Source organism: Salvia miltiorrhiza, chromosome 7 (assembly GCF_028751815.1).
Source record: "Salvia miltiorrhiza cultivar Shanhuang (shh) chromosome 7, IMPLAD_Smil_shh, whole genome shotgun sequence".
Taxonomy (NCBI): domain Eukaryota; kingdom Viridiplantae; phylum Streptophyta; class Magnoliopsida; order Lamiales; family Lamiaceae; genus Salvia; species Salvia miltiorrhiza.
Window position 1 is genome coordinate 47180128 of NC_080393.1, and position 72089 is coordinate 47252216.

The 72089-nt window shown below is 39.3% G+C and overlaps 1 protein-coding gene across 1 annotated transcript; it reads right to left on the reverse strand.

Annotated features, from left to right (window-relative positions):
- Window positions 1-15580: 15580 nt before the first annotated feature.
- On the reverse strand, window positions 15581-35685 carry LOC130992818 (SNARE-interacting protein KEULE-like). Its single transcript, XM_057917568.1, has 21 exons — window positions 35331-35685; window positions 32931-32989; window positions 31944-32025; window positions 30919-30997; window positions 27598-27648; window positions 27340-27436; window positions 27205-27237; window positions 26837-26962; window positions 26561-26752; window positions 26389-26472; window positions 26207-26305; window positions 26045-26118; window positions 25075-25171; window positions 24366-24491; window positions 24182-24277; window positions 22220-22339; window positions 22059-22136; window positions 21228-21424; window positions 20901-20991; window positions 20746-20835; window positions 15581-15878 (listed from the first exon to the last, which is right to left on the reverse strand). The coding sequence occupies exons 1-21, from the start codon at window positions 35401-35403 to the stop codon at window positions 15825-15827; spliced, it is 1998 nt and encodes a 665-aa protein (XP_057773551.1). The 5' UTR covers window positions 35404-35685; the 3' UTR covers window positions 15581-15824.
- Window positions 35686-72089: the final 36404 nt, after the last annotated feature.

Consider the following 72089-nt stretch of genomic DNA (forward strand, 5'->3'; position numbering starts at 1 on the left):
ATTTATCCCATATTTGTCCTATATCTTTATATGATCCTAGTTCAACCCCTTTGAGCCTTATTTTTCCATATTCTTTGATTTAGCTATGGGTGAGAGCTTGGAAATTGTTAATATGGAATAGTTGGTTTGTGGAGATGAATGATCATGAGTTATGTTTTGTGGTTTCAAATTGAAAATCCTAGTACCCTACAAGTTGTTGAAAAAAAAAAGAATGGTGGAGAAAAGAAAAAAAGAAAAGAAAAGAGAGAGCAAAAGAATTGAAAAAATGGGTACATAGGATGCATTAGAGAGACATAATGTTATGAGAAATAATTGTTGAGTTGTGATGATTTCTCGCATTGAAAAATCTGGTTTTGTGAGAGGTGGAAGATGGTATGATTTAAGAATGTTATAAGGTTGGTGATCGAGCTACATTGAGTATCTTTTAGTCACTCAGCCAAATTTATCCTACCTTACCAAAGAGCCTACATTACAACCTTCAATAAAGACCTTTTTGATCTTGGTTATAGGAGCACACATTTAGTGGTGGAGAGGTGAGACGATTGACAAGCTTATGGATGAGTACTTGTTTAGCTTGAACTGAGCGTATACACGTCCTTTTTGAATTGATACACTTGAGAGTTGAGAGTTCTTATATTCTTTATCTTTTTGGTGAGGATTGCAATTCATTGAGACCATAATTTGAGTTTGTCATGATTGTGATATTGTGATGATAGGAGATACAAATGCATGTTGGTATTTTATTGACAAATCTGAAGCCATAATGTTATCCACTTTTCTTTGCGCTCTTGTTGATTCATTCTTGGTTCATCTTTGTTTTGTCCGAGGACGGACAATAGTTCAAGTTTGGGGGGTTGATAAACATGCATTTTTACCTCTTAGTGTGTCATATTTGATGGTTAGTTATGAGGTTTTTGTGTGTTTGATGGTTTATTTTGAGCTTATATTGGTTTTTGGTCAAGAACTTGTCACTCGCTTGTGTTTGAACGTATTTTCAGAAATAACGAAGAAGAATTTGGAAGATTTGGCTGAAATACAAGTTGTAGTTCATCTCGAGAGGAGTTCGTGAGCGCAAACGGTTTGTAAATCGGAGTTCGGACGAGGGAGAACGAGCCAAAACAAAATCACTGCGCAAGGCCGCGCGAGGTCGCGCGGCCGCGCGACCCGGCCGCGCGACGATGGCAGAAGTTGCTGGACTGCTCACGCGGGCACAGCGCGCGGGCGCGCGAGAAGGCCGCGCGAGCTCGCGCGGTCCAGCCATGCGGCTGCGCGACCCGGCCGCGCGAAACGCCGAGTTCCGCCCAGTTTTTCCGATTTTTCACTAAAAGCGCGTTTTTGGAGTATTTTCGGGCTTAGACGACCTAGGGCTCATAAATACCATCTTTTAGCTTATCCCAGACACCTTTTATCATATTCTGACTTTTCCTGAGAGCTGTGAGACACGGAGAAGAGCAAGATTGAAGAATCTCGACTTCTCTACGGTTTTTCATTGTTTAATGTTCATTAGTTTTATTGAGATTGTGATTGTTAGTCATATGTCTATGTGTGGCTAAATCCCTTTTCCCAGGGTTTAGGGAGTAAACATGATTCAAATTTCTGACTGTTGATTTAATTAATTGAGATTTATATTCCTTTCTATGTTCTTGTTATAATTGCTTGCTTTATTGCTTGATCACCAATTTAGCATTATCATAGGTTTTAATTTGAGATCGGGAGATGATAACTAATACCTGAACTAAGAACATAGAACACATTTATTCTAATTCTAAAGGGAATTAATAATTGTGAGGGCGTTAATCCTAGGAACTTTTAGGAGTTACATGTTAGAAGTGTGATCCAGGGATGGTAGCCTTGCATGTAATCAACGATTTGTATGCCACGGGAGTGGGTATGAATTAACTTTGAGATTGCCTTAGGAATTATCTCATTAATTGAATCAAACGTGTTAGTTAGGAGAATCTGTTGAAACCTTTGCCTTGGGAAACTCTCTTTCTTCTGTTACTTCGCATTTTCACAGCTTGATTTCTTTTTAGTGTTTCTTTATTTCAATTTAAATTTGTTTTCCAAAATCAAACCTTTACAATTCGGTTTTCCAGATAGAGTAAAGTAATTAAGAATAGGCATTGATAACCATTAGTCCCTGTGGATTCGACCTTGTTTGCCACTATATACAATTGCACCCGTACACTTGCGGCGTGTAAATAAAATAGCGAACAACAACAGAACGGAATTTCAGCACCCTTGGCTTGTGAAGCTCGTTGGGTATTTATAGGCGTCATTAGGGTTCGAAGGCCTAGCCCATGACGTGCGGCCGGATCCATGCAAGCATGGAGATGCTTATCCTTTTTCAGACCTAATCTTCATGAAGATATGTTTCCTTTTGGATAAGGCGTTGGTTTCTAATCCGCTCTGGCAGCTTGATTTCTCTGGCAAAGCCGACTCCGCTGCTCTGGCCCTTTGAATCCTCTGGCACTCCGCTTCTCTGGCATTTTGGCCTCTTTCCCACGAGCTGGTCCTGCCATTGAATTACGCCCTCCCAGGCGACCAAACGACACAAACACAAGGAAAAAGACTCAATCTAGACTAAAAACAGACACAAAACAGAGCACAAACCTGGGCTCATCACTACGGCGTGACGCTGCGTGGACGGAGGTTTACCTATCGTCGGAGAAGAAGAAGCTCACCTGTTGTCGGAGCTCAGAGGCGGAACGACGGAGCGACTGGGCGACGGTCGCGGTGGGACTGGGAGCGAGCTTCCCACTGGCGACGGCCGAGGAGAACGGCGGGCGGGCGAGGGGCGCCGCTGGGTCGCCGAAGACGGGAACGATTTCTAGAGTAGGGGGCGGCCGGGTGGGAGTACAGACTGGGGCTGGGATTGGGATTGGGATTTGGGATTTGGGAATTGAAAATGGGAACAGAGCAGCTTAGTTTTTAGGCTTTAGTTTTAATTTTAACTTTCATATTAAATTTAATTAAATAGTTTAAAATATATTTAATAAACAATTCGGGTATTTCGGGTATACCCGATACCCGATCGGGTATACCCGATACCCGATTTTTTCATGCCCTAAATACCCGATCCCGAACCCGATCCCAAATTTTTCGGGTATAGGGTACCCGATACCCGATTTTTTTAGGTCGGGTAATCGGGTACCCTATACCCGATCCCGAATTTCCCAGCTCTGGATTTTGGTATCATCAAAACAAGGATTAGGATATTCCATTAAGTTCCCAACAATTTCCCCTTTTTGATGATGCCGAAATCACACAATAGTTCTAGGCAAGAAAAAGACTGAACTCAGAGCACAAGTCCTAAAACAGGGTGAATACTATTCCCCCTTAACAATAGAACCTAAAAACTTGTACTTAGAGAAAGAGCACAGCAGTTCAAAAGCAGAACGAGGAGAAGACAGAAAAACATTAATCAGAGCGTGGACAAAGAGTCATTGTCTTCAGGTTGAGATCAAAAGAAGTTCTTTTCATTTAAAAGAAAGACTGATGAGACATCAGTCGAGGTACAGGGCAAGACTTACAAGGGAGTAAAAATAACAAAACAAAACACATGGGCAAACCCATGGACTCCAGCAGTCTGCTTGGCTGCGCCTTGAACTTCTTGATCTGCATCTCCAGTCTTCATGTTCCTAAGCTTGTTCCACTCACACTTGTTTTCCGTTGACTTGAGGTCTTTACTGAAACGTCATCCTTACAACTTCTGGTGATCCTTTTGCTTTACCATCTTCAGTCTTTCGAGAAGATGCAGGGAATTATCTTCGAGAAGATTTTTCTCTGATTTCCTACTTTCTCCCTTTTTGGCAACATAAAAAAGAGAGCAGATGATGGAAGCTATGATCGGATAGGACTCAACTCCGATTCTCAAGCACTTGTGGGAGGACTTGAGAAGAGGATGAGTCCAGAGATGTAGAAGAGAAGGGATGAGAAGGGAGACGGATAAGTGAAGGAAAGGAAAGTATGCATAGCATTTTGGAGATATTCATGAGATGCAGCTATGCACACGAACCTTAAAGGAAGAGGGTGAGAGACAAGAGGTGGTGAGGAAGAGGAGTGAAAGAAGTGAGGAGGGATATGAAAGAAATACATGGCGAGCCTTTGGTGAAAGAAGTAGGGCAAAAGGCAACTCGTCATACATGTAGGGAACGAATGTGAGGATGAAAAATCGAATCAGTGATAGTCGTGAGGACTAACACTGTCGATATTGCGCCGGCTGACAACGAGCTCCTGCTCATTGTTGTTGCACCACATGGAAGCTTCACAAAAAGGTGTGATGCTCGCCTGAGAACCAGGTGAAGTCTATCTTCGTGAGACAGGTACTTCAAACCATATGGGCCGGGCATGAGGATGGAAGACACTTCGCGTCGCTGGATATAAGTGAGAATGGAGCAAGCTTTGACGTCGGAGAGACGTTGAGATCCAGTGGAAGAGTCCGGTGAAGACCAAGTATGTGAGCGTCATTCTCCCACTCCATGACTTTGTAGTCATTGATTTTCTCATTTTTGTCGGAACAAAATTTTCTCTGCACTTTTTGAAAGATTGAAAATTTTTCTCATAGTGAAGGTTGTGGAGAGTTGTTAGTTGATGCAGAAAACAAGCGAAGACATCAAGGTATAAATAAATAAATTTTACCAAGAAGAAAGATGAAAAAGTTTTTCGAAAACTGTGCCTAAAATGTTTTTGAAGGAAAATTTCACGTCCGCTGTCACTGCAGAGGACGAAAGCTTCAAAAGGTGAGAACGATCATTGCATTTTGTCAAATCAATGAGATTCTCAAGATTTTCATTTCAGAGGCAAAATGTTGGAAAGATTTTTAAGAAAAGATCAGGACAGGTTAAATCAAATACAGATTTTACCTTTTAAAAGTACTTGTCCTTCTCGGATATTCCATTTTCCAACAATCAGTTAAAGATTTTGAAACAAACTGATCAGTTAGAGAAGACTTTTGAAAACAGACAAAAGACTCATAACTGAACTAACTGATTTTTAAACAGTAAGTTGAGAGTACTTACTGATCGACTGATCATTGTAGTCAGTCGATACCACTGATCCTGGTTGACTTATCAGGATGAGTTTCCTTCGATGAAGACTTGTCTTGATTGCTTTCCACGTCAGCAGGTGTAGAGCATCAGTTGGTTGACCACCAGTCATCAAGGCTTGTTTGAGGAGATCTTCAAACACAGCATCACTCTTCTGGGTTGATGAGGCTGATCCTTCCACACAGATTGTTGAACCTTTCTTCAGGAAGAGCTTTGGTCAGCAAGTCTGCTCTCTGAACTACGGTCGGAATCCATTCAACAGATATATCCTTCTTTTCGACATGATCACGAATGAAGTGATATCGAATAGCAATATGCTTGACTCTGGAGTGATGAACTGGATTCTGCGAAATTGCAATAGCACTGGAGCTGTCGCAATAGATTGGGACTTCCTTCTCTTCGATCCCATAGTCCTTCAGTTGTTGGACTAACCATAGGAGTTGTGAATAGCAGCTTCCCGCAGCAACATATTCAGCTTCAGTTGTGGAGGTGGCGACTGAAGTCTGCTTCTTTGAAAACCATGAGATAAGCTTGTTGCCTAGGAATTGACAAGTTCCCGAAGTCGATTTGCGATCAATTTTGCATCCAGCAAAATCTGAGTCTGAATATCCGGTGAGCTTGAAGTCATCGTCAGCTGGGTACCACAATCCGAAGTTGGGTGTGCCTTTGAGATATCGCAAAATTTGTTTTGCAGCATCCATATGAGCTTCCTTTGGATTTGACTGATATCTTGCACAAACCCCGACTGCATACGCGATATCTGGTCTGCTCGCAGTCAAATACAACAATGATCTAATGATTTCTCTGTATTTGGTTGAAGATACAGATTTTCCTTCTGATCCTGGATCAACTTTCCAGTTTGTGTTCATTGGGATCTTGACTGATTTCATGTGCTGAATACCGAACTTGGAGATCAGTTCTTTGGCGTACTTTGACCGATTGATCAGTATTCCTTCGCTGGTCTGCTTGACTTGTAATCCAAGAAAGAAGTTCATTTATCCCATCATGGACATCTGAAAACTTGTTAGTCATGATATCACAGCAAACGTTTTGCACATGCATTCGAATTTGGATCCGAAGATTATGTCATCGACATAAATCTGAACAAGTAGGAGATCTTCTCCTTCTTTGAGAGTGAACAATGTTCTGTACACAGATCATTTCTTGAATCCTTGTTCAACAAGATACTCAGAGAGAGTATCATACCATGCTCTTGGTGCTTGTTTCAAGCCATAGAGCGCTTTCTTCAGCTTGTACACCTTTTCTGGTCCTGCAACCTCAAACCCTGGAGGTTGTTCCATGTAGACTTCATCGGTGAGCACTCCATTGAGAAATGCGCACTTCACATCCATTTGGTGTACCTTGAATCCTTTGTGAGCTGCGAAGGCTAAGAAGAGCCTGACTGCTTCCAATCTGGCAAATGGGGCAAAAGTCTCATCGTAGTCGATTCCTTCTTCTTGACTGTAATCTTTTGCTACTAGCCTTGCTTTGTTTCTCACAACATTTCCTTCTTCGTCTTTCTTGTTTTTGAAAATCCATTTCAAACCAATCACCTTTGCATCGTCTGGTCGATCCACAAGCTCCCAAACTGAATTCTGATTGAATTCATTGAGTTCTTCTTGCATTGCGATGACCAATTGAGTGGACTTCAGAGCTTCTTCGACGTCCTTGGGCTCTGTAGATGATAAGAAATAACTGAAATTCTTATCATCGTTGATGCAGTTCTGGTTGATATCAAAGACGAGATTGCATATTGATCTTCGAGTCTTTACACCGTCTGATGGTTCTCCAATGATGTTCTCCTTTGAATGGAGTTCAAACCATCTTCGATACTTCTTGATCTCTTCTGGTGATGTGGAGGTTCTTCAGTCAGAATGGTTCTGAATTGTTGAGCATTTTCTTGAGCTGGGGAGTGTTGAACTGGAGTTGCTTCAGCAGGTTCAACTTGTTCTTTGGCTACTGGAGTTCCCCCTTGACTGATGAAGACTTGTCTGATGTTGTGGAACATGAGTCATATGATGTCCAGTTGCTCGTCGTTGTGATTGGAGTCTGACTCGTCTGGACCTTTCATGGTTTTGTCTCCATGGATGTTGTTCTCTTCGGAACTGAACTGGTTTTAGTTTCTGACTGATGTTGTTGTTCTTCCCCCTGGACTGGTGAGGAAGATTCTTTTTTAGTCCTGATGTTCCTTGCCCAATCTTTGCTGAAATCTGCTTTCCAGTCTTCTCAGTAGGATGAACTGGTTGGGGGCCTCCTTGGCTCGTCTGTAGCTTTGTGGAGGAGGAACATTCATTCTTGCCATCAGCTTGCGTTTTCGAATTTCATCCATATCATGATATCTTGAATCTTCTGAAGTGACATCTGCTTATTCGATCATGATATTCTTTCCTTTATCAGTTGGAGCAACCTTTCCTTCGATGCTTTCAACGAGGCCTTTTGAAGGAAAGTTGGTTATCATGGGAGACTTCATCGTGCAGTCCTTGACTGTTTCTTCCAATTTGTGATTGAGCCTCTTGATTTCATGAGATGCTCTGTCACACTCTGAATTAGAAACTCTAAGTTTCTCTTCCAGTCGACTGTTCTCCATGATCAGTTGATCAAGACAAGTTTCATCCGAAAAGTAGATGATTGTCTGATTCTTGGCTCGTTCATCATTGATCTCCTTTTCCATTTTCTGATTCTGCTTGAGGAGATCTTCAAACATTTTCCTCAACTGACAGTGATCAGTCATGAGCTGATCGAACTCGTCAGTTTCATCGGCTGAGTTTTGTTGGGAAACCTTGTGGAATATCCTAATCCTTATTTTGATGATACCAAAATTCATAGGTCTTAATTGTAATAGACTAGAACAGTTTTGAACTCAAGTGTTAGAGTTCATTTCTAGTTTAGTATGCGGTTCTGAAGACTGAAGACTGAAGGACGAAAGACTGAAGATACCAACTGAAGTATCAGTTGAAGAATCAGTTTGGAACTGATTACTTAATGCGTGCCGAAGACTGATACTAAAGTCAAGTATCAGTTGAACATTCTTCCTCGGACTGATCTTCCAACGTTCAAAGGAAGCCACGTACTCACAAGAGTACAGCCGCATTAAATGCAGAGATCTCAGGATCTTATCTCTGTAGAGGTCATTTCTATTTGGTGGTTACTTTATCTGAGACGTCACATCTCCTGTCCCTCAAGAGAGCCGTTTCCACCAGATAAGGAACCTCGAAGATTGAAGCCTCAGCCCAAATTCGAATTGCTCTCCAACGGAAGAAATCTTGAGGACGTTCTACGCCAACGGATCTATTCAAGAGTTCTCCTACAAATAGCGCTCGAGGATCACTTCAACCTTCACCGATTCAACGACATAAACTGAAGCTCTGTCAAAATCGCTACTCAGCCTAAAGCTTAACCTCCCCAAAGCTTGAATCGAAGAAGAGAATTCCAAAGCCAAAATCAGTCACTGCTGATTACATACATCTCTTAGACCTTAGGCAAACCTCTGTTTACCAGAAGCCAAGGTCAAACTTGCTACAAAGAACTTATTCTTTGCAATATAGTTGACACTCGTTCAAACCTCCTTTCCAAAAGAAAGATTTGAGTGTTTTGAGTGATTCGGAGTTCAGAAAGGTTCTCTGACTCTAAGAGTCTTAGCGCGGATTGTGCTAAGCAAGAGAAATCCGACACGAGTGAAGTGTGGGTACTGAAGAAGGGTTTTCTTCAGTGGTACGGTTGTGTGCACCCGGCAAGCACACGGTTTGGTTTGCAGTGCACCTGTTAAGCACTTGCGGAGTGGATTGTTGGTCTGATCAACCGACCGTGGATGTAGGAAAGGGTTTTTCCGAACCACGTAAAAGTCTCTGTGTTGTTTACAGCTTTCAGTTTTACATTCCTACTTGTGTTGTTTCAATTGATAAACTGAATACTGATTAACGGCAAAGAGAAACCTAAGACCAACAACGTGCTCAACCAAGGCTATTGCAAAACTAAGTTTAATTTTCGTTGCGTATGATATCAGTCTAACTGATCTATCTTTTGATAGTCAGGAAGAGTGTTATCATCTCTGTTTTAGCAAACTCGACTGAAGCCCATAAGTGCATCAGTTAAGTTCCGGTAACTTAACTGATAACTCTTTACTGAAGAGCTTTCAGTATCAGTCGTTAACCCTGTTTGGTCAAAACTGTTTTCAGTCAACAGGCGTCATTGTTTGCGTGTAAAGTTTCGTTTAGATCTCTATCTTGAGATCCCTCACTTTGAGGAAAAGAAAAATAGCGCATAGGTGTATTCCCCCCCCCCGTACACCTATTCGAGACCCCCCGGGACCTAACAAGCTTTCTCCAGATTCTGAATGATTTCCTGAAAACACCAGGGAGTTATCAGTATAAGGAGTTTTTGAGTGAGAGTTTACCTCTGGGCCGTTCATTCCGTTGTCGTAGCTGTTGTCGGCCACGATTTCAGTTTCGTTGGCCATTAGGGCTTGGCTCTCATCATCTGAGCTGGTAGAGTTGAAGTCGGATGATTCTGATGCTTCTTTGGAAGATCCTGCATCGTCAGCAACCATCGCTTTCTTCTTCGCATACTTGCGTTCTTTCTTGGCTTTCAGCTCCTTGCGCACTGACTGCGTCAGTTCAGGGCATTCAGTTCGAAAGTGCCCTTTCTTTTTGCATCCAAAGCATTCCACATCTTTCAAGTCGAAAGCGGTTGATTTTCTTTCTTCGCTTCTGTCAATGGAATATCTGGACTTACTTTCTCTTTCCTTTCCTTTGTAGTGCTGCTTGTGGAACCTCCTGTACTTGCGGAATTTGGACTCCATCTTGTTGAATCTTTCAGTCAACAAAGCATATTGACTGAAGAAATCTTCGGGCTTGAGTTCCGCTGGTTCCTTTGTGTGCTTCTTGCTTTCTTTTGCTGAAGCTTTCAGTGCTGCTCCTTTTGAGGTTGATGGACCATCTTCGTTTGATCCTCCAGCCCTCTTGATTCCAAGATTTCTCTGGATGTTGAACTCATTTGCCAAGAGGTCAGAGAAGAGCTTGTTTGTCGGGAGCTGACTGAATCCAGGCTTGTTCTGATGAGCAACTGAATAGATCTTCCAATCTCCTTGTGGAAGTGCTCGAAGAATCTTCAAGTTGATTTCACGTTGATTGTACTTGTCCTTCAAGATGGATTGAACTTCGTTCAGGATCTGGTTGAATCTGAGTTCCATCTCGTCGACAGATTCATTCTTGAGCATGAGGAAGGAGTCGAATTTCTGACACGCTATGGGCAGCTTGTTCTCCATTATTTCCTCGGATTCGATGCACATTCTTTCAAGAATGTCCCACATCTCCTTTGCAGTTTTGCATTTGATGATCTTGGTGACATGCTTGTCTGGAACTGTGCCGGAGATGATGCTTTTGGCGAGGTTGTCTAGCTCATCTTGCTTCCTTTCTTCTGTGGTGAAGTCTGCCTTCTGCTTGATCTGGACCTCATTGTATGGATCCCGAGCTGGGTCAACAGGAATTATTTTGACATTTTCGGTGATGATGATTGGTCCGTTGGTGATGACTTCCCACATTCGGCAATGCTGAGCGGTGAGGAAGCTTTCAAGCCGAAACTTCCATATGTCGTATTTTTCAATACTAAACATAGGTAGAGAGGATATTCTGCTGTGGTTAGTCTCCATCAAAAAAAGAGAACAGGTAACAACAGATAAGGCAAATAGCAAGCACTTTTAAAGAGAAAAGTTTTTTTTTTTCGAGACCTTTGAATAAGGATCTAGTTCAATTAGAACCTGATCAGAAACAGAATTGTTCTTGCTAACAACCTGCTCTGATACCAATTGTTAGGTCCGGAGAGTCTCGAATAGGTGTATGGGGGAGGGGATACACCTATAGGCTAGTTTTAATGAAAGCAAGATCTCAATATAGAGATAAAAATGAAACTTTAAACACAAACTCAGACACCTGTTTATTGAAAAGAGTTTTGACCAAAACAAGGTTGACGACTGATACTGAAAGACTCTTCAGTAAGGAGTTATCAATTAAGTCACAAGAACTTAACTGATGCACGTAAGGCTTCAGTCAAGTTTGATAAATAGAGATGTTATAAATCTCACTGACTATCAGAAGATAGATCAGTCAGACTGATAACACATGCAGCGGAAATCTTTTATTTCGCAATAGCCTTTTGGGTTGAGCACGTTGTTAGTCTTAAGTATCTCTTTGCAATTAATCAGTTTTCAGTTTATGCAAGGAAAATCACAAGTAACAATTTAAATACTGAAAGCTGTAAATAACACAGAGATTTTTACGTTGTTCGGAAAATACTTTCCTACATCTACGATCGGTTGATCAGACCAACAACTTCACTCTGCAAGTGCTTACGGTTGCACTGCAAACCGATGCTAGTGCTTACGGGTGCACAGCAAACCGAAACGTGTGCTTGCGGGTGCACACAACCGAAACAACTGAAGATCCAATCTTCAGTACCAACACACCTTGTTGAATTTCTCACTCCTAGCACGAACTGGCACTAGGACCTCACGGAGTCAGAGTACCTTCCTGAACTCATTTGCAACTCAAACATTCGATTCTATCGGTCGAAGGGAGGTTTGAAATCTTGCCAACTGAACTTCAAAGAATAAGTTCTTTGGAGTTAGTTTGACTTAGGCTTTGGATAAACAAGGTTTGCCTAAGGTCTAAGAGAATTTATGTAATCAGCAGTGACTGATTTTTAACTTTGGAATTCTCTTCTTCGATTCAAGCTTTGGAGATTTTAAGCTTTCGGCTGAGAAACAACTTTGGCAGAGTTTCAGCTTATGTTGTTGAATCGATGAAGATTGAAGTGATCCTCGAGCGCTATTTATAGGAGAAGTCTTGAATAGATCCGTTGGCGGAGAAGGTCTTCAAGATTTCTTTCGTTAGAGAGTAATTTGAACTTGGGCTGAGGCTTCAATCTTCGAGGTTCCTTGTTTGGTGAGAACGGCTATGTTGAAGAGCAGGAGATGCGACGTCTTTGATAAAGTAGTCACCAAATAGGAATGACCTCTGCAGAGAAAGGACGATCCTGAGATCTCTGCATTTAATGCGGCTGTACTTTTGGAGTACGTGGCTTCCTTTGAACGTTGGAGGTTCAGTTCGAGGAAGAATGTTTAACTGATACTTGACTTTAGTATCAGTCCGCTGATTCCACGTGGCACGCATTAAGTAATCAGTTCAAGACTAATTATTCGACTGATACTTCAGTCGGCAACTTCAGTCTTCAGTCTTCAGTCCTTCGTTCTTCAGTCTTCAGTCTTCAGAACAGCAACTAAACTAGAAAAAGAACTCTAACACTTGAGTTCGAACAGTTTCTAGTCTATTACAAACAAAGCCTATGGATTTTGGTATCATCAAAACAAGGATTAGGATATTCCATTAAGTTCCCAACAAAGTATTATATATTTTTTAAACCCTAAACCTTGAAAACTTAACCCTAAAGTAACAAATGTAATAAAAGTAACAATTATCGTGAACAAATGTAATAATTTAGAAACATTACATTTCATTGCAACAATAATTACTTTTTATTACGACAATAATTAATTGACCAAACAGCTAAGAATAAAAGTTAAGAGTGAAAATAATATTACTTTTCTTCACATCAATAATTACTTTTGCTTATAAAAATAATTACTTTAACAAATAACTAAAAGTAAAAGTTCTTATGAATAAAAATAAACATTATTGTGAAGAAATGTTATCTTGTTAAAATATTACCTTTCATCATATCAATGGTTACTTTTTCTTAAGACAATTTTTACTTGACTAAATAACTAAAAATATAAGTTCTAATAAGTAAAAATAAGCACTACTTTTATTCATATCAATAATTACTTTTTTCTTACTATAATAATTACTTAACCAAATAATTAAAAAAAAAAAACAAAATATACTTTTCGCAATAATATATATAAAAAAAATATATAAAATAATGCAAAAGAAAACCAGTAAAATTAAAAAAAATGCAATAGAAAAACAGTAAAAAAAAGAAAAAGAAAATACTGAAAAGAAAAAAAAAAGAAAATATGTAAAAAAAACATACAAAAAAAATCAGGAAAAGGAAAAAAAAACGTAAAAAGAAGAAGAAACAAAATCAGAATAACAAAACCCAAAAAGTGTAAAAAAAAAGAAAAAAGGAAAAAAAAAATTACTCACGAGAACTTATACTTTTAGTTATTTTCCTCAAGTAATTATCGTCGTCATAAAAAGTAATTATTGTTATGAAGAAATGTAATATTTTAAAAAAGGTAAAAGAAAAACAATAAATAAAAAAACAAACAAAAAATAAAGAAAATACCAAAAGGAAAAAAAACCAAAATATATAAAATTAAAATTTAAAAAACAGGAAAAACAGTAAAAAAAAATTAAAAATGCAATAGAAAAACAGTAAAAAAAAATTAAAAGAAAATACTAAAAGAAAAAAAAGAAAATATATAAAAAATGCAGAAAAGAAAACAGGAAAAGGAAAAAAAAAACGTAAAATGAGGGTAAAAGGTTTCGAGAACCGGAAAAAGATCCCCTGCTGTGCACAGCAGGGTGATGTGCATTCAAGTGCATTCAAATTGTAAGTAAATAATTAAAATTTTAATAAAAATAAAAAATCCAAAAATACCAATTCCCCCTGTTTTTGTGCACAGCACCATGCTGTGCACAGTAGAGGATCCTTACCCTTCGAGAACCTGAGAGGCTGAGACCTTTAAGAAGTGAGTCACTATTAGACTCTCACCACTGCACCAACACGTAAGTTATGATTGTGTATTTACATAACATTATCCATCAATATTCACACTATTAGTTACACTGAAAAATATCTTAGAGCCCTAATATTAGGACCGACTGACAGTTCTTCACCCATTAACTTTATTTAAAGAGATAGATCCAATGAAAATAAGCTTGTTTAATCATTTACTCTTATACTTCAAATGGAACCCACAGTGGATGTGTTAATATAAAGAAAATTTTAAGAAGAGTAAAACATTGAAATAATGGATTCCAACTTAGAATGTAAATTGTGATAGGTATACAAAACCGAGCTTAGTCAGGACAAGCATAATACTCCCTCCGTCCCCAATATAATTGTTCCATTTTTCATAATGGGACATCCTAATATAAATATCTCATTCTTTTTTTGATAATATATATTCTCTCTCGATTCTTAATATTTAAATAATTTCCACCAATTCACTTTATGTAATTTTTACATATTTCTTAATTTTCATGCCCAAAAGCAATGAGACATTTATATTGGGACGGAGGGAATAGTAAATAAAATATTACCATCTTGTATGATTAGACTTTATAGAACGCTACATAAATGAAAATCAAGGTAACAACGTATTAAATAATTAGCCATATCTAAATAAAAAAATTATAAAAGAACTAGCTTTAAATCCAAAATTGTTTTTTCTCGATGATCCCAACTATTTCAACTGATCTCTCGAGTCATGCATAAGTTCACCACGGAAGGAACCAAAAGTCTCTAACCTATTTTAATTATGCAAATACGACGAAAGAAAGCCAGAAATCGGAGGAAGATTTACTGTTGCCATATCACGAAACTTCTCAACGTTTCTGAACAGGTCATAAATTTTTTATTTTTTTAACTGAAGAGAGGAAGAACAATGAGATTTAAACCCTAGACAAAGCTATTTACATCTACTGCTTGAATGTCCTTTTAGGATGCGTTCTCTTTGGTTGTAAATTTATCATGGGAAAATGAAGGATAAACAAAATTTCACCCTTTAAATCCTTCATTTCTTTTCTCACATTTCCTACTTGACCCTTACTCATTCCTCATTTACACTACAAAGCAGGGATAATATTATCACACTATTTTTGGAGGGATAATATTATCCCTCCTTTATAGTGTATAAATCAGGAATGAGTATTGGTCAAGTAGGAAATGAGGGGGAAAAAAGAAAGGATTAAAGGGTGAAATTTTGGTTATCCCTCATTTTCTCATGATAAATTTACAACCAAAGAGAACGCGCCCTTAAAGAGTAATGCTAGAAATAATTCAGCGCACAACTAGCAGTAAGCTACCCTAGTTCATCACATATCTTCTAGCAACTCGTGCTTAAAGCATTTAAAAGTTCTTTTTCTTTTTTGTAAATTTATCATAAGAAAATGAAGAAAAGAAAAATATGGGAGAATTTTACCACATTTTAATATCCCTACCTTTTTTCAATCCCTTGTTAACTAGTGTGGGAAAAAAATTCTAAATAGGAAAACAAATATTATCGTATCAATACTTATCATAAATTGGAGTGAAAAAGAATGAAAGGTAACTTATATGAAACAAATTCGAGTGAAAGAGAAGGAAAAAGTAAATTATATCAAACAATTTCAATCTTGGTCGAGAAAAATTATCCACCCTACTGAACATGTGAAACTAGTGGGAAAAAAGGTGAAAATATGTGTTATGACACTTTGCTGTGAAAGAGGAGAAATGAACAAAAAAAGGGAGAATTGTGTGCGTGTGCGTAAGGGGGTGATGAGAAGCAAAGAATGGGGTAGCGTGCAAAGGTATACTGCAAAAAATTTCCACTCTAACGCGAAAAGATAGTATACTTACACTGTGACACAGAATGGATTTCCAGAAAGCCTCGACAAATAAATTACAACACAACTGCCACAGAGCCATTTTGTGCACGCCACGGTGAGAGGAAAATACAAGAATAGTGGGACGCAGCATAATACCATGTTCATATGATTACAATTGCAAAGCAGGTCAGCTTAAAATTGCATATCCAGCTTCACCACCAGTAAATATCTAGATCTGGAGATCGTCCAATGACAACTCGTTTGCACTCAACAACTTCAGCTTCTGTAAAAGAGAAAGAATCACAAGGCCATTACTTTGCTAGTTTTTTTGTATTTTTAAAAAAAAAATTAAGATTTATTTCCCCTACATGGTAACTCGAACCCCCAACCTAATAGATTTTAAACATGCTATCTTAACCATTATAGCACATTAATATGTTTGGATGAGTGTGCTAGTTCACAACATTTAAGCAAAAGAACCCAAATATAGGGACATATGAAGGCTACAGACGCATCAGGTCATATACAGAATGTACAACTAATTTTTTGTCTTTCAGCCGACCATACACACACATGAGCAGCTTCTCGCTGGTGGCCTCGTTTGAGGAGTTCAGTTAATATTATCCTTCTGTTCTCAATTCGTCTTCCACCTTTACTCTATTAATTGGTCCAACCTCCCATGGTTACTCCGACGAGAAGCAACGAAGTTCACCTGGAGCACTTAGAGAAGGGGGTTGTGGACTTGCAGACTTCGCTCATGACCCTCACTACCCCAGATGAATCCAACCATTCCCCCATCGAAACTCAGTTAGCTGCCATCTTGGCTGCTGTCTCCAATACCAAGAAGCAGCTGATTATTCCGGACAGACCTCACCCCAACCTCATCGTCGTGGATGCGCAACCAACTCCAGGTACTGAGAAGAATACAATTCTGCTTCAGAAATTGGATCTACCTGTTTTCGATGGTTCCAACCTGGTGGGCTGGATCACAAGGGCTAATCAATATTTTCTCATTCACCACGTCGCTGCAGATCAGAAGTTGTAGCTCGCCATTATAGCTATGTCTGGTGCGGCTATGCCTTGGTTGCATGGCAGCAATTTACCCGAGCATTATTGGTGCGCTTTGGAGATGCCACTACACTCAAAACCTACAAGGCCTTGTTTCTATTCCCTCAAATGGGCTCCTTGGACGATCATATTGCCACCTTCGAAGGCCGCATGACCCAATAACCTGACCTCTGTGATGAACAAATGTTTGGCTGGTTTTGGGTGGCATAGAGCATTCAATACGTGAGCGGATACAGGACAATACCCTCGTTGATTATCCCTCGGCAGTACGAGCAGTGCGGTGCTGCAAACAACCTTCTACTCCGGCTGTGTTTTCAAACCGTGTTACACCTGTTCTGGTACAGACGCCATGCCCCGTCTACCCTCAGTGCAGCACAAGTCCGCCGACCTCAGCTTCATTGTCTTCCAATTCAACCCCCTTGCTGCCACTGACAAATTTTATCATGGCAATGAACTTTCACAGATTGCCTCAATCAGATATTCAGAAACATCTTGCTGCCGGGCGGCACATGTTTCTGTTGTGGCCTGTCTTTCGGATTCCTGCATCACTGCCCCCTAAGACGTTGAGCGTCCTCCTTTGCAATGACTTGGAGGATTTGACACTGATGCCACACCCAACACAACCTCCTATCAAGTGAGCAGAATTCGCAGCCTACTGAGGATGCAGTCACCCTTCAACAGCTCCAACTTTTTGAGCTGACCTCGTTTGGATTCGATGGACCCCACCATGAAGTTCTTTGTTCGTGTTGTGGATAATCACCTCCTAATTATGGCCGACAGCGGTGCGAGACACTGTTTCCTCTCGGATTGGATGGTTAAACAACTGAAATTGCCCATCGATCATGCTGCTACTTCCTCCATTATCTTGAGTGACAGCACTCAAGTTACGGCTGGGTGGATGTGTAAGGATGTCCCTATTCATTTGAATGATGAAATTTTTCACATCAACTGTTATGTTTTCCACTTACTAATGTAGATTTGATCTAGGGTGTTTCTTGATTGGCTTCTTTAGGTCTCACCAATGCTCCGGCTACCTTCCAACGCCATTCAGCCTCACCAATGCTCCGGCTACCTTCCAGAGCCTCATGAACGAGATTTTTAGTCCGTATCTTAGGCTGTTCATCCTAGTTTTCTTCGACGACATTTTCATCTACAGCCCTTCTTGGACAACACATTTGGGTCCATCTTCGACAGGTGTTGGAAGTTCTCCATGACCATTCCTTAGTCATTAATCCAAAAAAATTGTATGTTGGGTGCACACGAGGTCGATTATTTGGGACATCTTGACTCCAATAAAGGTGTTCAAATGGACCCATTCTGCAGTCTTACATTGGCCTGCTCAAGATTTCGAGGTAGAATGTGATGCTTCGGGCCAGGACCTTGGGGTCGTCCTTATGCAGAATGGGCTGCCTATCGCCTATTTTAGTAAGACTACGTCAAGTCGACTGCTTTCTAAATTGGCGTGCACAAAGGAATTAATGGCCTTAGTGCTTGCTGTTCAGCATGGGCGCCCCTATCTCCTTGGTCGTTGTTTTGTGGAACGCACTAACCAAAGGAGCCTGCGCCACTTCTTATCACAAACGCTAACTACTCAGGCACAGAAGAATTGGCTACAACTTTGTTAGGCTACAACTTCACGATTGTATATAAGTAAGGCAATCTGAATCGCACAGCGGATGCCTTTTCCCGCAGCGACAAGGAGGCGGAATTGACAGCCATTTCTCTTCCCAGGTGGATTGATTGGGCAGGACTGCGAAATAACGTCCGGGCGGATCCAAAATTATTGCATCTCTTGAGGTCCGACGAACTACTCCCTTGTGCATGGTTTCCTTTACAAAGGATGCCTCGTCTTGCCTTCCACATTGGTTGGATTCCGAAACACCTCAATGAGTTCCATTCACCCCCAACTGGTGGACCATCAGGTGCCAACCGAACCTACAGGAGGTTAGCTACCGGCATGATGTAGCGCGTGATGCAGTTTGTCTCTGCTTGTGAAACATGTCAACATAATAATATGAGACTAAGTCCCCTGCAGGTCTCATGAATCCCTTACCCATCCCACTGCTGTATGGGAAGAAGTCAGCTTCGATTTCATGATTGGGTTGCTATGTCAGCGGGCGTTGATTGTGTTTTGGTCATGGTGGATTGCTTTTCCAAGCATAGTCATTTTTAACCTTTACAACATTCCCTCACCACACGGGAGGGTTGCCGAGCTGTTTGCAAAGGGAATTGTTTGCCTTCATGGCATTCGAATATGGACCCAGTATTTCTCAACTCCTTTTGGAAGGAGTTATTAAGACAGCAGGTATGAAACTTTGTATGAGCTCAGCCATCGTGAGACCGATTGCCAGACGGAGGTGCTATATAGGTGCTTAGAAACTTATCTTCGTCGTCTTACTTCTAAAAGGCCGAAGCAGTGGAGTAAATGGCTATCATGGGCACAATTTTGTTACAATACAGGTTTTCATACAGCTGTGGGTACCACACCTTTTGAGGTTCTCTATGGCAGACTACCCCGACGCTAGTTCAAGAAAGGATACACTACGGACTCAGGATGAGATTCTTTCTCACCATAGGTTCCATTTGCAGCGCGCGCAAGAAAGGATGGTTCATGAGGCGAATAAACATCTCCGCAATGTGGAATTTCAGGTTGATGATTTAGGTTATCTGAAATTCCGTCCCTACCGTCAGTGTTGTCAAATTTCCGCCATGGCAGGGATATGGCAGATGGCGGTGGCGGTTATGGATAAAATCGCCATAAGAATCCTATGGCATGGGAGTTTTGCCATGGCGGGTTGTGGCGGCCGCCATGGCGGTTATGGCAGGGATATGGCGGATTTTTAACCCTCAACTTGTTTTATGGGTCAGTCAACCCGTTGACCCAACCCATTGACCTGTTGACCAATTAAAATTAGGTTAAAATTAGGGTTTTTAGGAGTAGAAAAAATTCATAGCCGGCCCCATAACCTAGGCGCCTCTTTCTGGAAACTCTCAAGAGCTCCCAGCGCCCCATAGCACCGGCGACGGTCCATCAATCTAAACTATATTCACATGAATCAGAAGATTGCTTCCCGTCTTTTCGGGCAGTTTGAGATTGAAGGTCATGTTGGTCTTGTGGCATATTGACTGAAACTTCCCTCGGACTGTCAAGTACACCCCATCTTCCATGTGTCCCTTTTGAAGAAGGAAATTGGGTCTGCAACAACTTCCCTGACTTTGCCGCAGGATTTGGAGAAGGTGCTGCAAATGCGCTTAGTGCAGTGCAATGGTACTAGTGTTGAGCAGGTGTTACTTAAGTGGGAAGGGTAACCGGTTGACAAAGCTACATGGATGGACATTGATGATGTTTAAGGTCAATTTCCAACCTTCTTCCTTGTGGACAAGGCTGTTTTTTTTTTTTTTTTTTTGGGGGGGGGTGGGGGGGTGGTGGGGGGTGGGGGTGGGGGGGAAGGGGAGGGGAGGGGGAAGGCTATTGTTAGCAGGCTGTGGCGCACATATATTCAAGGACCAAGATAAATATCGAGTGTGAATAAGGTTTAAAATAGTTTCCAAAAAAAGGAAAGCATACAATCTTTGCGGACAGTGGGAGTATTTAGTTTTGTTATGTTTTGGGGTCAAGGACTGTACATGGATGGGCTTTTCCTAGGTTTAGGGTTCCTTTCTATTATTTAATGGAGTCTTTATCGTGTGAGTAGGTTTATCAGAATTAAAACATACTATTTGTGAGCAGCTTCTCGCTGTTGACCTTGTTTGAGGAGTTTATTTATATTATCCTTCCCTTCTCAGTTCATCTTCGACCTTAATTCTATCAAAATAGAATTCATGAATAAGGAACACATACAATCATCCACTTCAGTGCAACTTATGTTGTGAATTCAGTCCCATGTACGTTCCTAGCATATAGGTTATTCAATTCTACGAACAAAACATAGCCACTCTACAGGACTCATCTCAGAATTAGACACCAGACCTAGGAGTCAAGTCATTGCCTCAACAGTTGAATGCACCTTCTAGATGAATGCAACAACACAAATTAAAGGAGATGATATGCATAGATAGTAGAAAAGAATGAGGTCTTTTACCGTAATAAATTGTGGGGGATCGTCGAGACTGGATGATCCTAGAACAATTTCTCTTTGCAACTTTGTTGATAATTTATGACAAGCTCGTAACTGCAGGGAAACAAATTTTAGAAACAAACAAGACACACACAAACAGAGCACAACTTAAATATTACCTCAGAACGTGTTGCCCCACCAACAATAAACACAAAAATCCGCTGACCCATCTTCTTGAAATCACTAGAAGCGTGCCTTAAAATTGAATCACTACAAGAAACAAACAAACGAAGACACAATATAATTTCAAGGTGAAATGATGGGCAAGCATCAGGTAGAGTACATGGAAAAGATAAGTTAAGAGACTAAATGCACAAGCATATTGAACTTAACAAGATATAGCATTAGACATTCTTCAAAGACCATGATAAAGCTAAATTTTATTTTGCAATAACCACCAGAGATAAATTGAGAGTCAAATAACAAAAGCAAGCCTCGATAGATACCTTGAATACCCATCATCAGAGCTTCGTGGACGAGCCCATGTTGCTGTTCTCCTTGATCTCTTTGAATGGGGCGTTGGGATGTTACCTGACCTTGCTGCTGCAGCCTGAGAGGATCCATGAATAGTTGGACTAGGTTCATTCATACATGGATAATCATTCCTAGGTAGTTCGCTTTTACTAAGTTTTTCCACAAGCTCCTGCAAGGCAACAGGAACCAGTTAAGTAGGACAATACATTTACATTAGACTTTACATGGCACTCCAATAAGTATTACAACTAGTTTTCATCCACATACACCTTAAAATTGAAAATTTCACTGGATTAATGGGTCACTGCAATATGATGAACTTTGTCGAAATCTATAATTCAAGCCATGACTGGGTGGTAAGGTCTTTATTTCTTTACAAACTTCAATCATGATTATTATAAAAGATGTCAACCATTCATGGCCCTGGACTATAGTACATATACTGTTCAGAATATTAATGGGACAAAAAAAAAACACAATTCAACATATTTGTCTCAAACGAGAACATTTGAAATCCAATCTCATGAGCAGGTTGCTATATGACTTGATGGATTTTTTAAGCTCATTCAGCAGAGTATAATCTGGCTGAGGCAAATCTTTAAGGTAGCAGAATGATGGTTCCTTCTACCAATAGAGCTCAAAAGAGAGAGAGATTCTTAATTTATTAATAAGCTTCTTCACGGAAAAACAGTTCATTCATATCTCCATATGAGCTTCAACTGCATTGCTCATCCAATATCATCTGAGAGCTAGAGATACCATACACCTCCCCAACTTCACAAAGTCATAATTTGTAGTTTTACCTCTATAACAGGGTAAAAACGTGATAATTGCCATGTCACTTCTTCACCAGGTCTGTCTTTTCGGGCAGCATGCTTCTTCTGAAAACATAGAAAGAACGGAAAAATTAACTCTGCTATCAGATGTATGGCTACTATAGCACAATCACTTTTGTATTCACTACCTTGTGGACATCAAACTTAAGAGAAAATGGTACAATTGAGCTCTTTTTGTGATCTGATGATGATTCAAGCAATCTCATATTATAAACAGCTGTCGCATCATCTGGTGGTAGTCTAGCAAGCTGCATTTTGTGAAACATGATATTAGTTTTCATATTAAAGCTTTACCAAATTGCTTAATTGCTGCAGCCACATGACCCACCTCAAGGAAGGTATTTAGACTTAAAAACATACAGCCTGTCTGTTACATAGAATAATAAAAAAAAGAACAAGTGGGCGGCAAGAATCTGAAAGATTAAAGCAAAATATTGCATGAATGATACAAAGTCATGTCCAGAGAATTTGCATAGTATCTTGGGCTACACGAGAGAATTTGAAGCAGCACTACTTCAGCCTTCATAATGTTTTTCAACAGTTGAGACAAGGGGACTAAAAGTAGGTCTCTCAAAGTAACGGTATGATTTTTTCAAGACTAATTCTTGATCTTTGAGATGTGGATAGTGAGAAAGATGGTACAAATCATCTTTGAGGCAGTAGTTGATTCTACAGTTGTATCATGATTCCAGGTTACTTATCAGAAAATCATGGAATGTATTACATTGATCAAGGTTAAGATAGAACAGCAGTAGTGGAAATTGCCAGTTTTAGCAAACTAGAAAAGCTATATGCAAACTAGAAACACCAATCCATCATCTTTGGTTCAGGAAGGCAAACTACGCTGTCAGGATGCATCCCTGGAACTCTAGGGTAACCGGACTTCTTTCATGTCAAAGAAATGCATGTTTATGAAGAAAACATGTAATATTTCTCACGCAATATGAACACAATGGTAATTCTTATTGTCTAAACATGACCCCAGAGTAATTCATATCATGTGAACATGAATTCAATAGACCATGTTATCCCTACGGTGCAAGTGTTTTTGGTGAATAAAATTTAGAAAAGAAAAAAGAATATTACACGAAGGATCGCAACTTTACTCTGAGGTTTTGTGAAAGGTTGTGCATCATGCTACATAATTTAGTCGGTTAAATGGGAATTGCATGAGGGGAGGTTGGGGTGCAAGTTTGCATGAAAGGGTGTACTGGTGTAGAGTCTGTAGGTGTTTACAAGTGCAGTGGGTGTGAGCATGTTTAAACAAGGGACAGGCTGATAGAGTGAAGGTGTAGGTGTTTACAAGTGCAGTGGGTGTGAGCATGTTTAAACAAGGGGCGGGCTGATAGAGTGAAGGTGGAGATAACGCAGAGAACAGAACGAAGGCAAAGGAACAGAATGAACGCAGGAACCAAAAGAGTAATATTGAAAGATAAAACTCCTCCACAGAGGCCTACAGCCAAAGAGCTGTAACAAACTAATCTGATGTCAAAAGTGATTTGACTCCTACCGAAAACTGAACTATAAATACACTAAAAATAAACCCTAACTCCAATAGCCCATACGCTATATGCATGGGCTTTTATTCCAACTAAAAGACAGCTGAAAGAAATAAACTAACCAACAGAAAGACTAATTAAAAATAATGATAAATAAAATTAAAGATAAGACTCAAAGCGTACTATCACGGTTGGGGATAGGGGTTTTACACAAAGGTGGATCAGGTGGTTGGAAAGTTGACAAAAGAGGGGTACCTATTGGACTGAGTACAGGAATTTACCTGATTTGGTATGGGGGAGCGTTTACATAACTGTATACATGAGTTATGCAGTACCGTATGGGGTTTAGTTTGACTAAACAAGGGTAAATGATAAAGGCAAGTAAAAGCATATTCTGAAAGAAGTAGTGAATATAATCCTTTCTATAACGGCTATTTAATTTTTTTTAGCACAATTGACATCACCTAAATGTATTAACAACCAGTGGAAACTGCAGTTAAGATTAACAAGAATTAAGAGTTTACACTCGCAAGGTTACGAGGCATCAGGGCCCCTCGACTGATAAAGTTAAAATTAAAGTTTAGCACTAACCTCCATTAATTTTGAGATTTTATCATCATCAAACTTCTCAGGATATACGGCAGCATAAATCATCAATAATCGCAATTTATTTTCACGCGATACATCCTGCCAACAATTGATCATTATATATTGCATCCATCAACAACAGATAAGCTTCTTCACCTTTTCAGCAAAAAGTTAAAACACCACTCACCTCTTTTGTTCTAAGAAAATTAATAATATCCTTGGTTCCTGCATCTCCAAAAACAAGATCCTGCTCTAGTTGACCAACATCTTTAAGCCCAGATTCCCTGATAATTTTGTTAATTTTTCCTGCAATCTGAAGAACACATAAGAAACTAGTCAACCCAGAAACAAAAATAAAAATAATTAACTATTTTTGGAGTCAATATACAGATCTCAGATCTGCTGCTTACGTTTATTCAACAATAATCTTTAACAATCAAGCTTATCCAGCACAAGCGGTATAAGTTATAATATTTAAATAAACGACTCAATAGTTTTTGGAGTTGATCAAAGGAGTCTCACTATGAAAAGGAATTATTCCATCTATGTATCAACTGATGGACTCACAAGCTTATATGATTTCTTAACTCAAGCTTACTGTAACTTATTCGCTTCTCCAAGATCCTGATTACAATATTTTCTCTGTTAAGCTTTAAAATGCAATCAAACGAGCAAACATAATAATACCTCAGCAGATGGTGAAATATATAGTAAGCATTACTAACACTTTCTGGCCAAGTCATTGTGAGTGACTATGAACGAACATGGTGAAATATATAGCATAACTATCTTTCAAAATAATACCTCAGCAGATGGTTACAAAAATACTTCTCATGTGACAACATGGTCAAGTAAAAGCATTAAAAAGTTTCAGCCAGGAATACACTGAGACTCACATCAACATGGAGGGATAGCTTTTCAATTTGTTCACTATATTGAGGCAAAGCTTGAACCATCTTTTGCAAGTCCCGAGTAGACAATTCACCACCAGATCTGCATATTTAACTTACATAATAGATACACATAAACCAGGACTAGCAGGACATACATACTTTATTCATTACTACAATACAGAAGCAGGAAAAAGTGAGACAAGAACTTTTGGAATTATTAAGGTTTCTAGGTATACATCTAGATACAGCCATATAATTAAACGTGTACTCCATGAAACTAAGACCACATAGTTGACACCTTGCTATGATTTTGCCATTCCAAATTGATAATCATAATCAGACTTCACTGTTGTGATACTTGGATGGTTCAAACTGTCAACCTTTAAGTGCGTGACAACTTTTAAATGCATGACAACCTCTCAAAACACACACACACAACACACAACTTTAATTAGAAAAACAGAGATATGTAAAACCTTCAGCTCTTTAACCCAACCCAAAGCTCCAAAACAATTTAAATCCACATTCAAATTGAGAAGGAAAGAGTGTGGGACAGTCTAACGAGGTGACCGAGGCTAACAGTTCCAATTGATATAAAACTACATCATTGAAAATATCCATCGTGTACAAATTAAATGATGAGGGTTAAATCCTAGCTAATAAATGAACACTAACAATAGCCTTAGATATTATGCATTTAAATAGCTACCCAAACCAAAGTATTGCTATATCTTTACACCACTAAAAAAAAAAAAAAAAGCGTCCCCAACAAGAAAATTTAATATAGGTTAAAAGTCCCTTGTAAACTAGTAAGACATCTAATATATATTTAATTATAAGTTGAGAGATTAAATAGCTAACTCCCCAACAAGTAAATTTTCCGAGCCAAGGCTATTTCAAATTAAGAGTTGACATACGTTCTATATTTTTTTCAGGAAGCAACCAAAATATATATTATACATAACTAACCAACCTTGAGCCATGAATTTGTGCAGCCTTATTTTTAGATACGAAGTTTGTCATTTTCTCATGCAGCCGCTCACTTGCCTGATAATTGATTAAAGTAAATATAGCAATTGAGTCAAATCTCTGCAAAACTTATCACTAAAAATATAGGAGGATTCTCCATACGTACATCAGCTATATGTGCATGTCGAAGCTCTAACCAGATAGGGTCATGATCCTCCAAAAGAACCTCCTTCTTCTCAGGGCGACCACCTGTCTTGCTTGGAACCTGACCAATAAGTTTACTTAACATCGCTGAAGAACTTTGAATTTTTTTCATAAAACACACTGGTAAGATCTCAGAGATACTACCTCATGGATGTATTTATTTCCTTCCATATTTAGTAAATCATGGCACATGGCATCATATGTCCATTCATGTATAATCGGAGCAATCTGAACATGAAACGTAAGTATGTCATACTAGAAAAAGAAAACTGGAACTCTTGAGTATTTGAGATTTTGGGCAGGAATAGCTACAAACCTGGTCTACTGATCTATCTAAGATAAGCAGCTCGCATGTCTCTAACTGGGGAAAATTAGGAAGGTTGGCTTTATATTTCATCAGATTGTTCCAAACAGAAGCAGCAAGCTTTGTAGGAATTAGATCACGAAAGGTGGTCATTGTAGTAGGATCAAGGGATTTAGCAGCACGGTAACGCACATATGGAAACTCCTGTCACATCACAATACAATAGAGGTCTTCACTCTGAAATTGCTAATCCTATAGGCCAACACTTTTGAGCTTCAGATGGCATACCCTCAAAGAAGCAAATACAGTAGCTATTCGTGTCCCCATCACATTCAAACATGCATCACCTCTGCGAGAGCTTTCTTCATCCCCAAAGAGATCCTCAAGGGCTCTCTCGTTGTCAGTGATGAAACCCTGAAGTATTAGCCAGTTGTTAAAAGAATCCATTGCATTTATTACTGAAATTCGCACCATGCAGCAGGAACAGTTTGAAATACACAATGGTCACCCTTTGATATAGCATGACTTATTTTACATCTTTGGTTATCAAACCATTCAACTAAATCAGAATAAACTTTTTTTTCTTGTGAGTAGTAAAATGATTATGGGAATGCTAGATACAAGAACTTCCACATAAATGTCTAAAGGTTATATACCTGGCTATCTATGGCGAAATATTCCAAGTTCATCTGTAAATTTCAGATTCAAAATAAGAATAAATACCAGATCTACGTTTAGTATAATGTGTATAGACATAGAGATAGAAAAGAAAGGGACAAGAAATGGGTAACCTCTCTTAAGGCACCAATGCGAGGTAAAACACTTCCATCCTTCTTTATTTGGGCAACCAATTCACGGGAAACAGGTGAACTGAAGAAGACAAATGCCCTAATGGCAGGAAAAAAAAGTAGATAAAACAGAGAAATGATGAGCCCAATTATTTTTTCTACAGCAATAGCCACAGATAACTCTGGAAATGTAAGTCGGAAGGATTCCATAAAATTGTAGAGGAACAACTAAAAAAAGAAAGGATAGAATATTTGACATACTTTCTGTACAATGGCGATTTTCCAGACATATCAGAAAGGAAGATAACAATGCTGCAGCATCAAGAAAATGAAGGATAAGAGCAAGAATGAGAGGCATATAAGGAACAACAAACATTATTTATCTACAAGAACTTTACAAACAAAAACATAAAAGACAAATTTAGAAGGAATATTTGAGTTGAAGGGCTCTATGCACCCACAGCATTAATTGTGTAATCAACATCAAAAAGTTCAAAATTTCAAAGAGCAAATTTTTAATAACCCTCCTCATGCTTGAACTGCTGACCTTTGGCATATAAAGCTCTCGCAGCATTCAACCACAAAATGCAAATAAATAAAATCACTTGAGTATTTTTCTTAGAAATATTGCTAAAGTACATTAGTCATCCAAATTCAATGAGGAAGAAGAGAGCAATTTCTGAAGGGCCAAGCAAGGGATCAAAATTTGGCCTATATCACACATCTCTCCTAAAAAAAGTTTCGGGTGTAGATATGATTTCCAACTTCGGCAACCTCCAAATAGCCCATGTAAAAACTTTTTACACATGTAGACAACAATGCAGCGCTGCATTGTGCAAGTAGATAGTGGTAAGGTAGAGCAAAACCTACTATGGTAATAAAAATTGACTGATTAGCGGGTGCAAAATGCAACCTCTAAGTTCTTTGTACATAGGTCATATTACTATACAAAAGAATTTGACATCTAGGCAGCTTTAAGCCAGGAATGAAAGCCTGAAGCTTGTTTAGGATACACAAGCTATTTGTATTTTTACCATGTCAAGGGGCCCTAATAGGGTCAGCACTTGCCCCAGTTGGCATATAAGAGGAGTTTTCCACTCCTTTTTATCTAAAAGAAATTAAATCCCAGTATTTTCATGCCTAGCTAAAGAGTAATTAGTTTCTTACCTTGTCTGATCGAGGATTTTCACCCTAATAAAATTATATTGACAATCATATCTAGGGCATCACATCACATAACCCTTAAAATTGAGAACAAGTGAGAAAGGAAAGAAAAGTGAAATAATGCAGGTGAAATATTTTCCTCAGCTTTTGTTGGAGTAGAGATTCCCCTAAAAGTCTAAAACTTCATAAGTTCATAGGTTGATCAAGCTAACATATTGATGTTCGATTCCATATGCGTTGATTCATCTGTGAGTTTACATTGTAAGAACCAATGGCCGATATAGCAAAAATCAAATTAATCTTTGATCTATCCATAGTATAGGCAACAGTAAAGATCCCAGTAAAATTAAATCAACCCAAAAATTAAATTATATAGCAGGTACATTCTCAAGAAGGAAAAACTACACCTAAATGAAATTTTGACTATATAAAGTTGAAAATGACAAGTAAGATCCTTATAAAAAATTACTCCCTCCATCCCGTTGATAATGGCTCATTTTCCTTTTTTGTCTTTCCCACTGATAATGGCCTGTTCCAAAAAAGAAAACCACCTTCTCTCACAAAAAGTTGTGGACTCCACCACTTTCTATCACTTCTATCCTTTAATCACTCTTCTTCTTAATAATTGTGCCGAACAGTAATGAACCATTATCAATGGGACGGAGGGAGTATTATTTTATGATATCAGAAGACCTAATCCTACAATAGACCTCTTAATCCAAAGAGGACAAATTATTCAGGAAATAATACCTTTTTCAGCATCAGCAATTTTGGATTCCTAGAGTGGTACTTATATTATATTCTTGAATGTTCATCATTAGGAACACAGAAAGGTGTATTAGAATGTATAGCCACATACCCCATATAAACACAGCAGACATACAGCTAACAAAACCATCTTAATTTTCACCTATGTCGTTGAACATCAAGACCCCAGCTGATTCACCACCATTATCACATATGGTTCATTATCGTCCATATAATACAGCAAAAATCAGTTTATAATTTTGTCAATGTCAAATAAGACTCAAATAAAATATGTAAGATAGGGAATGAAACATAAGTTCATGGGTGACCAGGTACATTGTTTTGGGTAGGAGAAATAAATATTTTAAAAGATCGTGTGATGGTGAACTTGGACCTAGGACCTTCTGCCTCAAGCATTAACCACTCTACTGTTAGGCCAACACAAGCATGCAGGTGACCAGCTACATTTTTATTTTTTTTTGGGTAGGAGAAACAAATACTACTTCAAGCCATCACGTATGATAGATCACATACCTAAGAAGAGACTTGCCTTTGCCACTTCTTACCCCTACTATCATAAACACTACCGTAGCACCTTCAATTTACATAATACTCCTAACATCATTGCATTCTCCGTGTCGTGATTGTTGAAAAAAAATATCAAATAAAAATTTGTAGAAGTCTCAATTTGAGAGAAAAATCTTTCTATATGGACATATTGTGATTAAATGCAAAGAGGTTGCATGTATTATTCACACACACAGAGTGTACACCTCAATATTGGTGCTCTTTATTATTTAGCTAGAGTAAAATGCATGGTGCACCTACAGACAGGCAGTTAGGACAATGATTTTCCTTAGTTGCTTTTCATCATTTTTCCCCACAGAAGGATGCATGACATCTGTCCTAACACCATATTAAGTTCAGTAACCTAACCCTGCCTGCTTTCACATGCAACACTTATCAGTTATCACATGGGAGTCTTTGGATGTGATCATATGGTAAAAGATAATCTTAACTAGAATCCACAATAATCTTCCAAATATGGGCAACTATATCAGACTAGTGGAATTAGAAGGGTGCCAAAGTTCTGCGACGTACATATCTTCAAAATCATTGAACCTAAAATTCAGTACTATCATTAAACAAGCAAGATATCGTGATTCTGCTCCCTCACAACCATAACTTTGGTATTTGCTATCCTAATTGAAGGCAGCACAAATTCATTATGATCAAAGGCAGAACAAAATGGAGAAAATGGGTAGATTTCTCTGAAATATACAGAACGATTATCCTCTCTGGAAAGACGAGCACCACATGACCATAATGGCATCAAACAGCCTACTTCTAGATCCCCAGTTCTATAATTCCTGCTAACAAAATCATGCACTATAAAGCTACAAAAATGCCATAAATTATATGTTAATTCATCTCCACTCAGTAGTAGCAATAATAGTTAGAAGAAGAAAATGAAAAAGGAGAATTGATATATGATGAACAACTTTTGCGGCTGTCAACACACTTGCTATATTAGAGTCCAGTAACTTTCATGCAAGGATGCTCTGAGCTCATTGGCTTACTTGTTCAAATTATTTTGCAAGCCCTATAGCCTTTCACTATCAGGATGATACTAAAACCAAAGTCAGATGATAAAAAGGTGAACTCCCATACTTTTCTTTGGTTGGTTGGATGAAATATATGGCATCCATGGATGGCAAAGGTTGTCTTCGTTTGTGTATATCTTCCACCACTGTGACAAGCCAGAGAACATTGTTACTTTAGGTTACTTTTTGTTCCATAAAAATTATAAAGCAGTGAATTGCAAGTGGGAACAATCAAATGCATGTTTCTTCTTTCCAGAAAACAGTTACAGATTATACTAAACATGGAGTCCAGACAAACTAACTCATAATGCTTCCACCAACTTATAACAATAAAAACTGCACAGACCAAAAGATCACTACACATTCAGAGCTTTTCTATTAGTCTAAGCATACAGACAATACATCAGACTATGTTTTCATAGCAAGGCATATGAAGACATTCTTATGAATAGATATTCAATGCACAAATCGGAGAAACTACATAAGTCGTGAGAATGGCACGGGCATGTAAATTCTAGAGGCCAGATAGTCAAGTAGCCTATTAAATTGCTACCACAAAGAAACATTTAGTACCTGAAATATCTGGTTAGCAATTTTAGTTAAAAAGAATATGGATTTGAAGTCACTGCTTTTATAAACAAGTAAGTTTCAACAAGTTGTGTTCTGTGAATTTCATATCAATATTTATATTCACTATCTTTCAGATGAGAATTGACAAATTACTGTTCAAATTATTGGCTGAAATAGTGTTACCAACAAACCTTACCATTGTTAAATCTTATCATTATTGTTGTTGTTGTTGTTGCTGCTGTTGTTGTTCTTAACATGTTGCTATTATATTATTAGATTATCACAATCTGAGCTCTGAGTTTTATAGGGGTTAGATGCATATTGATGAAACATTTTGCAAGTAATGCAAGTAACTTCCAAGCACTCACATAAATAAATCCATTATGAAAAATATCGTCATGCCCATGTATAGAGATAATATCATGGCAGAGATGTAAGAGAACAATAAAAAGAAAACAATGGTGTCAAGTATAAAATGAAGAAAGATACAATTTATCTCTAAACTGGCCTTATATTTCTTACATGAAACTCCTTCCTCTGTGATATCTGCCATCTTGCACGAGTAAGACATTATTTTAACTGTTAATTTGTCCATGATGAGTACCTACATGTCAAGGTATCAGAACAGGGAAGTGACAAAACTTATAGAACATTAAGGACTAAGGGGCATCACATGATAGATCAAAGGGAAATCTCAACCCAAAAAATATGTTTTCTCATTAACAACTAAATTTTGATTATAAATTGTGCCTATGGTTATTTTCAAGTGTCAAATAAGACTTTGGCTTCTCCCGCTAACATAAATAGTTGGTAGATTACCATTTTCTGCAATAGAGTTAGAGATAATGGCACAATAAAACCAACACATCTCAAGAGGTTGTGAATTGAATTGGATCAAGTAAGTTAAAGTTTCATATAAGGTGATTGATGCTGAATGATTTCAGTCAAAGGGACTTTTTGCCAACGAAATTTGACTAGTATCAAAAGATTTAAATTGATCATGAGCACAGATGAGAGGTATTTGAGGGGGGGAAAGGTCACTGCAGAAAATATAAAAGAAAAAATCATCAATACCCTTGTAATGACAGAATATAGTGACCATTGGAAAGAAAAGATTGAAATAAATGAGAACCCTAATAACAATTTAACGACAGAAGCCTCTGCTCCACACCAATTTAACTACAGAAGCCTCTGCTCCAAACCACAGCCTCTGATTGGATTCGTTATTGCAACGAGCCTAGGATTTTACTTTATTTTCTTTCCCAAGCCTTCAATACACCACACAACCTCTATTACATACGTTATATATGAACTTGCACACATAAATATCGAAAATTTCCAGAAGATTCTTGTGATTTCTATAAGACAAAAACTTGAGGCCTTAGGCTTTATACAACTACTCGAGATGTAATGGATTGATGGAGAAGAGAAGCCCTAGCAATCCCAATTACCCACACCGAAAATCTGATCAACTCTCTCAATGTAAGAGAAATATGTAGTCTTTTCTACCTTCCAACTTGACTTTGAGTCCCCTGTTTTGGCTGATCGGAGCATTTCATATAATAATCCTGTATATAGCATAGCAGAAATCAGCAATTTTAGAGAACTTACAGAGAACAAAATATATATACATGCAGCATGCTAATCCTTCAATAATAACCACCACTAAGAAAGATTTTCATAGAACAAACTATGAACCACACTGGTCCACACCATTACATGAGCACACATAACATAACACCAGTCATAAGAAGCTGATAAAAGAGATTAGCAAATTCGGATTGCTGGACCAGAAAATATGAACTAAAAAATCATCTAATGTTGTACCAGTAGGAAAAAGCTGATACAGACTGAAGCTCAATGATAGCTATTAATGTATGGATCAACAGAAGTTAAATCTATAGGAAGATTCGATTCCTACCTTATCAGTGATTTTTTATCAGGATTTGTTTAGCAATGCCAATCAACTGTTTCTAAAAGTGGGTAGTAGAAAGGAACTGATACAGACTGAAGCTTCAGAAGGTTTTTAACTTCTGGAGCTTAATGGTATTCTTCATTGATGCATCAACAGACGGAGGAAAAAAGAAAAAGAAAAGAAAAGCACACACACACACACACACAATAGGGTGATTGAATTGGCTATCTTAATCGTGGTGTGGTGTTTTATCAGGAAATATATAGCATCAACTGCTCCTACAAGTGACCAGTAGAACAAATTTGATACAGATTGAAGCTCAGAAGCTATTCAAGTTCTGCTGCTCAATTTAGCAATCTATGCATCAACAGACACTAAAAACTATAGGGCGGTTAAGTTGGCCATCTTACTAGTGGTATTTTATCAGAATTTGTATAGCAACCCAGCCGTTTCTACAAGTGACCAGTAGAAAAAACTGATACAGACTGAACCTTCAGAAAATTCTAAGTTCTGGTGCTCAATGATATTCTTGAATCTATGCATCAACACATTAAGAAATATAAGGGAATTAATTGTGCTATCTTATATGTTTATTCAGGATTTGTTTAGCAAGCAAAAGGTTTCTACAAGTGATAAAAGAGTGAAATCTGTAACTAAAGCATAGAAACAAATTAGACAACCAGATAGCTCAAATATGAAACAAATTAGACAGTCAGATAGCTCAAATATGTCTGAAATAAGTAGTCAAACTTTCAGCTTATGCAATCTATTCCATTTGTGTCTTTCATGAGCACTGGGAAGGCAAAGTCCTAAAATGCACTGCTGTTTTCTTTCCTAATAGGATGATCATTTTCTCTCTTTTCAAAATAAAATTTGGGATCGGCAATATATTCTGAAAAGGAGTACAAGCATATCCCAGTGAGTGGACATACGAAAGGCTTCCACTCCTCCGAACACTTTTTTCTGAGAAACATGCTTTACACATAAACGACGTTATGTTACAAAAAAGTTCCTGCTCTACCATGTCAATTGATTTCCATGACCTTCATAATCAGTTTACACTCTTTCTGATCCTAGAAGAGTCTAGTGAACAATAAATGAAAAATGATGTACTGAAACATAGTATCCTTTTTGTGTCAGAAAGTAATGATCTTGAATAATTGGAGATGCCGACATCTAAAATCTATCAATATATTATAAAACTCTCAATTAATTGTCTAATGATAAGAGTACACAACTCCATTCTAAAAGTTGTGAACAAATTTTGGACCTGCATTCTTATCAAGATATATCCATGGTCAAGATTGCTGACATAAATCTATCAATATATTAGAAAACTCTAAATTAATTCTCTAATAGTAAGACACAACTTCATTCTAAAAGTTGTGAACTAATTTTGGACCTGCATTACTTATCAAGTTATCTTCATGGTCAAGAGTGCTGACAAGGCAAGACAAATGTTGCCAATGATACAGCATAGTTATAGCATATTTTTAAGATTCTAACTCATTTGTTAAAGCATTATGGTGCAAATTCAAATTTGAACAATATAATTAACAATAGACCCGTGCTAAAGCTGTTCATGATAAGTATCACAGAGCCATTCCTAGTTGTAACAGAAAACGACAACTTGTTCTAAAAGCAACTGCAAGGAACTTTGGTGCCCTTAACACTCTGCCTCAAATGAAAATCAAAACAGAATTATAAGTAATGTATAATCTTAGAAATATATCCATCAATTATTCAAACTGAAAACTTGCACGTAGGTTTTTCAGTCAATCTAAATCATTTCTTAAGCCTCCAATCTAAACAACAATCTTTGCTTCCCTAATAATTTAATTGATGTTACATGATCATTAAATTCAAAATCAAAGTATATAACTACATTGGGATCAAGTCATACACAAAAAAAAAAAAGTACCACAGCGTCTCACTCAACCCAATCACACGCACAAACCAACTAATTCCAACCCAGCGATGCAAAATTGACTTACTATCGCGGCTAATTTGGCGAAAATTCTTGTACTCGCTCCCCTGCGACGACGTATCGGAATCAGACATCGACATGGCGATAAGATTGTAATTTCTAACGGCGTGACTTTTATCTTTTTCCTAAAGGGATCAATCAATTGCCCCGAATAAGTTGTTGATCCTGATTTCTGGTTGTGGATTGTAGAGAGAAGAAAAAGGAAGAGAGAAATGGCATTTATATTCGGGTTTTGCGTGGGTTTGACTGTTCGACCTGATTGTTGAATTTTCTTAGAACCCTGAAATAATGTTGTTGATCCTCGTTTCTGGTTGCGGATTGTAGAGAGAGAGACATGAGAGATGTTTTCAGGGAAGACGGAAATGGCATTTATATTCGGGTCTTGTGTGGGTTTGACTGTTCGACCCGTTGAATTTTCTTAGAAACAACTACAATTCGGATCGGGCGTGGGTCGGGCGGGCCCAAACTTTTTCTTTGTTTACTCGGGCTTTTCTTTCCACCTTACTTATTTTATTTTTTTTATTTATTTGTCCATTTTTATCCGGGCCGGGCGGGTCGTCCTATCCAAAATAATTTTATTTAGTTTCACTTATTTATTTCTTCTTTTTTATTTTTGTTTTCTCCACTACCATCTCTAAAACTACCATTAACTGAATAACAAGTAAATGTATGTGCGGGAAAGATTTGGTTTTGATTAGGGGTGGATCGGTACGGTATGCCGAAAATTTTTCGTCATACCGTATACCATACCGTAAATTGCGGTATGAGAATTTTCATACCGTTACCGTACCGTACTTTTCGGTATACCGAAGCTCGGCATACCGAAAATTTCGGTATGACAATTTCCATACCGTTGTCGTACCGATAATGCGGTATACCATACCGAAAGTCGGTATACCATACCATACGGTATATCGAAATTATTGGTATATTAATATTAATATATTAATATATAATATATAATACGTATATAGTTTTTTATATATAACATAATATATACGTAACCCTATAACTTTTAAAATATTTTAGTACACTATAATTAAGTTAAATTATCAACTTAGATAACAATGAAATTATATATATTATGTATCAAATACTTAATAAATAGTTATATTATTATTTATCTTTTTATGAGATATATTGTTAAATAATACATTATATTGTTTTTATTTATATTCAAGGATTTAATGAGTATTGAATAATAATTTAATGAAAATATAGTAAGTATTTCATTGTTTGATATTAATTGCTTTTATTTATATTTGAAAAATAACATAATTATATTTTTTCCCTTAATTAAATGAATCAAATATTTTTGGTTTAGTTTGGTATTAAATTCAAATTTTTGATATTCGAATACGAAATTTTGTGATTAACTCGAATAATTGACACTTATATAGTTATATATTTTATAGTCTACATATATAATATAACTATATAGCTCACACTTATATAGTTATATATTATAATTGACTATATATTGATATTCTAGTTTCATCAATAACCTAGTAAAGCTTGTAATTATTGTTTGAGTTTTATATTTACTCAATTTATTTACTTTTCAAATTTTACTTATGACTTATTATTATCTATTAGTTATTTTTTTATAACATGAATGTAACTTATTCTAGAGATATAGTTATTCTAGAATTAGAATTATAGTATGTAGACATATAAATATAGATATATATGTAGCTCATAATTGTATAGTTATGTAATATACTTGTACTTTTCAAAGTCCTTTAGTTAAATAACATAGATGCAATTTATTTTATATTTATTCAATTTATTTACATGTTTTTAATTATTAATAAATATATATTTTATAAGTTGTCATTAATTTTTTAGTAATTATGAAAAAAAACTTTTTAATAATTTACCACTAATTAAATACATATATAATTTATTTTGACGGTATACGAGTTTTTTCGGTATATACCGGAACAACGGTATATACCGATTTTTCGGCATATACCGCGGTATCGGTATATATCGGTATACCGCGGTATGATCGTCCGACGAAATTTTTAAACCGTCAATTTTGTATACAAATTCGTTTTTTATTTTCGATACTAAGTCTATCATTTTGTAATTTTGCTAGTGTTTTGATGATTTCAATTACTTGTAAATATAAATATATAGAAATTGCTAGTGGAATTCAATGTCAATAACGTGGAGTAGCTAGTGTATGAGGATAATAATTTCATCTTTATTTTATCCCAATAACTTTTGTCCAACAACATTTAAAACTTTAGTGAATCAAATGTTAATAACGTGGAGTAGCTACTGTCCTACATGAATAATTAAAACTTTTGTCGGTCAATAATGTAGAGTAGCTAGTGGAATCGAAGGACAATAATTAAAGCTTTTGCGGTGACAGTTGGATGAACATATAAAAGTTTATATCGGTCAATAATGTGGAATAGTTGGTGAAATATTAGCTAGTGGAATCCAATGACAATAAAGCATTTGTAGTGACAGTTGTTTGAATGGAAAAAAAAATAGTGGGATACATAACGAAAAAAAATAATTAAAATCACACCACTTAAATTGAAAATACATAAACTGAAATTACATAAATCTAACATACTGAAGATAAAATTGCATGAAATCATATGACACCACAAATTGATGAAAACTAGCTAGTGGAATCCAATCACAATAAAGCATTTACAGTGACAATTGTTTGAATGGAAAAAAAAAACAGTGGGATACAAAACGAAATAAATTAAAATCACATCACTTAAATTGAAAATACATAAACTAAAATTGAAAATACATAAATTCAACATCTTGGAGATAAAATTACATGAAATGTCAAATGACATCACACCATTGATGAAAACTAAAATAAAGCATAGATGTAAAGATCATTATGGGAATAATTTTGCCATGAGTTGATTTTTCATAGACTCTTCTTGAGAAGATAAGTTGTTTTTACCCAGAAACGTATTAAACACATTCAATTTTGACATCATCAAAGTGGATTGCATCTTAATATCTCTCATTCTCTCATTCTGTTAATTGCATCTGGTTCCTTCTCACGAGCGATCATTATCGCTTGAAATTATGTAGTAAAATCCTCAAAAATAACTGACTATTGTGACATTTTTGTTTTTCCTTTTCTTTTTGCTTTTACTTTATCACTACCAGTAGGACGACAGATTATTGAAGTTTCACTAACAAGAGTTTATAAGGTGGAGTTGTTTAGATTCTCATCTTCCTCGGTGATTTATTTTTTTTGAAATGTCGTGATCTTCTCAACATCATCATCATCGACTGCACGAGGCACGCGTACGTTCACCGCCCAACTTTAATTCCCGCTTCGAATGAGGATGCATGACTTTTTCAAAAATCTCATGGTGCGTAAACTTAGTTTATCCATAAAAAATTTAAGTTTCCTTCTGAACATATGCATCAGACATGTCGTTTCTTTTTCGACCATTTGCTTCTGTGTATGCACCCACACACTCGGTTACATTGGCATTCAACCTCTTGTAACGATTTCTCAATGATTCCACGATTATTTCCTCTCCCATTAACCGCGAGTTGTCGATCGAGATTCTTCATACATTTTCCAAATGTATTACACCAAGCATACACGAGTGCTAAATCTTCTTGATCATTCCAACCTTTCGGACCATTAAAAATGTTTATGTTTGTGGGGTGGACATTTTCACGAGTGAGATCGTATGAAAATTGAGGGTTCTAACCAGATTCGAAAAACTTCGCTATCAATATTTTCAAGATTATGATAACAACATAACATTGGGAGTTTGAGAAAATGTGAGAATTTGGGAAAAAAAAAATTATGGGATCCTATTGCAAAATGGAGAAAGCTTAAATTTTAGTGTGTGTACAAATATAACAAATGATGTCTCTATTTATAGATAAATTAAAATTATGAATTTTGATATATATAATAAAGTGTGTAAGAAAATATTAATTAAGATTTTATCTTAATATCTAAATTTAAATACACACAACCAATGAAACAATGACATGTGGCTAATTTCTTATCAAGCGTTCAGAGAGACCGCATGTCTCATTTTGATTGTCATGAGACCACGATGCGGCCAATCAAGAGTTCAAAGAGTCACAAGAATAGATTGTAGATTTTTTTATTTTTTATTTTTAATTATGTTGGTCTAGTAACGCCCAAATTATAATATGGTCAACCGTCATGTCAAATTTTAAATAATAATTAAAAAATCAACTCAAACTAATAGGATTAGACCGTTCATAGTGCATAGAGGATTGACCCCAACCTTTGTTGAATCATTTGTCTTTTTGCATCCTTTAATTGTTTTGTTTTGTTTTTAATTATTATAACTATTATTAGTTATTTTATCTCTTTTTTATAGATAATGCCACATATTATATTTTTATTAGTATCTTATCTTTTAAGATAAGATAATGTCACATGCCATATTTTGATTGACGGATTAAATTTTTTGGATATTAATATGTATATATTTTGTATATTAGATTATTTTAAAAATATTAAAAAATTTATTTTTTATTATTTAAAAATAGACAACAATATTGACATAGTTAAACACACAAAATAATTTTCTCATTTTCTCTTCATATAACATATCACTTTCACTTGCAAAAATTTCATATTTATCTATTTTCTATAGATACCAATAAGATTTTGTTTCTCAAACTCTCAAAATTTCTTACCATCAAACGATTATTATACAAGCCTCGAAAATGTCCCAAATTTCGAGGGATTCACGTAGTTTGAAACTGCTATGAATTTCCAATTTTCACCAAATATCACTGAATTTTCTATCCCTGAATATAATCAAACCTCTGAAAATATTCCTCAAAGCTCACGTCAAAAGGTTCGAAAAATACGCACAAACACTTACCTCGGTCCACAAGGTTGGACAGATCAAGAAGACATAGCACTATTGTCTTCTTGGTGTATAGTTAGTGAGAATCTAATTGTTTGCACCAACCAAAAAGGTGATGCGTTATGACAACTCATTTTAGATTTGTATCAAGAAGCACAAGCAAACAATCCACGACTAGGCAAATAAATTCATTGAGAAATCATTATAAACAACTCAATGCAAATGTGACCAAGTGGATTGGTGCATACAAGGAAGCATATGGTCGAAAAATGAGCGGAATGTCTAACCGAGATGTTGAAAGGGAGGCTCAAACAATTTACGGAGCTTCTAAGTTTCCTAACCCGGAGATTTTTTAACAAGTTATGAGCCTATCATCTCAAGTGGGAGATGAAGATAACATTCATGAAGGTTGGGCAGTTCAAAAAGAACAAGGAGCGAAGAAGATGGATCATATCCGACAGTTTCACGTCCAGAAGCTGTAGTAAGACGTGCTTCAACAATTAGTTGCCTTATTGGTAGAGAAAAGGCTAAAGATAAAAGAAAAGAAATGTTGGGAACCTTGTGGAATATCCTAATCCTTGTTTTGATGATACCAAAATTCATATGACTTTGATGTAATAGACTAGAATCGTTTTGAACTCAAGTGTTAGAGTTCGTTTCTAGTTTAGCTGCGGTGTCAAAGACTGAAGACTGAAGACTGAAGACTGAAGAATGAAGACTGAAGACTGAAGACTGGAGTTACCAACTGAAGTATCAGTTGAAGAATCAGTTGAAGACTGATTATTTAATGCGCGCTATAGACTGATACTAAAGTCAAGTATCAGTTGAACATTCCTCCTAGGACTGATCTTCCAACGTTCAGAGGAAGCCACGTACGCTCAAGTTCAGCCGCATTAAATGCAGAGATATCTCAATATCTTATCTCTGCAGAGGTCATTCCTATCTGGTGGTTACTTTTCAGAGATGTCATATCTCCTGTCGATCAAAGAGAGCCGTTTCCACACAGACTAGGAACCTCGAAGATTGAAGCCTCAGCCCAAATTCGAATTGCTCTCCAACAGAAGAAATCTTGAGGACGATCTATGCCAACGGATCTATTCAAGAATTCTCCTACAAATAGCGCTCGAGGATCACTTCAAATCTTCATCGATTCAACAACATAAGCTGAAGCTCTGCCGAAATAGCTACTCAAGCCCAAAGCTTAAACCGCTCAAAGCTTGAATCGAAGAAGAGAATTCCAAAGCCTAAAATCAGTCACTGCTGATTACATACATTCTCTTAGACCCTAGGCATATATTCTGTGTACTCAGAAGCCAAAGGTCAAACTTGCTTCAAAGAACTTGTTCTTTGTAAGTATAGTTGGCACTCGTTTAAACCTCTCCCCCATAAGAGTGTTTGAGTGATTCGGAGATTCAGGAAGGTACTCTGAACTCTGAAAGAGAAGTCTGAGCACGAGGTGTGCTTAGCAGGGAAATCCTACGCGAGTTGTGTAGGTGCTGAAATCCTATACGAGGTGTGTAGGTGGAGAAATCCTACGCGAGGTGTGTCAGTGCTGAAGAGAGTTTATCTTCACTTCACGGTTTGCAGTGCACCAGGCAAGCACTTGCGGAGTGGATTGTTGGTCTGATCAACCAACCGTGGATGTAGGAAAGAGTTTTTCCGAACCACGTAAAAGTCTCTGTGTTATTTACAGCTTTCAGTTTTACATTCTTAACTGTGCTATTTCTATTGATAAAACTGAACACTGACTAACTGCTAGAGAAACCTTAATCCAACTATCTGCTCCACCGAGGCTATTCGAAACTAAGTTTAATTTCTGCTGCGTGTGATATCAATCTGACTGAACTATCCTCTGATAGTAAGGAAGAGTGATATCATCTCTATCTTTGCAAACACGACTGAAGCCCTTACGTGGATCAGTTAAGTTCTTGTGACTTAACTGATAACTCTTTACCGAAGAGCTTTCAGTATCAGTCGTCAACCCTGTTGGTCAAAACTAATTTCGATTAAACAGGTGTCTGGTTTGCTTGTAAAGTTTCTTTTCTATCTCTGACTGAGATCCCTCTGATTGAGGTTGGTAGATAGACCAAAAATAGCCTATAGGTGTATTCCCTCCCCCCCATACACCTATTCGAGACCCCCCCGGACCTAACAATTGGTATCAGAGCAGGTTGTTCGCAAGAACTATCTGTATCTGACTAGTTCCTACTTGAACTAGATCCTTTATTAAAGGTCTCGAAGAAGTTTTACTCTTTCTTATTTTTGTGCTTGCTATTTGCTCTATCTGCTGTTATATGTTCTCTCTTTTTTGATGAAGACTAATCACAGCAGATTATCTTCTCTACCTATGTTTAGTATTGAAAAATACGACATATGGAAGTTTCGGCTTGAAAGCTTCCTCACCGCCCAACATTGCAGAATGTGGGAAGTCATCACCAGCGGTCCGATAATCATCACCGAAACTGTAAAAAGGATTCCTACTGACATCCATCAGGAACCTTACGATGAGGACCAGCCCAAGTCCAAGGCAGACTTCACCACAGAAGAAAGGAAGCAAGATGAGTTAGACAACCTCGCCAAAAGCATCATCTCCGGCACCGTTCCTGACAAGTATGTCATGAAGATTATCAAGTGCAGAACAGCAAAGGAGATGTGGGACATTCTGGAAAGAATGTGCGTAGGTTCTGAGGAAATCAAGGAGAATAAGCTATCCATAGCTTGCCAGAAATTCGACTCCTTCCTCATGCTCAAGAATGAATCTGTCGAGGAAATGGAACAAAGATTCAACCTTTTATTGAATGAAGTTCAATCCATTTCCAAAGACAAATACACTCAACGAGAAATCAACCTGAAGATTCTTCGAGCACTGCCACGTGGAGAATGGCAGATCTACTCAATCGCTCATCAGCATAAGCCAGGATTCAGTCAGCTCCCGACAAACAAGCTTTTCTCCGATCTCATGGCAAATGAGTTCGACCTTATGAGAAATCTTGGTAACAAGAAGGCTGGAGGATCAGAAGAGGATGGTCCATCAACCTCAAGAGGAGTTGCACTGAAGGCCTCGATCAGAGAAGGCAAGAAGCAGATCAAGGAGCCAACGGAACTCAACCCTGAGGACTTCTTCAGTCAATATGCCTTATTGACTGACAGATTCAACAAGATGGAGTCCAAGTTCCGGAAGTACAGAAGGTTCCACAAGCAGCACTACAAGGGAAAAGAAAGAGAAGGGGACTCCAGACATTCCACAGATCGAAGCGGAGAAAGGAAGTCAGCCGCTTACGACATCAAAGAATTGGAATGCTTTGGATGTAGAAAGAAAGGGCACTTTCGAAATGAATGCCCTGAATTGACTCCAACTGAGCGCAGGGAACTGAAAGCAAAGAAAGATCGCAGATCTTTAAAGAAGAAAGCTATGGTTGCTGATGATGCTGATACATCCAACGACACATCAGAATCATCCGACTTCGACAGTTCCAGCTCAGATGATGAGAGCCGAGCCCTGATGGCCAATGAATCAGAAAGTGTAGCCGACAATAGCTACGACAATGGAATGAATGGCCCAGAGGTAAAATCTCTCACAAAAACTCCTTATACTGATAATTTCCTGATGCTTTCAGGAGATCACTCAGAATCTGGAGATAGCTCATCCGTTGAAACTGACGAGCTTGATCAGCTCCTGACTGATCACTGTCAGCTGAGGAAAATGTTCGAAGATCTCCTCAAGCAGAATCAGAAAATGGATAAGGAGATCAATGATGAACGAGCTAAACATCAGACAATCATCTACTTTCCGGATGAAACTTGTCTTGATCAGCTAATCATGGAGAACAGCCGACTGGAAGAAGAGCTCAGAGTCTCCAACTCAGAATGTGAAAGAGCATCTCATGAAATCAAGAGGCTCAATCACAAGCTGGAAGAAACAGTCAAGAGCTTCATGATGCAGTCTCCCATGATGAGCAACTTTCCATCGAAAAGATTGGTCAACAGCATCGGAGGAAAGGTTGCAGCTGCCAAAGGAAAGAAAATCATGATCATCTCTAAGAATGATCCTTCTGAAATCACAACCTCAGAAGAATCAAGAGATCATGATGTGGATGAAGTTCACAAGCGCAGACTGATGGCCAGATCAAATGTTCCACCTCCACGAAGCTACAGACAAGCTAAGGAGGCTCCCAACCAGATCATCTTATTGAAAAGGCTGGAAAGCAGATTTCAGTCAAAGATCCGGGAAGGAACATCAGGAGTCAAGAAGAATCTTCCTCATCAATCCAGGGGGAAGAAAGGCCACATCAGTCAGAAACTGACATCCTCAGTTCAGTTTCAGAAGGAACAACATCCATGGAGATCAAACATTGCTGAGTCCAGACGAGCTATGCCAATTCCTCAACGACAAGTCACTGGACGACAGACAAATCTCCATAAGTCTGCAAAGACTAAAGTATCTCAAGGAAGATACTTCACCGAGCAAAGAAGACCTCAACCACTCATCAGACAGAACTGCTACAAGAGTGAGGCCTTCAAAAAGTTTTCTCAACAGAAGAATGCTCAAGTGCCAACTGAAGCGCCAACGACATCGATCAGACATCCAACAAAGCGCAAAAGATCAGCCAGACCAATTCTGAAGCAGATTTGGGTTCCAAAGGGAACTCGAACTAACAATGAAGGACCCAAAGTTTGATTGGGTGCCTGAAGCAACTCTTCCTTGCAGGTCAATGTCAGGAAACATAAAAAGAAGGAAGAGGCCAAAGCTTCAATCAGAACGTGGTATCCGGATAGTGGCTGTTCGAAGCATATGACGGGCTACAAAGAATATCTATCCCAATATGTCGAGAAAGCTGGATCCAAAGTTGCATTCGGAGATAACTCGATTGGAGAAACAAAAGGCTACGGTGTGCTCAACATGGGTAACGCCAGTATCAGTAATGTTAGCTTTGTTTCTGGTCTTAAACATAATCTGTTGTCTGTGAGTCAATTTTGTGACAGTGGTTTCACAGTGAAAATCAAAAAGGATGAATTCACTGTTAGAAACAATCAGAAAAAGGTGGTTCTGAAGGGATTCAGACAAGGAAGTCTCTACGTCGTTTCTTGGGAAGACAGCCCACCAGAAACCGTGCCTCATCAACAAGAGCAGCTCGGAGCTCAATTGGCTCTGGCACAAGAGACTCAACCATCTCAACTTCAAGACAATCAACAAACTTGCTAAACATCAACTGGTAGAAGGTCTTCCTTCTATTGTATTCCAGAAGAAGCAAGAATGTGAAGCATGCCTCAGAGGAAAGCAGACGCGGACGTCATTCAAGTCAAAGACAGGACACTCATCTGAAAGAATTCTGCATCTACTTCACATGGATCTGTTTGGCCCGATCACTCCAGGAAGCTACAACGGTAGAAAGTACACCTTGGTAGTTGTGGATGATTACTCACGATATACTTGGGTTATCTTTCTCTTCAAAAAGAAGGAGACACTGGAGGAACTGCCAAAGCTGCTGAGAAGACTGAGCGTTGAAAAGGAAGTCAACACCATCAGCATCAGATCAGATCGTGGGACTGAGTTCCTCAATACTGTCATTCGTGAGTATTGTGATGAACAAGGAATCAGTCATCAAACTTCTGTTCTGCAGCAAGAACTCCCCAGCTGAATGGAGTCGCAGAGAAAGAAGAAAACCGGTCTCTAAAGGAAGCAGCCAGGACGATGCTAGCCGAGTCAAAACTTCCCTTAAAGTTTTGGGCCGAAGCAGTCAACAACGAATGCTACACGCAGAATCGCTCCTTCCTCACTCAGAGACATGGAAGAACTCCATACGAGTTATGGAAGAACAGAAAGCCTTCGATTGCCTACTTTCATGCTTTCGGTTCTAAGTGTTTCATACACAACAATGATAAGAAGAGGTTGAACACCTTCGATAGCAAGGCTGATCCAGGAGTCTTCCTTGGATACTCTGGAACAGAACGTTCAAGCAAAGCCTATCGAGTGTTCAATACTCAAACTCTCTGTGTAGAAGAAACACTTCATGTGATCTTTGATGAGTCTACAGATGGTTTCAGGGAACAAGATGCTGAAAAGGTTGTTCAGATCGCTGAAGGTTCCAAAGCTGAAAGTCACACTGTCGAGCCCTCTACTGTCTTGGTGTGGGGACCTGGCAAAGATGAAGATACTGAGATGCTTCAGTATCAGAAGATCAACCAACGGTCTGAAGTTCAGACTGGAGTCAATGCAGATGGCATCAGTCAAGGGGGAACTCCATTTGCTGAAGTTCAAGTTGAACGCGCAGAAGCCGCCCCAGCTCAACTCACCCCTACTCCAGAAGGTGCTCAACATCCCAGAGCTATTCTGACCGAAGAAACTCCACCATCCCCTGAAGAGATCAAGAAGTATCGAAGATGGTTTGAACTCCACTCTAAAGAGAACATCATTGGAGAACCATCAGATGGCGTCAAGACTCGGAGATCAATGTGCAACCTCGTCTTCGACATCAACCAGAACTGCATCAACGAAGATAAGAATTTCAGCTGTTTCTTATCAACTACAGAGCCCAAGGATATTGAAGAAGCTCTGAAGTCCACTGAATGGGTCATCGCAATGCTAGAAGAACTCAATGAATTCAACCGGAATTCAGTTTTGGAGCTTGTGGATCGACCAGACGATGCAAAGGTGATTGGCTTGAAATGGATTTTCAAGAACAAGGAAGACAAAGAAGGAAACGTTGTGAGAAACAAAGCAAGGCTTGTGGCTAAAGGATACAGTCAAGAAGAAGGAATCGACTACGATGAGACATTCGCCCCAGTTGCCAGATTGGAAGCAGTCAGACTCTTCTTAGCCTTCGCAGCTCACAAAGGTTTCAAGGTACACCAAATGGACGTCAAGTGTGCATTTCTTAATGGAGTGCTCACAGATGAAGTCTATGTAGAACAACCTCCCGGATTTGAGGTTGCTGGACCAGAAAAGGTGTACAAGCTGAAGAAAGCGCTCTATGGATTGAAGCAAGCACCAAGAGCGTGGTATGATACTCTCTCTGAGTATCTGATTGAACAAGGCTTCAAAAAGGGATCTGTGGATAGAACCTTGTTCACCCTCAAAGAAGGAGAAGATCTCTTGCTTGTTCAAATTTATGTCGATGACATAATCTTCGGATCCAAATCCGAACGCATGTGCAATAAGTTTGCTGACATCATGACGAACAAATTCCAAATGTCCATGATGGGAGAAATGAATTTCTTTCTCGGATTGCAAGTCAAGCAGACCAAAGAAGGAATACTGATCAGTCAGTCCAAGTATGCCAAGGAGCTGATAGCTAAGTTCGGTATTCAGCACATGAAATCAGTCAAGATCCCAATGAACACAAACTGGAAAGTTGATCCAGGTTCAGAAGGAAGCTCTGTCTCTTCGAAGAAGTACAGAGAAATCATTGGATCTTTGTTGTATTTGACTGCGAGCAGACCAGATATCGCATTTGCAGTCGGGGTTTGTGCAAGATATCAATCAGATCCTAAGGAAGCTCATTTGGATGCAGCTAAGCGGATTCTGAGATATCTCAAGGGCACACCCAATTTAGGATTGTGGTACCCAGCAGACGACGACATCAAGCTTACCGGATTTTCAGACTCCGACTTCGGTGGATGCAAGCTTAATCGCAAGTCAACCTCCGGAACTTGTCAATTCCTAGGCAACAAGCTCATCTCTTGGTTTTCAAAGAAGCAGACTTCAGTCGCCACCTCTACAACTGAAGCTGAATATGTTGCTGCCGGAAGCTGCTGCTCACAAATCCTGTGGTTAGTCCATCAATTAAAGGACTATGGGATCGAGGAAAAGGAAGTTCCTATCTATTGCGACAGCTCCAGTGCTATTGCAATCTCCCAGAATCCAGTTCATCACACCAGAGTTAAACACATTAAGATTCGACATCACTTCATTCGTGATCATGTCGAAAAGAAGAATATCTCTGTGGAATGGATTCCCACTGCTATTCAGAGAGCGGACCTGCTGACCAAGGCTCTTCCAGAAGAGAGGTTCAATGATCTATGTGCAAAGATCGGCCTCATCAACCCTGAAGAGTGATGCTGTGTTTGAAGTTTTTCTCAAACAGTCTTGCTGACTAGTGGTCAACCAACTGCTGCTTCTACGATCGGCGACGTGGAATGCAATAAAGTCCGAATACTCATCTGAAGAAGAAGTCATCCTGATGATTCAACCAGGATCACGTGGTATCAACTGACTACTATGTTCAGTTGATCAGTAAGTATTTTAAATGCTTACCTTTTCAAAAATCAGTTATTTCAGTTTAGAGCTTTAAGTGTTTCGTTCAAAACCTTTTCTCTAACTGATCAGTTTTCTTCAAAAACTTTAACTGATTGTTGGAATTGTTGGAAAATGGAATATCCGAAAAGGACAAGATTTTTATAAAGAGAAAATCTGTTTTGATTGAACTTGTCCTGATCTTTTTGCCAAAAATCCTTCCAACCTTTTTGCCTCTGCAATAAAATTTCTTGAAATACTCATTGACATGACATATGTAATGATGCTTTTCAAAGTCCTTCGCAGTGACGGCGGACGTGAAATTTTTCTTCAATTGCAATTTAGGCACAGTTTTCGAAAAACCTTTTCATCTTCTACATGGTTCACATCTTGTCTATTTATACACCATGCTGTCTTCACGAATTTTCTGTATAAACTAACAACACTCCACAGCCTTCACTGTGAGAAAAAGTTTCAATTTCTTTTACAAATTGCAGAGAAAATTTGTTCCGACTAAAGGAGAAATCTATGACTGCAAAGTCATGGAGTGGAAGAATGACACTCATAGTCTTGGTCTTCACCGGACCCTTCCACTGGATCACAACGTCTCTCCGACGTCAAAGTTTGCACTACCCTCACTTGTATCCAGTGAAACGAGCGTCTTCCAGTCTCATGCCTGGCGCCAAGAAGCTTCACCGCTTCTGGAGGAGATATACCGTATCGCATATCTCGTGCTCCTCCCTGGCTTGCAACAAACAACGAGATCACTCTTGTTGTTGGCCGGCATCTTCAGCCGCACCGGGTCTATTCTTCACAGACCCTGGGTCGGCGAGTCGACGGTGTTAGTCTTCTCAGCTGCCACCGCTTCGATTCTTCCTTCTCACACCCTTCCCTCCTTTCTCTCCTTCTTTCCAATTCACCAATCTGATCATTCTCCTCATAAGGCAGCCCTCTCCTTCTTCCAAGGCAGCCTTCTTCTATCTTCCGCCTTCTACGTTTTCTTGTCCTCCTCCACTTCTCCGTCTCCCTCATCCCCTCACCCCACAACTGACGTCCTCCTCTTCTGCTTATCCGGACTCACTCTGTTCTCAAATCTTTTCACAAACTTCTGAGACTCGGAGTTGGGTACCGTCTGATCATAGCCTCCATCGTCATCTCTCTTTTTGATGTTGCCAAAAAGGGGAAAAGTTGGAAAAGTCAGAAGTCAGAGAGAAACCTTTTCTTGAGGTTGCTCCCTGTCCTCTAACTCTTGACTGATGATGGAACAGCAAAGGATCACCAGAAGTTAAAAGGATGACGTTTCGGAAAAGACCTCAATTCAAAGGAAAACAAGTGAGAGTGGAACAAGCTTAGGAACATGAAGACACGAAGACAGAAGATGAAGATCAAGAAGTTCAAGGGCGCAGCCAAGCAGACTGTTGGAGTCCATGGTTTAACCATGATGTTTTTTGTTGTTTATCGTTTTACTCCAATGTAAGTCTTGCTCTGTACCTCGACTGATGGCTTATCACTCCTATTAATAAAATGAACTTCTTATTGACCTCACCCTGAAGACAATAACTCTTTGTCCAGGCTCTGATTTATGGTTTTTCTGTCTTCTTTAAGTTCTGTGTTTAGAACTGTTTTCGTTCTTGCTCTAAGTATAAGTTGTTTAGGTTCTATTGTTAAGGGGGAACTGTTTTCACCCCTTATCTAGAACTTATACTGAGAGCTCAGTCTTTTGTATTGTCTAGAACTGCTGTGTGGTTTTGGCATCATCAAAAAGGGGGAAATTGTTGGGAACCTTGTGGAATATCCTAATCCTTGTTTTGATGATACCAAAATTCATAGGACTTTGATGTAATAGACTAGAATCGTTTTGAACTCAAGTGTTAGAGTTCGTTTCTAGTTTAGCTGCGGTGTCAAATACTGAAGACTGAAGACTGAAGACTGAAGAATGAAGACTGAAGACTGGAGTTACCAACTGAAGTATCAGTTGAAGAATCAGTTGAAGACTGATTATTTAATGCGCGCTATAGACTGATACTAAAGTCAAGTATCAGTTGAACATTCCTCCTAGGACTGATCTTCCAACGTTCAGAGGAAGCCACGTACGCTCAAGTACAGCCGCATTAAATGCAGAGATATCTCAATATCTTATCTCTGCAGAGGTCATTCCTATCTGGTGGTTACTTTTCAGAGATGTCACATCTCCTGTCGATCAAAGAGAGCCGTTTCCACACAGACTAGGAACCTCGAAGATTGAAGCCTCAGCCCAAATTCGAATTGCTCTCCAACGGAAGAAATCTTGAGGACGATCTACGCCAACGGATCTATTCAAGAATTCTCCTACAAATAGCGCTCGAGGATCACTTCAAATCTTCACCGATTCAACAACATAAGCTGAAGCTCTGCCGAAATAGCTACTCAGCCCAAAGCTTAAACCGCTCAAAGCTTGAATCGAAGAAGAGAATTCCAAAGCCTAAAATTAGTCACTGCTGATTACATATATTCTCTTAGACCCTAGGCATATATTCTGTGTACTCAGAAGCCAAAGGTCAAACTTGCTTCAAAGAACTTGTTCTTTGTAAGTATAGTTGGCACTCGTTTAAACCTCTCCCCCATAAGAGTGTTTGAGTGATTCGGAGATTCAGGAAGGTACTCTGAACTCTAAAAGAGAAGTCTGAGCACGAGGTGTGCTTAGCAGGGAAATCCTACGCGAGTTGTGTAGGTGCTGAAATCCTATACGAGGTGTGTAGGTGGAGAAATCCTACGCGAGGTGTGTAGGTGCTGAAGAGAGTTTATCTTCAGTTCACGGTTTGCAGTGCACCAGGCAAGCACTTGCGGAGTGGATTGTTGGTCTGATCAACCAGCCGTGGATGTAGGAAAGAGTTTTTCCGAACCACGTAAAAGTCTCTGTGTTATTTACAGCTTTCAGTTTTACATTCTTAACTGTGCTATTTCTATTGATAAAACTGAACACTGACTAACTGCTAGAGAAACCTTAATCCAACTATCTGCTCCACCGAGGCTATTCGAAACTAAGTTTAATTTCCGCTGCGTGTGATATCAATCTGACTGTACTATCATCTGATAGTAAGGAAGAGTGATATCATCTCTATCTTTGCAAACACGACTGAAGCCCTTACGTGGATTAGTTAAGTTCTTGTGACTTAACTGATAACTCTTTACTGAAGAGCTATCAGTATCAGTCGTCAACCCTGTTGGTCAAAACTAATTTCGGTTAAACAGGTGTCTGGTTTGCTTGTAAAGTTTCTTTTCTATCTCTGACTGAGATCCCTCTGATTGAGGTTGGTAGATAGACCAAAAATAGCCTATAGGTGTATTCCCCCCCCCCATACACCTATTCGAGACCCCCCGGACCTAACAAGAAAAAACTATGACACAGAAATATTCAGCCATTCCAGATGGTTTCACTGCAGAACATCGTGCGATGAGGATCTGATGTGTGTATTTTAGTTGTTCACATTCTTGAATTATTTTGTGCTTTAATTGAATTTAATATACACACTTAGGTGTTTTTGGTGCAGGAATTGAAGAGTTCGATGTTGACGGAGTCGAGTGAAAGGAATTAGACAATAAGATATTTTTGATACATTTTTATGACGAACTTAAAAGACAGAAGAAGTGGCGAGCTTGGACTTAAAGTTTATTTATTATTTTATTCTTAACCCATTAATTTAGTGGGCTAGGATTTAAAATCAATATTTTAGCCCATTAATTTGAGGTTTCGTAGAGATTGCGAGGGGAGGAGTTTTGATATAAAAGGGAGCTTTGACTTTGCTTGGGAAATTAATCTATACTTCTATTAATGCAGAGTTTTGAGCTGATTTTTTTTCCCGCCATGAGCAGCTTTTTATAATCCACTGGGTATCTTCAAAATTTTCTACCTGCTGTGTAATACAAAAGCTGTCAAATTTGCATGTGCTAATGCAATAAAATTGCACTTTTTGCTGTAAAACAGCTGGAACTATTAATTTAGGCTCCAAAAAGTGGCGCCCAAGACAACATTTGAAATTTAAAATCTGATAATTTTGGAACCAATTTGCTGCACCTCATGCCTATAAATATCAGATTATTTCAGACAATATTTTCAATTTGCAAACTTTCTCTCTCTAATCTTGGGTCTCTCTACTCTTGGGTTTTCTATTGCTTTTTTATGTTATTTTATTTTATGGTTTTTATGTTTTAATATGGTATTTTCTTTTTATTTTGTTTAGTTTTTTGTTGTTCACTATTAGTTTCAATTACAACTGAACTGAAATTCTTTAGCACGAGAATTAAGGAACTATTGTTTAGTTATTTAAGAAAAAAACCCTAGCGGTCTTCTACCTTAGCGGCCTCTCTTGCACTGCTGCCAATCGGTGGCGCCGGTCGTTCGATGTCCAGCTGCAACTCTCCTTTTGGATCGATGGCCCCTAGCGGCGGTGCTGTTTCTGCAGCGCGCGATGGCTGGATGCCTCTGGAGTCTGGCGTCTCTCCGTCCGCGTCTGCGCGCGGCGGCCTTCTACTGACGACTCCGGATAAATCCGGCCTCAACCTCCCACCGGTGTCTTCTAATTTCTCCCAACCCCGGCGTAGTCCCTCGCCTAGGGCTTTCTCGCCCAGCCATGGCAGCAATATTTCGCTTCCTTCCTCGCCCAGCCATGGACGCCAACTGTCGCCTAGGGTGTCTCCGAACTTTCATAGCGAAGGTCGTCAACAAGGGACTCCTACTGCCGCCTTTGCTGCAGGCAAGGATGGTCGTTCTTATGCGGACATCTCTCGTCCGCGGTCTCGAACCCGTAGGCCTGATGTTTTGGTACATCGCCTCAATACACCTGACCCGATCGTTGATGGCGAGGTTATTACTATTTCTATTCCTACTTCTATGTATCAACATCGTGTTAGAGATTTTGAGCATGCCGTCATAGGGCGGCTTTATCTTCGCAAAAGCGATAAGCCTAAATTGACTGAGGAGATTCGGATGGAGCTCCAAGTTTTATGGAGCGTTGTCTCTGAGTGGAAAGTAATTCCTATGAGTAAGGGTTTCTATACTTTTCGTTTTGCATCTGCTGAGGATAAAGATAAAGTGAAACAACATGCGGTTTGGGATTTGCCGTATGGCACATTGAGAATTCGAGAAGGGGTTCGACATTTTGATCCATACAAAGAAATCTCTTCTTTTTGCTAGGTGTGGACCTGCATTTATTGTTTGCCTGTGGAGTACTGGACAACTGAGATTATCACGTCTATTGGGAAAGTTGTTGGAACGCCTCTTAAGGTGGATGGGGATACGGCTGCCGGAGTTTTCGGGCATTATGCCCGAGTTTTGATAGAGGTTGATTTGGCCCTTTCTTTGCCGGAATTTGCTCTCTTTGATTGTCCCGACAAATCCTTTAACATCGAGTTTGGATTCGAGCAACTTCCATTGTTTTCTTACAAATGCAAGATCACGGGGCATGCAATGGACAAGTGTAAGAAAACTAAAAAATTAGAGGTGTCTCGCGCAGTAGTGGTGAATGAGGTAAAGCATACGAAAGATCGCGATGAATTTCAGAATGTTAAACCACGCAATAATTGGAGGCCTAAACCGCATAGTGAGATGGTTGACGTTGGGAAACAAAATCGGTTTGCGGTTCTAGACAACCAAGAAGAGGACATTCGAGGGCCTGATTTGCTTGATGCCAGTATTAAAGATGGCTCGGCTATACTAGAGGAGGGACAGGTGGAAGAGGTTTTTCATGAATCGGATGATGAGGAAGTTCATGCTCCAGGAGAGGGTGGAGGAGTTGTTGATGAGATACATATGGCTGGGAGACAGACTACGGAACGACAAAAGGCTGGAGTGAGTCAGCAGTCGCCGGTTATTCAGCAATCGGTGGATCGCCAAGGGTTTGATAGGCAGCCCACTCCTGTTCCGGGGGATATTGCTAATCGTATTTGTCGGTTAGAGGAGCAAGTTAATCAAGGGATGCAGATGCTCTCTTAGCCAAAACGAGGACGTGGTCGTCCAAAGGGATTGGGAAAGGGCATGAGCAAGGAGCCTGTGTATACAGCTCCGGAAGGTAGCATTAAAAGTCGTCTCAGGAATGCGGGGGAAATGGGTTACAAGCCGAGAGACTTTGTGGTTGATCTCAGCAATAGTCCAAGTATGCGTGCAATGAATAATATTGTTCATGGACGTTGGTCGGATGAAATGGACGAATTTCCTGATTGATTTGTTGTTTTTTTGTTTAGTCTTCTTTAGTATTACATCTCCTTTCGAGTTTCGTGCCCTTAGTCTGCGTCTTTGTGCTTTCAAGGGATTTTTTCTTTTTCTTTTATATTAAATCTCAATTTAATAAAGTTTCAATTACAACTAAGATACAAACCTATACACTTATTTCTAATTTATACATAAAGTCTAAAAAATGTAGTTAATATTCTGAATTTTTGTAGCAGCGCAAGAATGAATCTTTCAATGGAGCATGGAAGTATTACACCTCAGATCTGCAAAAACCACAAAAAAAATGGTTTTAGTGTATAACATGAAATATGTTAACATTCTCTATCTCATTTCTTTTGTGCAGATGACAAATATCATTTTACAATAAATGAAGCTTGAGCTAATGACTCAAGAATTCTGAATATCCTCTTTTTTCCACAAATGAGTATAAGTAAAATATAAAATTGCTCCTAATGAATCTTCCATTTGATGCAGGCAACACATAGAAAATCATGAAAATTGAAGTTTTTTCTTTCTAATTTATGTTGTGCAATTGAAAACAGATCATGTATATATACAAAAAAAAATCAATAATGCCACGAAACATTTGTGTTTTGCTAAACAATTAATTATTTCATCAAGGAAACAGCATGTGATATCAAAGGCAATATTTTCATGTTTTATAGTCTTTATAACAATGATATCAAAAAGATGTTGTCCCGGAAGGTCTAGAATAGGTGTATGGGGGAAGGGAATACACCTATAGAGTATTTTTCAAAACAAACACAACCTTTTGACTGTTGAAAGAGTTAAGGAAAACTTTGATTGCAAAGGTTGAAGACTGATACTGAATCTCTCTTCAGTAAAGAGATATCAGTTAAGTCCAAGACTTAACTTATATGAGCAAGGCTTTAGTCTTAGTAATAAAACAAAGGAGTGTTATGAATCTTATTGACTATCCGAAGATTTATCAGTTAGACTTATAACACGGGCAGCAGGAAATTTTTTTCTTTTGAAATAGCCTTTGTGATTAACACGTTGTCAAGATTTTAGTTTCACTTTGCAATTAATTAGTTTCCGTTAACAAAGAGTTTGTGCACAGATAAGAAAGTAAGAACTGAAAGCAATAAATGACAAAGGGATTTTTACGTGGTTCGGAATCTAATTCCTACGTCCACGGTCAGTTGATCACACTGACAAACACTTTGGGCTTGTGCTTACGGATGCACAGCAAACCTTACAACTGAAAATCAGATTTTCAATACCAACACACTGGGTTGGATTTCTCAAACATTCTTAGCTCGCTAAGACACAACAATGTCTTTTCTGCCACTGCTAAGATCTCTTGGAGTCAGAACACTGGTTTGAACTCCTCTCGGCTCAAACTCACTTTTCGGTCAGTTGAAAGAAGGTTCGAAAACTGCCAATTAGATCACAGAGAACATGCTATCTGTAAGCGGTAACTTAGGCTTTGGATAAACAATATTTGCCTAAGGTTCCAAGAGAATATACGTAATCAGTAGTAGACTGATTTTGGCTTTAGGATTCTCTTCTTCAATTCAAACTTTGGAAGGCTTTGATTAGCTGAGTGGCGATTTCGGCAGCGTTTCAGCTTGTGTATTTGAATCGGTGAAGATTGAAGTGTTCCTCGAGCTCTATTTATAGGAGAGGTCTTGAATAGATCCGTTGGCGGAGATGGTATTCAAGAATTCATCCGTTGGAGAGAAATTCGAACTTGGCTGAGGCTTCAATCTTCGAGGTTCCTTGTTTGGTGAAAAATGGCTACTCAGGTACAGGAGATAAGACGTCTCTAAAAAGGTAATCACCAAAAAAGAATGCTCTGCAGACGAAGGACGCTCATCTGAATCTCTGCATTTAATGCGGCTGTACTTGGAGTGCGTGGCTTCCTTTTAACTTCTGGAGAAGAAGTTTAATTGATACTTGACTTTAGTATCAGTCCGCTAAATCCACGTGGCCTGCATTAGTGAATCAGTCATAACTGATCATTTGGTTGAGAAACTCGTTCTAGTCAAACATCAGTATTTGACTCTGTCTTTAAATGCAACAACAGTTGAGTTCTTCAGTCTTCAGTCTTCAGTCCTCCGGTCTTCAATCTTCAGAACACTAACTAAACTAGATGGAGAACTCCAACACTTTAGTTCGAAAAAGTTCTAGTCAATTACAAAGAAAGCTTAACGATTTTGGTATCATCAAAACTAGGGCGAGGATATTTCACCAAGTTCCCAATAATTTCCCTATTTTTGATGATGCCAAAACCATACAATCAGTTATAAGACAAGAAAAGACTTAACTCAAAACGCAAGTTACTAACCAGGGTGAATATTAGTCTTCCTTAACAAGATAACCTAAAAACTTGCACTCAGAGTAAAGACACAACAAAAGAAAAGCAGAACGAGGATAAAACTGAAGTAAATAATCAGAGCATGGACAAAAAGATATTGTCTTTAGGTTGAGATCAAAAGAAAATTCATTTTTATTTCAAAATAACTGATGAGAAATCAGTTGAGGTACATAGCGAACAGAAACAAAAACAAAGAAAAACATTCTAAGGGCTTTTCCCTATACAAACCAAAAATAGTTTTTCTGATGTCTTTGAAGTTTCCAGGATGATTTCTCTCAGTTACTCCCCAGATTCTGCATAGAGCATTGGCTTCCCTCTTGATGGCCTCTCGGTTGGTAAGATTCTTGATTCTTGGAGGGCTCACGAATTCATTTAGAGGGTTGCGAATCATCTGAATTCTTATTTTCTCGGCAGCTTTCTGTAGTCTCTGGATCATTCCTCTTTCATACCAGTTGTTGAGGAAGTGTCTCCAGGCTTGTCTTTGACATTCTGGATCCAGGCTGAAATTACCAAAGACAATCCATTTGGTGCATATTTTCTTTGTCCTTTCCCTCCAATTATTCATATCTTCAGGTATCCACTTGTCAATTCTATCACATTTTGCCAGATGGGATACAAGAAGATCTTCTTTAATGTAGTGCTCCAGCTGCTGGTTTTCTTGGATTTGTAAGATGAAGCGAGGATGAGGAGCTGAGTCGCTAAGTTTGAGTGCTTTGTTGCCTTTTGGCTCATGCACACTTGATGCATCGTCCTCTCTGGATCTTTTTCTATATTCCTTCGATACAGATGGAGCAGGAGCTTTTGCATGTTCAGTTGGAAGCTGAGGAAATTCAGGAAGTTCAGGACCCCAATACTCTTCCGAAACTGGTTCAGGACCCCAGTAATCTTCTCCCTTTTTGGCATCATCACCAGGGAGAAAGCCAATTTTCGCTTGGAGGTCCTGGATGTCAATGATCATCTTCTGGATTAGAGCATTGTTGGATGACTTACAAACTGCACGGAGCTCACCCTCAAGTTGAGCAATTTTGATATTGACTGGTCGAAGCTCTTCTACAATAAGGAGTTTAGCGTCGGTTGCAATCATGAATTCCTTCATAAATTCGATGAGAAGATTGTCGAGACGATATTGAGTGTCAAGAAGTTGTTCTTTTGACTTAAGTTCTGCAACCAGTACTTGTGTTTGTAGTTTCTTGAGGTCCTTTTGGAGTTTGGGGACAGTGACCTTGATGGGTATAAGTTCTTCAACATGTGAGAAGTGTTCTTGCTGGATTATGCGAAACCTGTAATGTAGAACACCTAGTCAAACATCGTGTTTTACCAATGTCAGCAGTCAGGGTGGACTCCACTTCAAGTAGCTTTTTCAAGAACTTGGCGCCGTAGATGTCTTGGCGCTCTTTCTCATGCTTTAGTTGCTCGATCTCAAGTTGTTGGTCTGAGATTACATCCAACAACATCTGAATTGGATCTTCAGTTCCTCTAGGAATCTCGAAGGCAACTCTTTTCGGTTCTTTTGCTTTCCAGACAGTGATCCGACCATCTGTCTCATCATCAGAGTCATAAATCAGATAAGGCTTTCGTGTGATTTCAATGTGCTTCACGGGCAGCTCTGGAGGGATGTGTGGTGCCCTGGATTTCTTCTTGGATGACGAAGCTCCTTGAGATGAAGCGGAAAGAGCAGCTTCAGTTGCTTGGACAGTGGGTCCAGAGGGAGCATCGGTTGGCTTCTTGGAAGAAGGATCAGAAGCCATATCAGCAGATGCATCCTTGGATGATTCTGTGGATGTTTGACCAGCAGGAATGACCTGTACATCATCTGTAAAGTTGAGTGGAAAGTAGAGAAGTCTGTAAATGTGGGTGACCTCTTCTTTTTGAGCAGGCTTAGCAGATGATTCTTGTGGTGTGGATGACTGCATAAGTTCATCAGTTGCGTCCTCGACATATCCTTCAGGAGTAGATGGAACATCAAATGTCATGTTTTCCACCACAGGAGAATTAGTAGAGACTCCAGTTTGGTCAAAGTTCATCAGCTGTTGTTCTTCATCAGTATGATAATGGATGGGTTCAGTTATCGGTGAAACTTGCTGATCTGGAGCTACAGAAACATTAGAGACAAGGGTTTCTGTAGGCTCTGCTTCAGTTGAATGACTGGTGGGTTCAATCATCGGTTGATCTTGTGTTGTAGAAACTGAGGTTTCTTGAAGAGCAAGAGTTTCTTGAGGAATGGCTGCAGCAAACTGGAGTTTGTTGATCACAATCAGCAGAAACATGAGTTTCTTAAAGGGTAACATCAGAGGGCTCTTCGGCAGCTATGGAGGTGGAAGTCCCTGTATCTGTGTGAGTGATCAAGGGACCTTTTGTGAAGCCTTACGACTTAAGATAGTCTAAGGCAAATTGATCAAAAACATATGACTTTCCACAAGTTGGGAAAGTCGAAGATGTTGTACAAGTTGGCTTCTTCAAAAGCAAAGGAGTCATTGTCTTCAATGAGAATGAGTTCATTGATCTGGGAACAAGGTACATTTTTTAGGAAGGTGAAAGTGAGAAGTCTATGAAGATTTTTGTAGACTTCGAGGGATGTATCAAAGCCGGAGAGCAATAGATTTAGATGTTGAGTAGCATCCCACTTGGCTTCTGCTCTCAAGGCTACAACCGCCTTCTGTTGTTCTGTAGTGCCAAAACGAATTGGCACATGGGAGGATGATTGTACTTCTTTTTCCTTGGATTTAGGTTTGGGCTGAGACTTAGAGGTGTGTTTGGAAGTAAGTTTGGATGTTGACTTTGAGACGGAATTTGGAAGAGGTCTTTTTGGGTGTAGAGCGTGGGCGGCGAGGCACGTTTGTGGTAGTGACAGAAGGAATATTGGATGGAATTTGAGTGGGGGTTGATGAAGGCCTGGGACAAGATTCAGTTGGAGACTCAAGGAGTTCGGTCTCAACTGTTTGAGGTGAAGAGATGACAGTACCCTTTGTTGTCTTGGAGGTTTTGGGTCCTCCCTTTGCCACTTTGAAGAGGCGGATGTGATCAGTTACTGGCAAAGTCTCCGGCCAGTAGACTTGGAGGTGACTGGTGCCAACAATGATGATTTGAGATACTCTGTTTCCTTGACGGAGCATATTTGCCGATTTTATGTTGTGAGGCTCGCTGTAGAGCAAGTTAAGGTAGGCTTGCTCCCAGTTAAAAGGACCGGGCTTCATCAGAGAGGCCAACACATTCTTCTATGGCAGTAAAGCCTTGTCTGGAGATCTTGTGGTGCCGATCCAGCATTTCTGAATAATTTTGGCCAGTAAGTTGTGGCCTGGCTTGAAGAGCGAGATCTTGAGGGTTCCTTCAGAGGAATCACTCGCCTTGAGCATTGCCTCCTTCAAGGTTTTGTTCGCTTCCTCATCGGTGAAAGAGAAGGGTTTAGGACCAATGTTCGATAAGACGAACAGTTCATGAACAACTTTGGAGACATTGATTGGTACTTCTTCTTGCACTTCGAAGTCCGCAGAGGTAAAGACATGAACTTTGGTGAAGAGTTCGTCGGAGTCATTATAGTGCAGTTCTTGGTAAAACTGTTTGATCGGAGAAGTCAGAAGGTATGGTGCTTCTTTGATGACTAAGGAAAGCCATTGGTGCCTTAACATAATTTCTTCGGCCTCTATGTATCCTGGTTTTGATTGGAAGGAGTGTACATCCATTGAATGTTTATATCGCACTTCCTTGTTGCTGCAATCTACTGATTTCATTGTGTCTGATTTCGCCATATCTAAGATTTTGAAAGAGGAAAAGTTTCGAGCAGAAATTCTCACAGTTGATTGTTGTGGAATAAAGGAATAGTTTTCATGTGAGAGAGAAGAGAGACAAAAGGGTAGGTGAGGATGAGAGAGAAACTAATGATGGTGTGCGATCGTGGAAGAAGAACAATTACTTAGAGCTTTGAAAAGACACCGGCGGTTTGAAAACTGCACGCCAAGGTATATTTAATGAAATTTGAGATCCGCATTAAATGCCCATCAGTGACATTTCTTATAGATAAGAGATTTAAATGATAAAGGACATTTTGTTTAGTCTCTAGGATGGAAAGGACTGAATAAATTAAATTAAGGGCGAGACAAATTAAAACATTTTAATAACAATTTAAAAGGCTTGTCCAGCAAGAAAGTTTCAGTCTCAGTTCCCAACAATCAGTTAAGACTATTAATTTAACTCATCAGTTATACAAATGAATTCAAAAAGTGAAAATTCATAACAGGTTTAACTGACGTACTCTCATACAATGCTTAAATGAGTTACTCACTGGTCGACTGATCATTGTAGTCAGTAAATTCCACGTCTTCATTGAACAGTTGAGTTTAGTTCCCCCTCAAAGATATAACCTTACGGTTCTCATGACTAAACATAATAAGGTAACAGTAGCAAACTAAAAATCATGACAGCGACAATGAGAGTTTGTCTATAAACAAAGGAATTCAATTCATTCAAGGAAGAAAAACTATAACTGATAAGACATCAGTTATCAAACATAACCACAGAACTTATCCGCGGTGACAGATTGCTACCTACAAATGCAGAACAAAAGATGAACTTGCTTCGGTCCATAATAATTTAACTCAATCTTTCGCTCGTAGGTTCCTTTGTCGTTGGGGATCCAAATCTGACTTGCTCGTTTCTAGAAACTCAGTAAAAACGCGGTAGGAAACACACGAAATTACAAACTTCTTCAAGATAAACATAACAAATTCCTTTCACCTATCTTGCCATGCTAAATCAGCAAACAAAACACACTTTTCTCTTCATCTTACCATACCACCTGGATTAGTCGGTGCAGGGTCTTTTGGTAGACCTTTCTTTAGAATTATTTTCGGTTGTTTCTTCACTCTTCTTCCTTTCAGTCTCTGTCTCTTCCTTTCCTTTCTCTTTCTTCTTTCCGCTTTCCTCCTGATGGCCTTGAGGTTCAGTTACAGCTGCATCCATTGCTTGATGTCCATTCTGATGTTTGAAAATTCATAACAGTTGACTCAATGAAGGCAAACTTGGCCTTGAGATCAGTTATCTCTATCTCTTGAGCTTAAAGTTCCTTCTTTATTAAAAGAATCTCTTCATCAGTCGATTGAGTAGCAGCTGGTGCATCTTCAGTCTTTTCCTCAATTCTCATGCCATCAGTTGTTGAAGGGGATTTCGGTGTCTCTGTGGGAGATTCCTCATTGTTGATAGGATCTTCTACGTTTTGAGGAATGTTGAGCAATCCTCTGGCGAGCAAGAATTGCTTGAAGTTGGGCACCCAGTCATGGATGGTATCCCACATATTTGTGATGTTGAATTTTTCAAAAATATCAGCCTCGATAAAATCCATCTCTGAGGCAGACATCATTTCATCAATCTCTTGAAATTGAGATTTGGGAGCAGTTTTGACGAAAGTGTAGAAGTGATATTTGACAAGATCCTAATATACCTCTGGCTATCTCTCCGCCATGACTGAAGACAGTGAGATATTGACGATATGTTAGGCTAGCTTTAAGAAGTGGTTCCTCAGCTCTGTTGTCGGTGTAGCAGTGGAAGAGAAAGGTGCATCTGGGTCGGTGAAGATGACCCTTTCTTGGAAAGTTTCAACGCAATGTTGAAAATATCCTACAAGAGGAGGGAGAGCTTCCTCATTTGGATCTTTCTCTGCTAGATTGACTGGTGACTCATCAGGAGCTTGTTTTTCTTGATTCGGTGGAGGCAAATCTGGTGACTGTGATGGTGGTTGAAATGATTCAGCAAGTGGAACAGGTGAACCAACAGGAGATTTTTTGGAATTTGTTTTGGGTAAAACTTCGATTGGAGAGCTTGGAGTGACAAGGTCAATTTCAATTGGACCATTAACGCTGACTGTAGTCTTTCTTGATGAGCTTCATGTTCGGCTGTGAACACCAGTTGTTGGAACAGGGGTTGAGCTGGTCACAATGGGAGTTGCCTTGGTTGAACTCTTCTGTCATTCGAATAGGTAGATGGATGAAGGGACTTCAGTCGTGTCCTTCCAGAAGCATTGAATTTGACTGGTGCTGTGAAGAATGATCGACGTACCAGTATAGACAAGTAGTCAAGAAAAACTCCTTCCATCTATACTGCAGCCTAAACCAACGAATCATCCTAGAGTCATTGATTTATGTCTAATTGTTCGTATTTTGGGGGTTTGATTGTGCTATATTTGAGCTAAATATTCTGGAAGTTTGGTGCGTTTATGAGTCTGTTTTATGCTTTGCAGGAGATTTTTATAAAATAGGAGAAAGAGTGATATTCTGGAGATTTTGGAGTAGAAGTGCGTTTTTAGGCGCAAACTGGTGCCCAGAGCGGAATAGTCTGCGCCAGAGCAGAGCTGACAATCCCGCGCCAAAACTGACCAAGCTCGACAGAGCTTAAATGCCATAGCCAGAGCCGACTTCCATAGTCAGAGCTCACCATCTCCAGAGCAGAACTCATTTGCCAGAGCAGAGCTATAACTCGATAGAGCTGAAGCTCAGTCACCAGAGCGGACTTTACTCGCCAGAGTCAACATAATTCCAGAGCTGACTACTTATCCAGAGCTGACTTCCAGCTCTGCCATGACCGCCATAGCTTCCATGATCGCCAGAGCTGCCAATACTTGCCAGATCTGCCAAGACTTGCCGAGCAAGTTATCCAATGCAATCCCCTGTGCGCGCACGCTGCTTTGATGCTTATCTTTTAAGCCCAGTTTTGATGGGCCGTACTTGATGGTAATTAGGGTTGATTGGTAGTCTATAAATAGGGCTTAATGTTCTTCATGAAAATCAATCATTTAGCCTTCGTTCCTAGAATAGCTTCGACCTTAGGCAATCAAAACAATCTTTAGTTTAATTCTCGTTTTTCATAGATAGTTCTTTAGTTTCTAGTTTTAGATAGTTCTTAGTTAGCTTTCAATTCAGTTTTAGTTAGTTCTCCATTTCGAAGGTGTAATCAAGTGACAGTGATTTCATCCTTGCGACGTTTTATGGTATTTCGTATTTACTTTAATTTCTTTGCATCGTTTAAATTATGCTTTGCTTTCAATTATGCAATTTCGTTTCTGCCTAGTTAGATTAGAAGCTTTTAATTAAAGTTATTTAAATTCTTAGCTTAATAGCGTTTAAATTCAACTCGCCTAGTTAATTCTTTTACTTTATGCTCTTAATTCTGCCCAGGTTTAATAGTTTAATTCTGCTTAAGTATTTATGCTTTGTTCTTTTCTGCCTAGTTAATTTTAAGATTAAGTTTTTAGTTAAGTTTAAATTACACGCATTAGTTAATAATTCTTTTCCGCCTAGATAATTCTTAAATTTAAGTTTCTAGTTAAGTTTAAAATCCAAGCTTTAGTTAATGTTACTGCTTTCAATCCGATCTTTACTGCTTTCGTGTGATACAATTAAGAGCCCTTTAAGATCTTCCTTGAGAGACGACATTGGGTCAACTTACTATTGCTAGAGTGTCCTTGTTCTATTGCAAGTCAATCTAGAGGTGTTTTAGGTTGAGTAAGTAATCTCGGCTATGGTCTTCTGTGATCTACAACACACCATATAATCTACTTATATAGAGACAAAGGACATACATATGCAATCATGAACACAATCAGATAGGAGATTAAATAGTGAACTTAGGAAACATTGTATACAAGCATAAAACGTTCTTGCTTTCAGTATACAAATCCAACATCTATGGCGCAAAATTCCTCAAGCATCTGATCGCCGTTGAAAAACAGGCAACTGATGACATGATCGACCATGATGTTCGCATCAAGGCTCTTGCCCGCAAGCTCAACGAACAACGCGTCACACATATCGAATATGTTTAGGAAATGGTTCCCGTTTAAGTCTCCTTCCCGATACTGAAATAGAACCACAAGGATCTTCATACTCACGTGCTAGAAGCAGAAATCCAGTATAAGCAACAGTTTCTGGACTTACACCAACAACTTGGTAGTCTTTGCATTGAATTCATGAAGGAATTCATTACTGAAACAAATGTTAAACTGATGGTCGCAGAAGCACTTCTTCCAATAAATGCTTGGCTTACCCAACTCGAAGGTGAACTTCGCACTGTTCGAAATTCCTCCGAATCTACTCTGATTCAGTCCATGCTCATCGACATCCAAAGGCTCCAACATCAAGTTAACTCTCTCCCTTATGTGATGCCAAAAAGAGGAAAGAGAATTTGGATGATCGTGCCTCTCTCCCTGAAGAACTGGCACACGCCTTTACCCAATCCCAAGCTCTCATCTCACGCACTGCTCATGCTCCCTCTGTATCAGGAGAGTACAAAAGAAAGAGATCCAGAGAAGAAAGCTCGTCCAGAGATCTCGAGCCTAAAGCCAAGAAGGCTCTCTAAGGCGAGTCATGGTAGTTCTGGTGAGTCATGGCAGAGTTGGAAAGTCGTGGCAGAGCTGGAAGTCAGCTCTGTAGAAGTAGTCAGCTCTGGATAAGAAGATTGCCAGCTCTGGGAAAATGTTGGCGTAGGTAGCTCTGGAGTTTGTCAGCTCTGGAGATGGTCAGCTCTGTCGAGTTTGGTTAGTTCTGGAACTCAGCTCTGGCGACTCTGGAATTCAGCTCTGGCTTGCAATTGTTAGCTCTGGCTCTGGCATGAGAAATCCACTATGACGAATGGACTTCGGCTCTGCCAGCTCTGGCGAGGCAGCAGAGTATGCGCTTGTCAGCTCTGAGCACCACTTTGAGCACAAAATACGCAATTTTTGATCCAAAAACTCCAACTTAGCATTTTTCCTCCTATTTTATCAAAAGCTCCTACAAAGCATCAACAAACTCATAAACGCACCAACTTCCAGAATATTTAGCTCAAATATAGCACAATCAAACCCCCAAATTAAGAACAATTAGGCATAAATCAACCCCCACACACTTAGCCTTTTACTTGTCTTTAAGTAAAATCAGTATGAATCTAACGAAGAGAGCGTTTCACGATGATTATTTCTATCCAAACATTCAACAAGTCAATCACAATTTTCCAATCAACACATATTTCTCAGATCATGCAAGTAACTTAAAGTTTACGAAGCAACACAATAGTAATGCAAATAATCCGATCAGACCCAATTCTCCGCTAGAAGTGAATTCCCTAATGTGATCGCCTTTATAATCAGTATCTCCATTTTTCACACTTTGTGTGCTTAATCACTTAAATTTCGACAGTTGAGCCATAATTCGTTAAATAAAATCATTTGGATGTAATCCAAAGTCTTCTCACGTGATTTCCCATGCTCATAGTTAAACTAGCGGAGCAGAGACTCAGAGCTGTCATTTTCAGAGCTGGCCAGATGTTCAGAACTGGTAATAATTCACATATAAGGATACGATCGTAGGCAATCACAATGACAACACTCCTTCTACCATCTACCGGACAAATCACGTTTCACTTGCTTACCACAGTGTTGCAACAAAACTCATAATTCTTTGTACAAACAAGAGACATATATCAAAAGTAAAACCAGAATAACTACCATTCAATCACAAACCCGAAATTCACATCAAAAACCATCTCTTCCACAAATTCATAACAATTAGCAAGCATCCAAGAACAAGCTAAGAACAGAGGGACCAATCGCCCAATCAAAAGCACAAGCACGCATCAAGACAAATCACCACCCCCAACACTAAAAGAAAGCCATGTCCTCAGGGCAAAAGATAATTAGAGTTAGACGAACGTCCCTGAATATTGGCAATGAGAAGCATAAGCACTGTGAGAGGCGGCGAAAATTAGGGTTTGCTACCTTGGCTTTAAGGGCTCGGCAGAGTGTAAAGTCAGCGCCGGCGGCAGTGTCAGAGGGAAATTTCAGCGCTAGCGGCAGTGTCAGAGTTGGTGGTTCTCTTCAGCGCTGGCAGCTTAGTCAGAGTAGAAGTTCAGCGCTTGGGATTTCAGAGGGGAAATTCAGCGCCAGAGTGGAATTGCAGCACTGGGAAAGTACTCTTCTGCCATAAACAAGAACAACCAAAAAGAATAAACCAACACCAAAGGCATCCAAACAAGAAACACAAAAGAAAGCAAAGAAATAACAGAACAAAAAGAAATGAAAAGCAAACTAAGAAAAACAACATGGGTTGCCTCCCATGAAGCGCTAGTTTTAAAGTCGCCAGCCCGACTTAGAGAAACCCTTAACCAAAGTCACTGTGAAGCGTCAGCTGCATTAATCCCTGTGAAAACACGTCCTTCTCCATTTCAGCTGCGGGTCCTCTTAATGAGCAAACAATGCTCATCACATTCAACACTCTCTCGACCCAGGAGCCAGTTCGCAAGTTCTCATCTTTCTTCTCCTCCACGAGCAGTACACCTTGCAATCCTTGCACGACACCATCATTGCATTTCAGCACGTCAGCCCATTCTTCTTCAATGGCTACGTCCTCTTTCAAGTTAGTTGGTAATTCATGCACTGCATTAACGTCGAGTTGCAGCTTGTCCAAAAATTCGTCTTCAAAGGCCACCTCATCTAGCAGGTTATCAAGAAACTCCTGCATTATTTCGTCCTCTTTCGGGCAGGTGCTCATCAATTTCTCCTCAGCAAAATTCTGGCAAGTGCTCATCAGAGCTGGCGTGCTGGTCAGAGCTGGCAAAAGATTGTGAGCACTGAAAATTTCCACTTCTTTCACAGAGTCAGAAATCTCAACGTAAGAACAGATATGCAATAAAGAAATGGAATTAGCAGGCTTCTTATCGAAAACAGAAAACGTTACCGATCTACCTAACCCGGCCATACTCAAGGTTCCAGATCCCACATCAATGCGAGTCTGGGTAGTGGCCATAAAAGGCCGGCCAAGCAGATCAAGATGGCTGTTCTCTCCTCTAATGCATTTCCCTGCATCGAGCACCACAAAATCTGCTAGCACTTTGATTCTTCTCACCGTGACTTCGACATCCTCCAAAAGTCCACGTGGGATGCTTATACCACCGTCAGCTAGCTGAAGTCTCATATTAGTGCACTTCAACTCTTCTTCGTTCCTGCCCAACTTCTGAAAAATATCAAACGGCATCAAATTGACTGTCGCACCCAAGTCTAACATGCTCGAGACCTCCCCAGCTCTACCCAAACCAATACCAAAAATGAAGCTGCTTGGATCTCCTTGCTTCGGTAGTGGTTGGGTTGGATCAACAATCGCAGGTGGCAGAGGCGGGCTGGGACGTTGGACAGCTTTCGGTGGTCGATATGGCGTAGTAGACTTATGAAGTTTCAGCTTTGGTAGCCTTATCAGCTCTGGCGCTCTTATCAGCTCTGGCATCCTTGTCAGCTCTGGTACCCTTGTTTGCTCTGGTACCCGTGTCTGCTTTGGTACCTGGTCTGCTCTGGTACCCATGTCTGCTCTGGTATCCTAGTCTGCTCTGGTACCCTTATCAGCTCTGGTACCCTGGTCTGCTCTGGTATCCATGTCTGCTCTGGTACCCTAGTCTGCTCTGGCAGGGGATTGTCAGCGCTGGCAGCTTTGATAAGTGTTATAGCGTGGGCTTGATGTAGCTGTGAGTTTTCAGTTTGCTGTGGCTGCTGCAATTGATTCAAGGCCCCTGTGAGTTGCCCAATTGTAGTCTCAAGACGCTTAATGGTAGCACTCTGAGTCTCCATCGCTTGCTTGCTAGCTTGCATAAATGACTGCATCGTGTCCTCTAAAGAAGGTCCCGAGTGTTGATTCTGTTGCTACTGGGGCTCGAAAGTATTTTGCTGCAGTGGAAAAAATTGTGGATGATTTTGATATCCCATTTGAGGTGGTCTACGGAGTTGATTCCCTTGACTTCCACCTGGGGCTTGAGTTCTCCACCCAGAATTCTGCTGACCTCTCCATCCGCTATTGAAGTTTTGTTGGCCTTGATTGTAAGTCTGCCCATATTGCGGTCTACTCTGACATCCTTGCGCCGCATAAACTTCAGCTGCACCCTCTGGAGTAGAATCGCCCATTCTATTGCATTGATTAACTCCGTGGTTAAAATCACCACAGATTCCACAAGGTTTTATGCTCTGCGCAGGGACAGGTACAACTTCCATCTTGCTCATCTTAAGCTGCTGTACTTCTCTCATAAGCGTAGCCAACTGTTTCTGTAGATCGCCAGTCTGTGATACTGCGCTGGCCTCAACCTTCTTTCCACGAACTGATTTCTGCTGGGAGCTTTCAGCTAGAGTTTTGAATATTCCCTTTAGCTCGTCTGCAGTCTTCCTAGCAATGTTCCCTTCTGCGGTGCTGTCCACCATGAATTGGGCAGTCTGCACTAGCCCATCGTAGAAAAATTTCATCAACATCACATTGGTCAGTTGATGTTGCGGGCACTGGCGGAGGAGTTCTTGAAATCTCTCCCAAGCCTCATGAAAAGGCTCGTCCGTTCCTTGGATGAAGTCTATGATTTGAGCTCTGATCTCCTGTGTCTTGTGATTCAGGTAGTATTTCAGCATGAACTTCTCACAAGCTTCTCTCCAAGTGGTGATGGAATTGGGCGGCAGAGATAGCAACCACGTCCTCGCCTGATCTTTAAGTACGTAAGGGAAACACTTAAGCTTTAAATGATCCTCAGTAAGATTCAGCAATGAGATGGTTTGCACTTGATTGCAAAAGTCAAGAATGAATTGCAGGGCGTCCTCATTCGGCATCCCGTAGAACAGAGGTAGCAAATTTGAATCATTCGGCTTCAAGTTGTAGTTTCTGACGGCGGTAGGGAGCAAAATAGACGAGGTGTTCGTGTACTCTATGACGGGCCTAGTGAAGTCTCCCATGTACTGCATATCGTTTTGCGCCATCACTTCTTCTTCCTGATCCAGGGACTGCTCTGAACGATCAAAGTTAGAGACAGAGCTAGAGCCAGAACCAGAGTAGAACTCGTCTGCTCTGTCGCGCACTTTTCTGTCAGAGCTAGACTCAAAATCGTCTGCTCTGTCACGCGTCTTCCCGAAAATACCCGCGTTCGTGTTGTCCAAGGGAAACACCAGTTTTCTTTTCAGACTGCGGCGTCCCTGCATGCACAACAAACGGATTAAACGCACCGGCGGGAGACAAAAACAAGAAAAAGCAAAATAAACAAAGCAAGTAAAAACAGAAAGTAAAGTAACACAATTAAAAAGCCTAAAACCTTCCCTGGCAACGACGCCAAAATTTGACTCAACCTAAAACACCTCTAGATTGACTTGCAATAGGACAAAGACACTCTAGCAATGGTAAGTTGACCCAAAGTCGTCTCTCAAGAAAGATCTTAAAGGGCTTCTAATTGTATCACAAGAAAGCGGTAAAGATCGGATTGAAAGCAGTAAAATTAAACTAAAGCTTGGAATTAAAACTTAACTTGAAATTAAACTAGTGAATTAACTAGGCGAAAAAGAATTAAACTAATGCTTGTATATTAAACTTAACTTAAAACTTAAACTTAAAATTAACTAGGCAGAAAAGAATCATTAACTAGGCAGAAAAAAAACAAAGCATAAATACTTTAAGCATAAATAAATTATTAAACCTAGGCAGAATTAAAAGCATAAAGTAAAGGCGAGTTGAATTTAAACGCTACGAATTTAAATAACTTTAATCTAAAAGCTTCTAATCTAATTTGACATAAACGAAATTGCATAATTGAAAGCAAAACATAATGCAAGTAAAAACTAAGAATTAACGTAATTAATAAATATCGAAATCGTCTCGAGAAGCAAATTTGTCACTTGATTACAACTCTAAACGAAGAACTAACTAAAACGAAATTGAAAGCTAACTAATAAAAACTTGAAACTAAAGAACTATGAAAAACGAGAATTAAACTAAAGATTGTTTTGACTGCCTAAGGTCGAAGCTAATCTTGTTCCGAAGGCTAAAAGATTATTTTTCATGAAGAACATTAAGCCCTATATATAGACTACCGATCAACCCTAAAAACCCTTAAAATGGCCCAGCCAAACTGGGCCTAAAAGATAAACATCAAGGCAGCGTGCGCGCACAGGGGATTGCATTGGATAACTTGCTCGACAAGTCTTGGCAGCTCTGGCAAGTCATGGCAGAGCTGGAAGTCAGCTCTGGAACAGTGTTGGCAGTAGGTAGCTCTGGAGTTTGTCAGCTCTGGATTAGTCGGCTCTGGAAATGTAAGTTCAGTTCTGGCATATGAAATTCAGCTCTGTTGAGCTTGGTCAGCTCTGGCGCTCCACTTGGTCAGCTCTGGAACTTTAGCTCTGTCGATTTTGAAATTCAGCTCTGCCGACTCTGGAATTGTTAGCTCTGGCTCTGGCGAGGTAGCAGAGTATGCGCCGTCAGCTCTGGCACCACTTTAAGCCCAAAATACGCAAATTTTGATCCAAAAACTCCAACTTAGCATTCTTCCTCCTGTTTTATCAAAAGCTCCTACAAAGCATCAACAAACCCACAAACGCACCAATTTCCAGAATATTTAGCTCAAATATAGCACAATCAAACCCCCAAAATACGAACAATTAGGCATAAATCAGCAGCATTGCTCTTCCTCCACCCCTAACTATTCACCTGCAAGAAGAACAGATATTAAAACCATATGTCGCAGAAGGTCTCTTGATATCCCATCTGGACAGATGTGATAGAATTGATACTTGGGTACCTGCTAACATGAATGACTGGTGGGAAAAACTAAAGGAATGCTATACCAAGTGGGTAGTCTTTGCACATCTGGATCGGGCTCCTGATTTTCAAAGACAGGCATGGAGATACTTCATGGTCAATTGGGTTGAACGCCTGCTTGATCGAAAGACTCTGGGATGCTCCAAAGGAAGTTGGAATTCAAATGATTCCTTATCCACTGAAGAAGAGTGTCTGCCCTCCGAGAGTCAGAAATGGTGTCAACAGGGACATCATCAAAAATGAAGCAAATTCCATACGCAGAATATGGAATGTTACCAAGGACAATAACCCCTAGGATTACGAAAAGATCTGGAAGACAGTCTTCGCTTTGTATGGTCAAAAACCTTAGCTGTTAGGTTTGTCTTCTCATGTAAGTTCTGTCTTGTACTTTAACTGATTTCTCATCAGTTTTCTCGATAATGAAAAGAACTTCTTTTGATCTCAACCTGAAGACAATTCATTTTCGTCCAGGCTCTGATTATTTACTTCAGTTCGTTTGAACTGTTGTGTTTTTCCTTCGAGAATGCAAGTTTATAGGTTATCTTGTTAATGGGGAAT

Excerpts from the sequence above, each read along its gene's own strand:
- LOC130992818 (XM_057917568.1), bottom strand. The coding sequence starts at position 35,403 with ATGTCGATGTCTGATTCCGATACGTCGTCGCAGGGGAGCGAGTACAAG. Across the intron at positions 26,306-26,388 it reads GAAATAAATACATCCATGAG|GTTCCAAGCAAGACAGGTGG; the intron begins GTAGTATCTCTG and ends CTTATTGGTCAG. Across the intron at positions 26,119-26,206 it reads GACATGCACATATAGCTGAT|GCAAGTGAGCGGCTGCATGA; the intron begins GTACGTATGGAG and ends ATCAATTATCAG.